Below are 64,710 nucleotides of genomic sequence, written 5' to 3'. Positions count from 1 at the left end.
TGTCTCTGTGTGTGTGTGTGTGTGTGTGTGTCCGTGTGTCTGTGTGTCTGTGTGTCCGTGGTAAACTTTAACATTTTCTCTGCAAATACTTTGTCAGTTGACACCAAATTTGGCATAAAAATAGGAAAAAATCAGTTCTTTCCAGTCATCTTGTTTAAAACAATATTGCGTCTCTGGGATGGGCACAAAAAAATAAAAAAAGAAGCCTAATTATATGCAAACTGCATTTACTGTTATATTTATATTTTTTGTATTCTCTAAGCTTGGCACTTTGACCTCGTATTCTGACACAACAACAAGAGGAGTCATTATTATCATTTTTTGTTCAAACAGGAACTTCTTTTGCGAAGCATGGAATTTCTATTTATTTTGCAAACGTTTTGGTGCAAATAGTAAAAAGGGGAAATTACTCTGTAATTAATGCTAGGGGACTTAATTTATCACAAGTGAGTCTTGAAGGCCTTGCCTCTCTTGTTTTTTGTGTTTTTGTGTCAGACCGACGGCAACTGGTTGTCTGTCAGCAACTGACTGGGCTTGATGTGAACGTAGCCTTACCTGAATCATAACGCTCTGATGACCTTTGAACAAATTCACTTAAGAATGGCGGTGATACGTTTCTGTGTACTTCGAAAATAATGATTTTGTTGTTGTTGTTGTTGTTGTTGTTTTGTTTGTTTTTTGTAATCGAATTGCTTGTACTGTGGTGATATTTCCCGTTTTGTTAATTTTTCATTGGTTGATGGGCGATGGGGAGAGAGAGAGAGAGAGAGAGATCTGTAATGTTACATCTCTGTTGAGTCGTCGTTGCTTGTTCAAATGATACAACCAGCGCCGTTATGAGTACAGGGGATGCCGTTCAGCGGCATGGTCAAAGTTGAAGGTTAATGATTCAACAGCTCTTTTTAACGGCCATCGGGACAACGAATCCATATCTAATGTGTTGTGTTCAAGGCTCGGCATAGGAAGGCGAACCCAGTCATCTCCTCACCCGGTTCGAACCTTCCCCAACCGAAGTCGGGTAGCCACTCACACCTGGGTGTGAGTGAAGGAAAGAGACTTTCCCAAGAAATACACATATATGTATGTATGATAGTCAGTCGTGTCCGACAAATGACCATCAGAACAGCAGAGGCGGCAACTGCTGTCCCCATTATTTGGGCTAGAATTAGATTATAATGGAGAGTGTCTTGCCCAGGTTACATCCCCACTCTCTCAGTCAAGAGGGTTTTAGGACAATCGGCGCTGAGGTGGTTCCCAAAGGCCAACTAGCTCCCCAAGGCTGCAGCGCTAAGAGCCAGTGCAGTCTTGCCTCCTAGTATGAGAGTCATAGTCCTTCACAAAAGACTAAGCTGTAAATGACTTCCCTTCCCACTGCAATGGGGGAAAAAAAACCCACTGATCATACAGCTGACACTTTGCTATTGATCTAACTGTAAGTTTATGTCAGTCTGTTTATGTCAGATCTGGAGTGATGGCCGCCTAGAGGTCACACGTCCGCCTAGGAAGCGAGAGAATCCGAGCGCGCTGGCTCGAATCACGGCTCAGCCGCCGATATTTTCTCCTCCTCCACTAGACCTTGAGTGGTGGTCTGGACGCTAGTCATTCGGATTAGACGATAAACCGAGGTCCCGTGTGCAGCATACACTTAGCGCACGGTAAAGAGCCCACGGCAACAAAAGGGTTGTTCCTGGCAAAATTCTGTAGAAAAACCCACTTCGATAGGAAAAACAAATAAAACTGCATGCAGAAAAAAAAAAAAAAATGGGTGGCGCTGTTGCAGTGTAGCGACGCGCTCTCCCTGGGGTGAGCAGCCCAAATTTCACACAGAGAAATCTGTTGTGATAAAACAGAGACATACAAATACAATACAATCTGTGATACCAACTGAGCGTTGGGCCGAGGGACACACAACACCATGCTGAAACGGGGGGTGGGGGTGGGGTGGGAGGGAACAGGGGGGCTCGAACTCTGATCACTGGTGGATACTGGTTGTTCAACACCTAAAACGATTTGACCACGGTGCTTCCTTCAGCGCCATAATACGCCCATCACAACATGACCTGTCTCATTTCTGTTGTTTCCCTAAGTTCAAGGTTGTCGCCGACATGGGCCGCGGGGGTTGCTGGACATCGTTAATCTGTCTGAGAAGAGAAAAGGCCATGCACTCTTAAGCCGCACTGATGGGGTACACACACAGTAATGATATCTCTCTGTGTTTCTCTGTCTCTGTCGCTGTCTGTCTGTCTGTCTGTCTCTCTAGTTGCACACATAGGGACATGATTTTTGTTTTGTTGTTTTCATGAATCAAACCTATGTATGTTTGTAATCATTTATATATATTATCCCCACCCCTACCACATGTCCTTTTCACCCACCATATATATTGTGGCCAAAGATCGAAGAGCAGTAAACCTTCTGAGTTCTGAATTCTCTCTCTCTCTCTCTCTCACTCTGTGTGTGTGTGCGTGTGTGTGTGTGTGTGTGTGTGTGTGTGTGTGTCGGTGTGTGTCCTGTTGTGTGCTTTCGGTATAACTCATTGGGGTAAAAACATCGCCCGCATGTGGAAATTGTTCTCTTTCCACAAAATTAATTAAAATAGTTCACCCGCGAAAAGATCAGAATTACTATTGACCTTTCCAAATACATTATATATACCTTGAAATTTGACCAAGGGAGAAGCAGTTCTCTCAAATAATGAGCAAATCAGATCTACATTTTCTATGTGGAGATTGTTATTCACCCCTGTGTTCACGTAACCATGTAATTTTTTTTTCATCATTCACTATGCATTTGATTAGTATAGGGCTATGGCCAGCATACTAATGAAAAAAATTCCGAGTCCCAGTGTCTCTGTGGTGGGAAGGTGGGGGTATGGTTTCTGATTGGTGTACATCCTCTGGTGCACGAACACAGACACAGACACACACAGACACAGACACACACAGACACAGACACACACACTACCGCGTAATAGAGAGAGAGAAAGAAAGAGATATACAGACAGAGAGGGTCAGAGACAGACAGACACACAGAAAAAGAGAGAGACACGCAGAGAGATCGACATAAATTAATGAATGACTCAGTTGTTCAATGGCTGTGTGTGTGTGTGGTGATTCTAAGAATTGGCCCTCAGAGACAGAACGAGAAAGAGAGAGAGGGTTTGTGGGGGGCGGGGCTGGGGCGTGGGAGCAGAGGTAGAAGCAGAAAGAGGCAGAGACAGACAGACAGACCCAACAGATACAAGGATATATAAGTATCAATGAAAATAGAAATCGAGATCAAGATCAAGACTGGAATTTCACATCATAATTTGATTAAAACAAAAAAAGATCTTCCCTTCAAATCCAGTATGATAGATAGAATTGTGCAATCAACAACCATCTCCCTGAAGATATCTAGTCATCAGCCCCATCCACATGTAATATGCAGCTTCTGTTCAAACGTGTGTGTGTGTGTGCGTGCGTGCGAGTGTGTGTGTGTGTGTGTGTGTGTGTGTGTGTGTGTGTGTGTGCAAATGTGTGTGTGTGTGTGCGTGTGTGCAAATTGTGTGTGTGTGTGTGTGCGTGTGTGTGCAGTGCGTGCATGTGTGAGTATGCACAAGTTTTTATATTGATATGCACTTGTATGTATCCTAATTTCTACTGTATCTGTGTTTGTGTATGGTTTTCGATTTTTGTTCTTATCTTGTTATGTACAATCCCCCCCACCCACCCCACCCCCACACCCCACCCCCCAATATTCCTCGTGACCCCGGTACACTTGGTAATAAAGACATTTTCTATTCTATTCTATTCTATAAGTTTGGCTCCAGGGAGTTAGGGGTGCGGGCAGCATGGCAGGGGCGGGGGGAGGGGAGGGAGGGGACTGGGGGGGAGGGGGGTATTTTGTGAATGGTGTTTCGCTGGAGTGTTTTGCAGCGGAAACTGCGTCACTTTGTGACCGCCTCTCTCAGTCAGTTGTACGTGGTGTGCATTCGCTTGTTTGTATGGAGAATTGAAAGAGATGGACTTGGTGTCTGTGTGAGTCACTTCTAATAATGGGCCTCTGAGAGAGAGAGAGAGAGAGAGAGAGAGAGAGAGAGAGAGTTCCGATTCTGATAAATTCCCCGGTCTTGTTTTCTTACAACTCCAATGCCTAATCTTTGTTCGCTCAAAACAGCGTTATGTTCATCAACTTTTAACCGCTGCAGATTCATCGGAACACACAACGGTTAATGGCATTCACATCAGTATTAATCATTACATACAACAGATTATTGTCACACACAACAAAGTCCGCCTTGATGACGTGCAACAATCTTTGACAATTACCATGTGGGTTTAATAACAAATGATGCGATAAACCGAGGTCGCTCTGATCTCGTGTGCAGCGCATACACTTAGCGCACAGAACAGAACCCACGGCAACAAAATTCTGTAGAAAAATCAGTCGGCTTTGACAATAAAAGAACTAGGCATACGCTTGCAGAATGATAAAGAAAATCAACTCTTAGTGGAATAGACTACAAATTTTAAGTTATTTAATACATGATTGTAATTTTTTTTTAAATATGAAAGTTCGTTTTTACTGTTTTTTTCCCACAAGGCATATAGTTGTAATTGATTTATCTTATCTGAACTGTGCTGTGTTGATTTTAACTTGATGATAGGTGCATTGAACCAACTTGTAGTAAATAGTTATTTCATAACTTGCTTTTTGTTGTCGTTTTTGTTTGTTTGTTTATTTTTCTTGAAGCACTTTCCAACTTACTTTTGATTAATCAAAATGCAGCAGATGCATTTCAAGTCTACGTCTCCTACGTTGCAGACATCATCACAATTAACACAGTGCAGAATGTTCATGATTCTACACATATTGCATAAACTGTAGCCATTAAAATTTAAAAAAAAACAAAAAAACAATATCAATCATGTGTGTGTGTGTGTGTGTGTGTGTGTGTGTGTGTGTTTACGTAGCAGCTTGACACTGTTCTGTGTGGGATGACAGGGAAGGGTAGAATAATCGGGAAGCAGTGTGTCTGGTTGCACGTGCTTCCACTGTGTTTTGAAATCGTGTTTTTTTTTGTTGGTTTTTTTGTTTTTTGTTTTTTTTGTTTTTGTTTTTTTTACAATTTGCTTCTTTCGCTTTAGTTCCTATCTTAGTCGACAGTCGAGTGTGGAAAAAGTACATATATCTTGCATATATGCTACTCTCGTTCATAAAGAATGAGTCTTGTTTTGTTCTTTCAAGGTCTGTCTAATGGTCTGAATGGGTGGCTGGCTTTGGTTCGGAATAGGTTAAAGGGCGGAAGGAGATTTTAATTAGACCCTGCCTTCCTTTGCCGTGCCCTACTGAGACCTCGATTATCGTAACTGGTGACTTGTCTCCCTTCACAAGGTAAATTTCTTCATGTCTGCTTGTGCTACCGATTCAGCTAGCATGCAGGAAAATAAAAGGCTTTCCCATCATACGCCTTCTCAAATCAAGACAACCAAGTTTTGTTTTGTTCGACGACATGATGATCATCAGTCTCACATCTTTCGGTGTTGGTCGGTGCGTGGTGTAAGCTTGTTCGTGCATTCATTAATGACCTATCTGAATCAACTGCACGCATTTTATTGCGCACACACACCGACCAGGACCCTCAAACAGCACGCGCAGATTTGCAAATATATGATGACGTCAGTATCTGCGACCGAAACAACAAAATGTGTCGAGGAAGGTGGGGGTGGTGGTGGGGGGCGGGCCTGGGTGGGGTGGGGGAGGGAGTGGGTGATCGTCATTCACGAAAACACCAAACAGAAAAACCGACCTTTGGAAAAAAAAAAGAAAAAAAAGTGCTGACCTCTTTTTTTTTTCCTTCCAAGTTTCTTTGACAACGGTTGCCAGGCAACGAGATGTCCCTGGCAAGCCAGTGTGACGTCAGAGAAGGGGGTATAAAGGACAGAGGTTCGCCAAAATTCGCCGCTTGCTTGCGGGCCCTTGCATCGTCTGAGCTAGCCTTGCTCACAGTGTAGAGTAGGACGTTAGAACTTGGACTTCAGCTAGCCAAACTCTTAGATAATTATTGATAACAGACGGAGTAGGATAGTCAACATTATTTAACAAAAAGAAAGAAAAGAGAGTATTTTAGTACTAACATCTGAAGGGATAAAATACAACAGTGTGAAACTGATTCACAGAGAAGTTTTCTGAATTTGATATATATATATAAAAGAGAGAGATAAAACGCTTGAGAGCAAACGGAAATCTTATCTTCACAGAAGTGTTTGTTTAAGGTACCAGATTCAGAAGGTAAGTCTTATTCTCTGTCCCTGTCTGTCTCCGTCTCTCCATCTCTCTCTCTCTCTCTCTCTCTCTCTCTCTCTCTCTCTCTCTCTCTCTCTCCATATATCTCTCTCTCTTTGTCTCTCCATATCTCTCTCTCTCTTTGTCTCTGTCTCTCTCCCTCTCTATTTCTCTCTCTCTCTTACTAACCATAATTATGTAAACATTGGTTATTAATTTTGGAACCATGTATGAACAGTCACTTTGATGTCTCTGCTACGAATGATAGCTGATCAGTCTTTGCCTCTCCTAGGAACGATGGATGAACGGTGTCTGTCCCTGTTAGGAACGATGGATGAACAGTGTCTGTCTCTGTTAGGAACGATGGATGAACATTGGCTGTCTCTGTTAGGAACGATTGATGAACAATGTCTATCTCTGTTAGGAACGATGGATGAACAGTGTCTGTCTCTGTCAGGAATGATGAATGAACAGTGTCTGTCTCTGTCAGGAACGATGGATGAACAGTGTCTGTCTCTGTCAGGAATGATGGATGAACAGTGTCTGTCTCTGTCAGGAACGATGGATGAACAGTGTCTGTCTCTGTCAGGAACGATGGATGAACAGTGTGTGTCTCTGTCAGGAATGATGGATGAACGGTGTCTGTCTCTGTTAGGAACGATGAACAGTGTCTGTCTCTGTCAGGAATGATGAATGAACAGTGTCTGTCAGGAACGATGGATGAACGGTGTCTGTCTCTGTCAGGAACGATGGATGAACGGTGTCTGTCTCTGTCAGGAATGATGGATGAACGGTGTCTGTCTCTGTCAGGATGAACGGTGTCTGTCTCTGTCAGGAACGATGGATGAACGGTGTCTGTCTCTGTCAGGAACGATGGATGAACGATGTCTGTCTCTGTCAGGAACGATGGATGAACGGTGTCTGTCTCTGTCAGGAATGATGGATGAACAGTGTCTGTCTCTGTCAGGAACGATGGATGAACAGTGTCTGTCTCTGTCAGGAACGATGGATGAACGGTGTCTGTCTCTGTCAGGAACGATGGATGAACGGTGTCTGTCTCTGTTAGAAGCAATTAATGAACAGTACCTGTCTCTGTCAGGAACGATGGATGAACATTGTCTCTGTTAGAAACGATTGATGAACAGTGGCTGTCTCTGGTAGAAGCGATTGATGAACAGTGTCTGTCTCTGTTAGGAATGATGCATGAACAGTGTCTGTCTCTGTTAGGAATGATGCATGAACAGTGGCTGTCTCTGTTAGGAATGATGGATGAACAGTAGCTGTCTCTGTCAGGAACGATGGATGAACAGTGTGTGTCTCTGTCAGGAACGATGGATGAACAGTAGCTGTCTCTGTTAGGAATGATGGATGAACAGTGTCTGTCTCTGTTAGGAACGATGCATGAACAGTAGCTGTCTCTGTCAGGAACGATGGATGAACAGTAGCTGTCTCTGTCAGGAATGATGGATGAACAGTGGCTGTCTCTGTTAGGAATGATGCATAAACGGTGTCTGTCTCTGTCAGGAACGATGCATGAACAGTGTGTCTCTGTTAGGAACAATGGATGAACAGTGTATGTCTCTGTTAGGAACGATGGATGAACAGTGGCTGTCTCTGTTAGGAACGATGGATGAACAGTGTCTGTCTCTTTTAGAAACGGTTGATGAACAGTGTCTGTTAGAAACGATGGATGAACAGTGGCTGTCTCTGTTAGGAACGATGGATGAACAGTGTCTGTCTCTGTTAGGAACGATGGATGAACAGTGGCTGTCTCTGTTAGGAACGATGGATGAACAGTGTGTGTCTCTGTTAGGAACGATGGATGAACAGTGGCTGTCTCTTTTAGAAACGGTTGATGAACAGTGTCTGTCTCTGTTAGAAGCAATTGGTGAACAGTAGCTGTCTCTGTCAGGAATGATGCATGAACAGTGTGTGTCTCTGTTAGGAACGATGGATGAGCAGTAGCTGTCTCTGTCAGGAACGATGGATGAACAGTAGCTGTCTCTGTTAGGAACGATGGATGAGCAGTAGCTGTCTCTGTCAGGAACGATGGATGAACAGTGGCTGTCTCTGTTAGGAACGATGGATGAACAGTGTGTGTCTCTGTTAGGAATGATGGATGAGCAGTAGCTGTCTCTGTCAGGAACGATGGATGAACAGTGTGTGTCTCTGTTAGGAACGATGGATGAACAGTGTCTGTCTCTGTCAGGAACGATGGATGAACAGTAGCTGTCTCTGTTAGGAACGATGGATGAACAGTAGCTGTCTCTGTCAGGAACGATGGATGAACAGTGTGTGTCTCTGTTAGGAACGATGGATGAACAGTGTGTGTCTCTGTTAGGAACGATGGATGAACAGTGGCTGTCTCTGTTAGGAACGATGGATGAACAGTGTCTGTCTCTGTTAGGAACGATGGATGAACAGTGGCTGTCTCTGTTAGGAACGATGGATGAACAGTGGCTGTCTCTGTTAGGAACGATGCATGAACAGTGTGTATCTCTGTTAGGAACGATGGATGAGCAGTAGCTGTCTCTGTCAGGAATGATGGATGACAAGTCACTGTCTCTGTCACAACTCATGATAATCACGGGTAGAGTTCTGTTTTGTGCGTGCCCTCCCCATTTACTGCCCCCACTGGACTGTACTTCTTCGTTCGTGGGCTGCAACTCCCACGTTCACTCGTATGTACTCGAGTGGGCTTTTACGTGTATGACCTTTTTACCCCGCCATGTAGACAGCCTTTCTTCGTTTTCGGGTGTGTGCATGCTGGGTATGTTCTTATTGCCATAACCCACCGAACGCTGACATGGATTACAGGATCTTTAACGGGCGTATTTGATCTTCTGCTTGCATATACACACGAAGGGGGTTCAGGCACTGGCAGGTCTGCACATATGCTGTCCTGGGAGATCGGAAAAATCTCCACCCTTTACACACCAGGCGCCGTTACCGAGATTCGAACCCGGGACCCTAAGGTTGAAAGTCCAACGCTTTAACCACTCGGCTATTGCGCCCGTCATCGGACTGTATATTTTGTGCGTGTGTGTTTGTTGCTCCCGGTTTTACGTTCTTCTCGTAAAAATCGTGGATTCTTGTTTATATGTTCGTGTCACTGCTGAGCAGAGGTTCAAGTCTCTCTGTCCTTTCAGTGACACTTTCGTGGCTTTGGTGTCCACAGCTTTCTTGGAGGAAGGTCGTGCCTGTCGTCTTGTTTTTGGGGCTTTTTGCCCAGGTGGCACCCACGTGTGAGGATTGTTTTTCCTCCGGGTGGCCAAGTTCTGTGTTTCTGTGTTCTCCAGCTGAGATGGTAGGAGTATCCTGCTGGACGTGTGTCGTCTGTATTTATTATTTCCAGCGTCAGGGTAGTAGTAGTACCTTGGCGGTTTTCAGTGTCCAACTTCCTGTGCCATTTTCCCTTCAGCCTGCATTGGCCGGGTAGCTTTGGTGCTGCAGTTGTCTGCTGACTGCTGTCTTCCTGCTGTCCCCTTCTCATCATTGTCGTCGTTCATGCGCCTGGCTTTGTCTTCGTTTTCTTCAGTCTTCGTCGTCCAAGTCCATCGTTTTCCTCTTGTGATATGCAGAGTGCTTCAGTTGTTTTGGGTTGCCGCTGGTCGGCCGTGTCTTCAGCTTCTGTGATTTTTGTCTTATTTATTCGCCCTTTCACTCATTTTTGTGTATCAATCATTGCGGCTAGGATTCCGGTTATTATTTCTTTAGTCACAATCTGTATGTTTGAATGAATACATTTGACCCTTATTTTGGTTTTAGTCTGTGTTTGTGTTGTGTGCGTGTTCGTAGTAGGTTGGGTGGGTGGTTTCTAGTCCGCTCTCTTATAGAGCGTGACAGTCTCTGTTATGAACAGTGTCTGTCTGTTAGGAACGATGGATGAACAGTGTCTGTCTCCTAGGATTCCGGTTATTATTTCTTTAGTCACAATCTGTGTGTTTGAATGAATACATTTGACCCTTATTTTGGTTTTAGTCTGTGTTTGTGTTGTGTGCGTGTTCGTAGTAGGTTGGGTGGGTGGTTTCTAGTCCGCTCTCTTATAGAGCGTGACAGTCTCTGTTATGAACAGTGTCTGTCTGTTAGGAACGATGGATGAACAGTGTCTGTCTCTGTTAGGAACGATGGATGAACAGTGTGTGTCTCTGTTAGGAACGATGGATGAACAGTGTCTGTCTCTGTCAGGAACGATGGATGAACAGTGTCTGTCTCTGTCAGGAATGATGGATGAACAGTGTCTGTCTCTGTCAGGAACGATGGATGAACAGTGTCTGTCTCTGTTAGGAACGATGGATGAACAGTGTCTGTCTCTGTCAGGAACGATGGATGAACAGTGGCTGTCTCTGTTAGGAACGATGGATGAACAGTGGCTGTCTCTGTTAGGAACGATGGATGAACAGTGGCTGTCTCTGTTAGGAACGATGGTTGAACAGTGTGTGTGTGTGTGTGTGTGTGTGTGTGTGTTGCTATTCAACAGTCCTACATAGTCAACGGATTGTATTGTGTGTGTGTGTTGTTTTTTTTATCGGTTGTACTAAGTTCAAAACTGATCAAAGTGAGCAAAATTTAAGATCGGACAACCTACCTATTGTTCCAGTTACAAGAAATCATGTCACGTGTGAGCAAGGCTTTGCAACGATTGGTGGGCGGGTCGCTGCAGCTGTCCAATGGTCAGAGAGCAGTCAGCACGTCTGCACGTGTGGAAAACAGTCTCAGTATTGATTTGGATGTCAATGTCAAGGTCAGTGACAGATTAGCGACATAAAGGAGAGTGAAATCCCGTAGTTCTTCTTCTTCTTCTGCGTTCACTCGTATGCACACGAGTGGGCTTTTACGTGTATGACCGTTTTTACCCCGCCATGTAGGCAGCCATACTCCGTTTTCGGGGGTGTGCATGCTGGGTATGTTCTTGTTGCCATAACCCACCGAACGCTGACATGGATTACAGGATCTTTAACGTGCGTATTTGATCTTCTGCTTGCATATACACACGAAGGGGGTTCAGGCACTAGCAGGCCTGCACATATGTTGACCTGGGAGATCGTAAAAATCTACACCCTTTACCCACCAGGCGCCGTCACCGTGATTCGAACCCGGGACCCTCAGATTGAAAGTCCAACGCTTTAACCACTCGGCTATTGCGCCCGTCGAAATCCCGTAGTGTCTTCCTCTCTTATAATTATTATTGTCTTCCTCTCGACATAACCTGTTCGTTCTGTTACACATACGTGTGATTGAAGGTTTCAGATAAGTTCGAAAGATGAAGTCACGGCTGTGTCACTAACTATAATTATTGTAAAGCCTGTGTTGTGAATCCCGCTCTGTGTGTGTGTGTGTGTGTGTGTGTGTGTGTGTGTGTGTGCCAGTGTGTGCTTGTGTGTGTGTGTGTGTGTGTGTGTGCGTGCGTGCGTGTGTATGTGTGTGTGTGTGTGTGTGTGTGTGTGTGTGTGTGTGTGTGTGTAGGCATGCGTGTGTTCGAATGTGTGTGTGTGTGTGTGTGTGTGTGTGTGTGTGTGTGTGTGCCTGAGTGCTTTATAGATGGGACTGGGTGTGCGTGCAGTTGTTTTAGATCTATTAAGCATTCATTTGTTTTTATGTCGTTTATATGAATATATGCATTATCTTTGAATCTTCTTTGTGTCATTGTAAAACGTGTAGTGGTCTGATGTTTCTCGCCAACACATATTTGATGATGATCATGATGAGGAGGAGGAGGAGAAGAAGAAGAAAAGAAGAGGAGAAAATATGAAGAAGATGATAATGAAGAAAATGCAGAAGAAGAAGATGATGATGATGATGATGACGAAGAGGAAGAAAAGGAAGAAGACAAAGAAGAAGAAGAAGAAGAAAGAAAGACTAAATCAGTGCACTTGTCGCTGACAGCAATGTTCTAGAAGAAGAAGCAGAAGCAGAAGGGAAGACTATGAATAACTGGCACACTTGTGGTTGCCAGCAATGCTCTAGAAGGAGGAGGAGGAGGAGGAGAATAAGAATAAGAAGAATAAGAAGAGACTGTTGATAACCAGCGCACATGTGGTTGCCAGCAATGCCCGTTCAGAGCGACAATGGGGAGCCTGACGCTGGGCCGTGGCGAGGAGGTGCCCGTGCCCGTGCCCGTGCCCCAGGCCAGCCAGGAGAAGCCGGCGGTGCAGCCCTTTGAGGCTGTGCCCGGACCCAAGGGACTGCCCATCGTGGGCACCCTCCTGGACTACTTCAAGAAGGACGGCCTCAAGTTCAGCAAAATGTTCGAGGTCAGTGGGTGCGCGTGTGTTGTGAAGAGCTAGGGGGAGGGAGGAGGTGATGATGATGATGATGATGATGATGATAATGATGATATGGATACCTATATAGCACCTATCCTCTGTCGGAGACCAAGCTCACAGCGCTTTACAAACACGGAGTCATTTTCACAACAGGCTGCCTACCTGGGTAGAGCCGACTGACGCCGGGCTGTCATTTGGGCGCTCATCATTCGCTTCCTGTGTCATTCAGGCAAACACACACATACACACTCGGACAGACATGTAACATTTTACGTGTATAACCGTTATATATATTTATCCCGCCATGTAGGCAGCCGTACTCCGTCTCGATGTGTGTGCATGATGGGTATGTTCTTGTTTCCATAACCCACCGAACGCTGATATGGATTACAGGATCTTTAACGTGCGTATTTGATCTTTTTCTTCGTGTGTATACACACGAAGGTGGGTGAGAATGATTGGAAATTAACACCCCCCCTCCCCCCAACCCCCTCCCCTTGACTGTGCTGGTGAACTGCGATCACTGTAGAATGCATTTAAGGTATAGTTATTGTTGTCTTTGTTGTTGTGTGTACTTTTAAGCAAGCTGACTGATTCAAAAAAAAAAAAAAAAAAAAGGAAGAAGTGCAAGTAAAGAACTGACTGAAGACCTGATCTTCTAGGTTTCTTGTCCCCGTGAAGTTACGGCCCTTCACTGAAAAGCACAGTTGTCAGCAGCATCTGAGGGGTTAACGCACTGTTTGCTCTTTGGGTGAAGGAGCTCTTGGGAGATTTGTGGTTGGGGGGCGGGGGGAGAATGCGGGGGGGGGGGGGGGCAGGAAAATGGGTGAGGACAGAGGTTGGTATGATGACTGCATGTGTTGTTTGTTTTGATGACGATGATGATGATGATGGTGACGACGACGACGACAACAACAACAACAATAATAATAATAGTGATAGTGATAATGATAATGATGATGATGTTAAAAAATAAAATAAAAATAATGATAATAATGATGATGATGATGATTATAATAAATATAGTTATAATAGTAATAATAATGAAAGCCAAATTACGTGTAAAACATGTTCAGTTGCTCTGTACAACGTAAAATAAACCGACAAGTGAGACATGAATTCAAACACTAAAATGAAAAAGTAAACATCACATCACTTTGCACAGACACTCAGCCGAGCACTAGTGAATGTTCAGATACACCCAGAGATCTCCCGTACACACCATTACACTCATCATGCATCAGTATCACACATCACAATAACTAAACAATGCACATCTCATTGATTTATTACGATACCTAACACAAACACAACAATACTGAAAACGATATCACAATACTTTATATATATATATTTTTTTTTAAACAAAAGAAACAACCCCCCCACCCCACCCACCCAAAAAAAACCAAAACAAAAACCCAACCCCAATGCTTAAAACCGGTCACATACATGATAATGCCGAAGTAATACACATCTACGATCACAATACTTGAAATCAATCACACACCCCTCATTAAACAACACCTCAACAGCATAAACAAAATATTCGAAACCAATGAAAATACTGAAAGAGAATCCCGGTACTTAAAAAAAAGTTAAACCAATCACATACATACATCACAGTGCCCCAAACAACATTTCTCAGGTGTGAAAGGATATCTGACTTTGGTTGGGGAAGAGATAAAAGTAGCGCAAGTATAGAACAACTCATTCGTTGCCATATTTCTTTGTTTTGTTTTGTTTTTTTGTTGTTGTTTTTTTGGGGGGGTTGGTTTTGTTTTTTGGGGGTTTTTTGTTTGTTTTGGTGCGCCAGTTGCGTGGTTCACGCGGGACTTGAAATATAGGACCAGGTCCCTGCCCTTCCTATTCGAATGCCGACCCCTGGACACACTGAACATGCAGTCACTCTCTCCTTGGCCGTAAAAGGCTATGAGGACCTTTATAACCAAAATGTTATCACTCAGTGAGTGGGTGAGGGAAGGTTGCAGAATGTTGGTTAAGACGCTTATCTTCCAAGACAGTTTCCCCCCTGTGAGTACGGATCTGAATCCTGGCCTCACCCTTTCTCGCAAATTTGACTGGAAACAGAGCGTCTAGTCATTCGGATAACACGAATTACCTGGAAACAGAGCGTCTAGTCATTCGGATAACACGAATTACCTGGAAACAGAGCGTCTAGTCATTCGGATAACACGAATTACCTGGAAACAGAGCGTCTAGTCATGCGGATAAGACGAAACACCTGGAAACGGAGCGTCTAGTCATTCGGATAACACGAATTACCTGGAAACAGAGCGTCTAGTGATTCGGATGAGATGTAACACCTGGAAACAGAGCGTCTAGTGATTCGGATGAGATGTAACACCTGGAAACAGAGCGTCTAGTGATTCGGATGAGACGTAACACCTGGAAACAGAGCGTCTAGTGATTCGGATGAGACGTAACACCTGGATACAGAGCGTCTAGTGATTCGGATGAGACGTAACACCTGGAAACAGAGCGTCTAGTGATTCGGATGAGACGTAACACCTGGAAACAGAGCGTCTAGTGATTCGGATGAGACGTAACACCTGGAAACAGAGCGTCTGGTCATTCGGCTGAGACTTAACACCTAGGTTCCGTATGCTGCACGCACTTGAAGCACCGAAAATAACAAACAACAACAACAAACACCATGGCAACAAAAGTGTTGTCCTCTAGCAAAATTCTGTGGAAGAAATCCACTCTGAAAGACACTCAAAATCATATAATTATCGATATGTATGCACTGAAGGTCTGACCAAACGCGTTACGTTTTTCTTGAAGCTGGTCAAGCATCTGCCCAGCAGATGTGGTGCAGCGTATATATATATATATATATATATATATATATATATATATATATATATATATATATGTATGTAATGGATTTGTCCAAACGCAGTGACGCCTCTCTGAGAAACAAACTACTACTACTTCTTCGTTCGCGGGCTGCAATTCCCACGTTCACTCGTATGTGCACGAGTGAGCTTTTACATGCATGACCGGTTTTTACCCCGCCATGTAGGCAGCCACCCTCCGTTTACGGGGGTATGCATGCTGGGTATGTTCGCTGACATGGATTACAGGATCTTTAACGTGCGTATTTGATCTTCTGCTGGCGTATACACACGAAGGGGGAGTTCAGGCACAAGCAGGTCTGCACATAGTTATGTTGACCTGTGAGATCGGAAAAATCTCCACCCTTTTTACCCACCAGACGCCGTTACCGAGATTCGAAGCCGGGACCCTCAGATTGAAAGTCCAACGCTGTAACCACTCGGGTATTGCGCCTGTCGAGCAACAAAGTGAAAGTGAGCTCACGTGCCCGTTTCAGGCGTACCAGGCGCGCGCCCTGCAGTTCGGGGCGGTGTACAAAGAGCAGCTGGGACCGATCGAGCTGGTGGTCATCTCTGACCCTGCAGAGTACGCCAAGGTCATGAGGGCAGAGGGCAAATTCCCAAACCGCCGTGAAATGGAGCCCATGGTCTACTACCGCCAGCAGAGAGGGCTTGACCTGGGTCTGGTCAACTCGTGAGTGGATCTGGCTTTGGACTTTAGTTGTTGTTGCTTTCTCCATCCAGTCCCATCCCTTGCTGGTTTGTGTGTGTGTGTGTGTTTGTGTGTGTGTGTGCGTCCGTGTCTGTGTGTAGGTGTATGTGTGTGTGTGTGTGTGTAGGTGTGTGTGTGTGTGTGTGTGTGTGTGTGTCTGTGTGTGTGTGTGTGTCTGTGTGTGTGTGTGTGTGTGTGTGTGATGACATATCAAATGCTACACATGTAGGTATGCAATGCGGAGCTGGTTCATTAACAAACTGCTAGACTTCTTGGTATACAATGTACAGCTCGGGTTCATTAACAAAATGCTACACATACAGGTATGCAATTCAGAGCTGGTTTATTAACGAAGTGTTACACATGCAGGTATGCCATGTTGGGCTGGTAAATATATACAGTATTTTCTCCCCTCTCCGGCAGAGCTTGAGTGGTGGTCTGGATGCAGCATGTACTGAGCGCGCGCGTAAAAGAACCTACAGCAAAAGAAAAAAAAAAAAAAAAAGGTTGTCCCTGGCAAACATTCCGTTAAAAAATCCACTTTGATAGGAAAACGAATATACTTGCAGGCGACGCGCGCTGTCTATGGGGAAAACAGCCCGAATACAGAGAAATCTGTTGTGACAAGAGTGATACACTACACTACACTACACTACACTACACTATACTATACTATACTACGCGACACGACACGACACGACACTACCGTGACTACATGACACGACACGGCACTGCACTGCACTGCACTACAAAACACAGATACCGACGGTTGTCTGTCTTTCAGCCAAGGGGAGGAGTGGCACCGGCAGCGGACGGCGGTCAGCAAGCACATGCTGAGGCTGCAGGCAGTGGGCGAGTTCTGCCGGCCCATGGACGATGTGGCCCAGCAGTTCTGCCGGCGTCTGGAGGACGTCAGGGACCGCCAGGGGCAGGTTCAAGGCCTGGAGAAGGAGATCTTCAAATGGGCCATGGAGTGTGAGTTGGTGGTGGAGTGGTGTGGTGTGGTGTGGTGTGGTGTTGTTATGGTGTTGTGTTGGTGTGGTTGTGGTGTGTTGTTGGGGTGCTGTGTTGATGTGGTGTTGGTGTTGTGTTGGTGTGGTTGTGGTGTGTTGTTGTGGTGATGTGTTGGTGTGGTTGTGGTGTGTTATTGTGGCGTGGTTGTGGTGTGTTGTTGTGGTGTTGGTGTTGTGTTGGTGTGGTTGTGGTGCGTGTTGTGTCGTGGTGTGGCGTGTGGTTGTGGTGTGTGGTTGTGGTGTGTTGTTGTGGTGTGGTGTCGTGTGATGTGGTGTGATGAGACGACTGCGTTTTGGTTGTGGTGTGTGGTGTTGTTGTTGTGGTGTGTGGTGTTGTTGTGGTGTTGTTGTTGTGGTGTGTGGTGTTGTTGTTGTGGTGTGTGGTGTTGTTGTGGTGTTGTTGTTGTGGTGTGTGGTGTTGTTGTTGTGGTGTGTGGTGTTGTTGTTGTGGTGTGTGGTGTTGTTGTGGTGTGGTGTGATGTGGTGTGGTGATTGTGTTTTGGTTGTGGTGTGTGGTGGTGTTGTTGTGGTGTGTGGTGTTGTTGTGGTGTGGTGTGATGTGGTGTGGTGATTGTGTTTTGGTTGTGGTGTGTGGTCTTGTGTGTAGTGTGCTGTGTGGTGTTATGTTGTTGTGGTGTGGTGTGCGGTGTAGTGTGACGTGATGTGGTGTGTGGTGTGATGTGGAGTTTGTGTTGTGTTGTGGTGTGTGGTGTTGTTGTGGTGTGGTGTGTGGTGTGATGTGGAGTTTGTGTTGTGGTGTGGTGTGGTGTGGTGTGGTGTGGTGTGTGATGTTGTGCTTTGTTGTGCTGCGTTGTGTTGTGCGGTATGGTGTGTTGTGTGGTGTGGCGTGGTGTAATATCCTGTAGTGTCGTATCGCATGTAATCCTGTTCGGAACTGTCCGTTCGCTTCAAGCCCAGTCGTAACTCGCTGCCGCGGTGCAACAACCATCTGTGTGCTGTGACGTTTAGTGTTTATTCACTTTATGCACTGGAGAAGGGTGGTTTGAAAGGGGTAAGGATTATGCTGAAGATAGTGGCAGGTAGTGCTACTGTATTGCATTGTGGTGCGTTGTAGTGTCTCGTATTGCACAGTATTGTCACGTCATGTTGTGCTGGGTTTTTTTGTGCTGTATACTTTGCATTGTGTTGTGCTGTAGCTGTGGTATGCTCAGGCTCATTAATTAAGAACTCTCTTTTCAAGTCAATGGCTTGGATACACAGTTTGCTGTAGTACGCCGGCTTTCCGTTGTGGTGTGGTGTGGTGTGGTGTGGTGTGGAGTGGTGTGGTATGGTGTGGTGTATTGTAGTACGCTCAGTTCCACGAATTATTTGGTATCCTAGCCACTGGCTTCAACAGCAACAACAACAACAGCAACAGCAACAGCAGCAACAACAAAAACAACAACAGCAACAAACAGTCCGTTCTTTTATATACTTACACGTGGCACTGGCTTGAACAACAACAACAACAACAAACAGTCCGTTCCTTTATATACTTACACGTGGCACTGGCTTGAACAACAACAACAACAACAACAACAACAACAAACAGTCCGTTCCTGTATATACTAACACATTGCACACTGGTTGACGATTGTCATATATAGCGATCGGGACCTTCCTGTTCGAAGAGCGCATCGGATGCCTGGAATCGAACCCCTCCCAGCAGGCCCAGAGCTTCATCCACCATCTGCGCAGCTACTTCCAGCTGATGCAGCCCCTCCTCTACAACCTGCCCATCTACAAGCTCTTCCCCACCCGCGCCTGGCAGCAGTACCAGTTCCACTCGGACCAGGTCATGAAGATCGGACAGACCTTCGTCGACAAGGTGAGCCTTTTCTTGCTTCCTCTCCGATAGTCAGTGGAGTCAGACTCTGGATTCTCCCGTCGTGTCGCGACGGATGAGTAGGCATGCAGGTCATCTGCTGATTTGGGTCCTCGTGTGGGAATGAAGACCGATATTCCTGAGGCACAAAGGCCGGTCGTCCACAGACGCTGTATGGAATGGAGTCCTGCAAGGATGGGCCCCCGTTTTCTCCGAGTATGACCACCAGAACGTGCAGCTAAGGAGGCAGCTGCTGTGCCGGCTATCTGGGCTAGAATTTGATCATAATAGTGGAGGGTGTCTTGCCCGAGTTACATCCCCCATCCTCTCTCGGCTACGGGGGAGTTGGGGGGGGGGGGGGGGGGGGGGGGTGGGGAGGGGGGAGCTTTAGGACGGTCTGCGTTGGTATGGTTCCCCGAAGGGCAATGCCCCCAATCCCCCACCCCGTCCCCCCATCCACACACAGCTGCAGCGCTAAAAGCTAGTGCAGTTTTGCATCCGTCTTATTTTGAGGCCAATAGTCCTTGGCGAAAGACAAAGGTGTAAAGGAATTCCCATTGCAGTGTAGAAGCCATTGATCATACAGCTCTCACTTTGTTGCTGGCACAGCTGTAGACTTACATCGTCACATCCATGCACTCAGCCGTTCTTTCAATTCTGGCCTTTAGTTGAAACTTCCTCTTTTCCAATTTCATCAACCACACCGCCGCCTTTTTCCATGTACCGTTTCTCGAGCTTTCAATCTACATGTATTTATCTGTTTTGTTTTTGATTCCTTTGTCTCAGAGGTGTTGTAGCGTTTGGTTTGTTGCCGCACACTGTTTGATACACTCAGTGATATACTATTTCTACATTACTGATCGGTTTACTTTTCAGCCAGACAGACAGACATGTCCATAGATTGACAGATATGTAGAAGATGACGTTATGGGTATGGGTGCAGACATGCGTGAGTGTGTGCCTGTGTGTGGTTGGGGGTGGGGGGTGGGGGGTGGGAGAGGGGTAGGGGGGAGGGGGAAGACAGGCAGACAGACCCTGGTAAACCTGTTAGTGGTGATAGCGCCCGATTAGGATGCGATTTGATCTCCACGCATTCGAGAGGTAAGGTGTGTTGGCGGAAATGTAACGGGGTATAGGAACAGTGGAATCAACACTTTGATCGGACGAAAAGAGACACACAGAGAGAAGTCGGGGAGGGCTGAGGGGGGGGGGGGGGGACCTGATGAGGAGGAGGACTGTGGAGGAGGAGGAAGAGACGAAGAAAAAGAAAAAGAACCCATGCAGACGCCACTCAATTTTCCCAGCTGCCTGATCAATCAATTACTTGTTGAGAGAGAGAGAGAGAGAGAGAGAGAGAGAGAGAGAGAATTTTAGCGAAGTTTTGACATTGGTGAGTTGGCGGAAACAGGGTATATATACAGTGGAATCAATATTTGAATCCGGGACCGAGAGAAAGGCACAGAGAGAGACAGACAGAGAGTTTTACCGAAGTTTTGACATTAATTAAACATGATCAGTGACTCGCACTGACCGTGCACCTTGTTTCAACTGGCACTGGTGATTGTTTTCTTCCACACTGACGCCCTGCCCTCAGAAAGTGGAGGCCCTGAAGCAGGGTGAGGCTGGCAACACGTCCGCCTTCCTCAGCGAGCTGATCGCCAACCAGAACCTGTCCTCCAAGGACGTCACGGGCATCACTGTCGACCTCCTCATGGCGGCTGTGGAAACTGTGAGTCATCTTACTGATGATGATGATAATGATGACGATAATGATAATGATGATGATAATGATAATGATGACGATGATGATGATAATCATGATGATGATAATGATGATGATGATGATGATGATAATGATGATGATGATGGTAATGATGACGATGATGATGATGATAATCATGATGATGATGATGACGATACTACTACTGTTACGTACAAACTGTCTGTACTACTACTACTTCTACTTCTACGACGACAACTATTGCTACTGCTGTTGCTGCTGGTGCTGCTGCTGCTGCTGCCACCACTACTACTTATGCTGCTGCTGCTACTACTACTACTACTACTCGGATGATTTACGAAATTGCGTGGTGCCTCACACAGTGTAGTGTGTTGTACTGTAGACTCAGATGCCTGGTTCACCTGCATGCCAGAATGTGTAGACCAAAGTTCAGCAATGTCCCCCACTTGTTTATTTCATAGTAAGATACTAATTATCATATTCAGTTTCCAATGGTACACACGTGTTTCACGTATCACACCAGCGTAAGTGAAGCTGATCAGCTACGTTATTCATCATTGTGGTTAAAAGGAGTTTACCATCCACATGATGTTGAAGGTCTTTCACAACTGAATCAGCTACTGTAGCTCTCTTGTCACAAACTGTCCCCATAATCTTCTTCACCGATGTCAAAAACTTCCACTGAAAACTATACTGGCCGTCATCTTCTTCAGTGTTCGATATTGTTGGGATACGTCAGACTTGAAGCTTCGTCGCCCTGACGAAGCCCACAGTTTTCTCCAGGTCAGTCCGATCACCTCGAAGCTGTGCCTGTAGCTCTACTCCCTCGGGCCAGAACTGGCGTCGTAGATCCTCATAAGTGGGGCAGTGTTGGAAAATATGTTCTGGGTACCTGTGCCACAGGGACATTCATCGGTGTGAAATATTTTCATTCGGCTCAGATGACTCAAAAGCCTGCAGTGGCCTGTACGAAGTCTAAAGAGGATTGTTTGCTGGTGTCGCTGGAGTTGGTGGATCGCATCTGTCCCTTTGTCAGCGTTCTGCCTTCTCTTCCTTCAGTGCTGGCTGTGGATAATGGTTTTTGCCTCGCTGTACGTCACTGGGTGACTGAACTGCTCCATTTTGCTTCCCACTTTTGACAGAGCATCAGCTTTTTCATTCCCGGTGATCCCGCAGTGGGATGGAATCCACTGCAGCCGTGTGACTGACTCCGCAGTGGTAGACACTTGTGAGAGGTCATTTGGGATCTTTTGTAGAGACACTTGCTGTTGGTCACTTTGTTGCTGGCAGTCTGACTCGCAGAGGCCCATAAACTGATCACATTTCTCCTCACCTCCCTGCTCTGCACTGGCTCTCCGATCGAGGCGAGAATCAAATACAAAGTCAGTTCAGTTCGTGACGCTGCTTTTCTGCGGCTTTCCACCCCACTGGTTCTACCTGTTTCTTTTACTTTATCAGCACTTACATTCCCCCAGGAACTCGTTGTTCTTCCTCGGACTGTTACCTTCTGCTGAAAATCCCTCGTGTCCGTCAATACAAGAGCCTGTGGTGAACGATCATTCTTCTCAAGTTTAGCTGCTCCTCACAATTCTCTGGAACAATCTTCCACATCATATATGTTCATCTGACTCCTTCTCTACCTTTCGTTCTTCGCGAAAACTCATCTTTTCAAAATCTGTAAGCACTATTGGTTCTTATTTCTACAACACCGCCCTGGCAATGCTTTAACTGGAACTTTGCACTATGTGTGAAGTATGAGAGATGGGCGGGGGAGAGAGTCAGAGAAACAGAGAGTGGTCGTGAGTTAAACTCCTTCTACTAGACGTCCAACACCAGTATGTTGATGAAAACTGTCGTGTTGTGGGAGGTTGCTGTTGGGCGCAACTCAGCTGGGCTACCGAGGGATGTACTATTAACTGATTCGGGAGATGGGGCGCAGTCCACTGGTGTGTTCACATCTCCAGAGTTGTTCGTATAACTTTTTTTCTTTCATGCAAAGCACCGTGAGCTATCAGAGGGAAAGGGGGACTATACAAATGCACATTGATATTATTATAATGTTATTGCTCAGTCGTTGTTTTGTGTTTGCAGACATCAACAGTGACCACGTGGTGTCTGTACTCCCTGGCCCAGAACCCCCAGGCACAGCGCCGCCTGCTGGCCGAAGTGAACTCTGTTGTCCCAGATGGAGGGGAGATCACCCCGGATCACCTGGCTCAAATGCCTTACCTCAAAGCTGTTGTCAAGGAGACTTTCCGGTGATGATCCCGACGTCTCATATTTGGAATTTTTGTTTCGCCTCCCGCTGAATATCTCGATGCCTCAAGTCTCTTTATTTCAGTTCTCAAGGCCTGACTAAGCACGTTGGGTTACGCTGCTAGTCAGGCATTTGCTTAGCAGATGTGCCAATGTTGCGTATATGGATTTGTCCGAATGCAGTGACGCCTCCTTGAGTAACTGAACTGTCCTTATGTGTCCCTATCTTCTATCTGTCTGCCCCTTCCCTCCTCTCTCTCCCTCCCTACCCTATCTCTCTTTCTCCCCCACTGTGTCAGTCTCCACCACTTTCTCCTTCCCATCAATGTATGTGTATCAGAGCGTGTGGTTGAGTGTGTGTGAACATAATATGTATATTAGTATGGAATTTCTCGGATTACATGCGAGTGCAGTCTACCATACGTTTCTTGCACATGCAGCCTGTGTGGACTTTTTTATTTTTTTTATTTTTTATTTTTTACCTTAGGGCCTACATGTGCATGTGACACACCCGGCAATGTTGCACCACGTGCACGTATTCTGTGCGTGCGTATATCTGTCTGAATGAAATAACGATGTAGGCAAGCACGGTGAGCTGGTTTTGCAACTTTGATATAACATTACACCAACATCACAACACACGGTGTGTATATTCAATTTGTATGTATGTCTTTGTGCGTGTGTGAAGATAAGGAGAGAGAGAGAGATGTGCGCCCACTTATAACACCTTGCTGTTCAACAATGCCTTTTTTTTCTTTTGTTTCACAGAATTTATCCCATCACATATGCTACAAGCCGCATTCTGCCAAATGACATCGAGGTTGCTGGATACAACATCCCCGCTGGGGTGAGGATTATTTTTTTCATTTACTTCATCTTTTTTTAATAATAAAACGATTATCACACTGGGTCTGTCAAACCTTACATTGTGGTTCCGTCAACAAAACGGTTTATGAGCTTTCTAATGAAATTTATTGTTCATGGGATTGGTCTCAGTCACCGGCACTATGTTTTATGACTTTTATGACAAGTATTGTTCTAATGTCAAGTGCATATGCTTTAGTAACCTGACAATTAAGCATATAATTTTTACTGTAGCTTGGTGAAGCCTTATGTACACGAAAGTGTGTCTTCACAAGTGACTGAGAACGTTGATGTTTTTGACTTTTTGCATTCATTATCAGTTGTTTCGCTTGTCAGTTTAACGACTTCTCCTTTACGAAGTCCTTTAAGTAATTTCCTGTAATTGTATTTAGAATTTTTTTTTTTTAATTTCACCCTCATTTGCCCAGTTCCCCCCAACCCTCCATTCATTGACATCTCCCACCCCTTCCAACCGATAATACTCAAATGTATTCATAAATACGGTAAGAAAATGTCTTCAGTCACCGATATGTGTGACGGGACATTAAACAAAATTCCTCCTCCTCTCAGTCACACCAGCTCCAAGCCCACTGTTAACAGACAACAAGAGAGGCAAGGCCTTCAAGACTCACTTGTGATATACTTTAAAAAAAAAAATCCAAGCTTTTTATGTATTGAGTATAATTTCAAAATGTAATGTTTAAGATGAGAAAGATCAGTTTAAAGCGAATTAAGTCCCCTAGCATTAATTACAGAGTAATTTCCTTTTTTTACTATCTGCACCAAAACGTTTGCAAAATAAATAAAACTTCCATGCTTAGCAAAAGAAGTTCCTGTTTGAACAAAAATGATAAAAATGACTGCTCTTGTTGTTGGGTCAGAATATCAGATCAAAGTGCCACGTTTAGAGAATACAAAAAATATAAATATAACAGTAAATGCAGTTTGCATATAATTAGGCTTCATTTTTTTTTGTGCCCATCCCAGAGGTGCAATATTGTTTTAAACAAGATGCCTGGAAAGAACTGAATTTTCCCTATTTTTATGCTTAATTTGGTGTCAACTGACAAAGTATTTGCAGAGAAAATGGCAATGTTAAAGTTTACCACGGACACACACACACACACACACACACACACACACACACACAGACAACCGAACACCGGGTTAAAACATAGACTCACTTTGTTTACACAAGTGAGTCAAAAATGGTCCTTGCCATCGGGGCAGTGAACTCATATCCACTGTGTCTTGGGGCTCAGCATAGGAAGGCGGGGCCCAGCCCTCTCATTCTGTTCCTTTAACCTCCCCACACCTAAGTCAGGTACTCATTCAAACCATGGCTTAGTCAGTGGAGTGAGGGGGAAAAAAAGTGCCTTTCCCAAGGACAGAACACCATGCCCAAATACGGCCTGGAAGTCTAGATCAGATGTCAACCGTCAAAGTGGTAGACGGAGTTGAGTTTAACTCTCTCCATGCGAACGGCGAAAGAGACGACGTTAACAGCGTTTCACGCCAATTACCACCATCAAAATATTGCAAGCGGAAGGCTCTTATACTGAAGAGGTGAACAAAGATACCAACAAAGGTTGACAAAGATACCACAATTCTGACGACGGAAGCTAAAGGTTGGGTCATTGAGACACCCACTGGACATCCGAGGGGTCTGTGTAGAGGAGAAGAGAGGACTGGCCGTACTGAGTGAGTTAACGACCTATCGGCAGTAAGCCCTTGAGGTCATGTTGTTCTGGACAGATGTCCGGCAGTAGTCGTTTTTCGGTGGTTAAAGCTGTTCAATGCTGTGGTCCGTTGTCAAACTGCCACAGCGCGCCTTTAAAAACCACTCGACTGCCTAAGGACGTAATACTCACGTCCATAATGACGTCACCGATGACATCATCAAAAGAATGGAAAATAACTTTCGAAGTCTGAAAATTAATTCACACATATGACTATCCTCAGAGGATTTTCTCCTCGTTTTATGGCTGATTTAGATATTTATGTATGACTTGCAACAACACTTTCCACTTTTTTTTTTCATCCGGCAATCAAGGGAATTTAATTAATCCCAGTATACATTTAACTAAACAACGGTTAAAGTCTGTGCAAACTGGCGTACCGACGACCGGGAGGTTGCGAACTCCAGTTTTTGATCTGTTAAAATAACAGTGCCTATTATCCTGTTCCCATGCTAGTTTTTGAGAGACATACTTTTAACAAAAAGATATCCCTGCCGAATTGAGGGAGGGGATTTGATTGCTGTTCGTTTAACTGGGAATACTCCTCGATCGGGGCCAGTGAGTGCAAAAGCTATTGCTAGCTGTGTGATCATATGTGTGCCGTCAACTTCTGGAGGAAAACAATTATAAACATAATACTGACTGAGGAATGTTTCAACTGTCTCTTACTCTCCTCACTCTAACCCACCCTGCACGGGTGTGTGATTATACACACGTGTGTGGGTGAGCACAATTCACTGAACGTGTCCTTTGTTTATTCTCTTATTTCAATCATTTTCCTTTTCTGAATCTTTCCTTTGTGTTACATTTTAACCCTTTCACTGCCAAACTCGCATTTATGCAGCAGCTAGGTAGAGGACCCATGTCACTGAAGGGTGACAAGATCATGGATCTGTTGTCCATGAACCTACTGCTCTTTATGTTCGGTGGTAGGATAGGCCATATTTTCTACACATCACAGGGGGAATCCCCAGCTATTCCTAGACATCGTAGTTCTGTGTTTATAGCACAAGGGAATTTTGCACTCTAAATTGACTGGCGGTGAAAGGGTTAATGTGGTTACGTGTTTATTTTGTTGATTTATTGTGTGACATGTTTTATACAGACCTAGGGCAGACTCAAGACCTGACCAACACTTTAGGTTCATGTGGTGGTCAGGGATCTGCTTCTGCTTCTTCTTTTTTTTCTTCTTCTTCTTTTGTTGTTGTCAAAGCAGATGTGGTGTGGCATACACAAATCAGTCAGCGCTCTTTGACCCCCCCCCCCCCCGCCCCCCCCCGCCCCACCCTCCCTCCCCTCCACCAGCCCCCCCTCCTTAAAACCTTTTCTGCCCCATATTTTGGGACATCTTTGTTTTCTATATTTCGATGACGATCAATATTGAATAAAGATGATGTGCCCGGGGTGATGAAGATGCTGCTATGGGCGTCCGGTTAGGTTTGGGACTACTTTTACTTGACACGGCTGTTCTCTCATGATGATTATAGCTCGGCGTCTATCCAGGCTAAGAGATAACAGACACCTGCAGTGTTGGCCATGAAATTTGAACAACACTTCCAAGGATGCATCCGTGAAGTGGAGTGACCCCCGACTGTGTGTGTGTGTGGTCCTATTTCAGCCCATAGCACACACAACTCTGGGTTGGGGCCAACCATGGCAAAAAAATCAACAAACAAACCAACCAACCAACCAACCCACCTTTGATGGGGATCGAACCCGTGTCTATCCAGTCGTCAGTCCCTGACATTCACCACTTCGCAACGGCGGCTGCTACATCATTGAAACTGAAACTGACTCCCACCCTCTCCTGTGTGTGTGTGTGTGTGTGTGGTGTGGTGTGTTGTGTTTACCTAGAGTCACGTGCAAGCCAACCTGTTCGGCATGTTCCGTGATGCCGAGCTGTTCCCGGAGCCAGACAAGTTCCAGCCCAGCCGGTGGCTTCGTGAGGGCAACATGGACCCCAAGCTCAAGTCTCTGTCCAACCTTGTGTGGGGCCACGGAGCCCGTATGTGTATAGGTAAGTGGTCAGAACGAGGGTCGTGCAAGCCAGGTGTGCTGTACTTTCTTTTTTTTCTGCATTTGTACTGTATCCATGTGTTTCTAATAACTTTTAAAATATAGTGTCACTTTGACCCCCATCAAGGATTTTAAAAAACAAATCTTCAGCTCATCTGTGGGAAACTCAACTCTTGTTTTGATAATAAATGTGAATACATTTTGTTCTGGAAAGTGTGTATCATTTTTTACGCTGTAAAAATTTTCGGGTCTGACTGAATAAAATTATTAGTGCTTCAGTTGTTCTCAGTTGTGCAGTATATCGTATGAAATTGTATTCTGTAATAATGCAGTGCATGTATTTGATTGTATCAAGGTGTGTTTTATCGCATACCTGTGTAGATGTGTTTTGAATTCATTGAGACTGCTTTTGAAGACATGTCTATGTCAATACATCCGCCTTACGAGCTCTCCTTTTCTGTCAGTATTTCTCTTTGTCGTTGAAAGATTCAAGATGCCAGATAGATGATGAAAGAACGAAGTATCTTCATGCTGTCTGGTGTGTTTTCAGGACGACGAGTTGCAGAACAGGAAATTCATCTTCTCCTTGCAAAGGTGAGAGAGTAATATAGAGTGGAGTGATGGCCAAGAGATAACGCGTCCACGTCGGAAGCGAGAGAATCTGAGCGCGCTGGTTCGAATCACGGTTCAGCCGCCGATATTTTCTCCCCCTCCACTAGACCTTGAGTGGTGGTCTGGACGCTAGTCATTCGGATGAGACGATAAACCGAGGTCCCGTGTGCACCATGCACTTAGCGCACGTAAAAGAATCCACGGCAACAAAAGGGTTGTTCCTGGCAAAATTCTGTAGAAAAATCCACTTCGATAGGAAAAACAAATAAAACTGCACACAGGAAAAAATACAAAAGGGGTGGCGCTGTAGTGTAGCGACACGCTCTCCCTGGGAAGAGCAGCCCGAATTTCACACAGAGAAATCTGTTGTGATAAATAGAGAAATACAAATACAAATAGTTGTCTTACAGACCTGACCAACGGTTTTTTTTTGTTTGTTTTTTTTGTTTTTTGTTGTGTGTGTGTGTGTGTGTGTGTGCGCGCGCGTGCGTGTGTGCGTGTGTGTGTGTGTTTACGATACGAAAGTCCGACATCTGCACCATTTACTTATAATCATATGTAGTGTCGGGTACGTGGGTCTGTCCTCACGCTTCGACACCTCTTGAACCTGAAACCTACCTACACTCGCACACTTTAAAGTGTGCAGCTGGCGCTGTGAACACACAACCTGGCTATAAATCAAGTTCGTTGATTCATTCAGATACTAGTATATGCTGTGGTTGTAGGACATTTATGGTACCGTAGCTGTATGACAGATCTGTACCGTGGCTGTGTGATGCCTGCACCATGACTGTATGCTATGCTGTCTGTGCCCTGGTTGTGTGCAGGCGGTGCAGAGGTTCCAGCTGTCCTACGAGCACGAGGACGTGCAGCCCGTGCTCAACACAGTCATGACCCCTGACCGACCTGTACGCATCACCTTCACCCCCAGACACTGAGTCCCCCCCGGCCCTCCCTCCCCTCATCCGCCAGCATTCACATCCCGACACCGCATGCCTCTTGGATCACTGACGCTTCTGTCCCTCGTCCACATCTCAAGATGACTGCACCCCACGACGTGTCTGTTAACTGCTGCATTCTCTGTGGGTCACACCCCGTCACTTCTGTGTGAAGTCAGAAGAGAAATGTGACCAATACATTACAGAGGAGGAACAGCAGGAACATGACATAATCCGCTGGAGGAACATGGACGCTCCACACGTTACAGTCACTGCAAGGTTTGTTTTGTTGATTTCATATCACGCGACGAACTGACACGGACTAGATTTCCCTCCTGTCAAAACATCACTGTTACCAATATTTGAAGCAGAAACTGCACAATTTAACACTGTCATACAGCCTTGTAGCCATCACACAAAGAAATTGGAGGCAAAAACCGATGATTTACGTTCTGTTTTTCAGTTGCCAGAATAGTTGAATGCGCGAGTAGTCCTCAAGGTCGAGGTCGCTGAAGGAACGAGCGTTCAGCTGAGTGCGACCGAGGCACGGTCAATTATCATCCATCTCTTCGGCTACAAAGCAAAGGCAGGGCAAAAAGTTTATTCTTTTGTGCCCCCAGGGGACATTGAAAAGTTACATACATACATACATCCTTTACACATACCACACAAAAAAAACTGAGTGATGTCAAAAGAACAACATTACAACAACATTAATAAGATAAGGAATATTTGGAGTTACATACTGCTGTATGAGTGTCCCCCCCCCCCCCACCTCCGTCCCCCTCCATTTGTCAATCAGCACACCACCTTTTTTCTTTGGCTGTTATTATGGTGTCTTTTCTCTGATGCTTCCAGACCCGTTGAGTTGCATGGCCTGTATATTCCAAGTCTCCTTTCATTTCCGTGGTCATTTTTTGTTGTGAACTTGGGACGTCAGACCTCCAATCACAAGCATGGAAAAAACACACCCAAAAAACAACAAAACATGAACAAATGAATGAACAGATGAATGAATACAGGAATGAATGAATGAATGTGTAAATTACTTGAACCAGATGAGATTTTCATGGAGTAGCAGGATGTCACTGGTCACCTGTTTATTCCCAGCACAACTGCAGCAGTGCTTAGTTTTGGTCCTAGGTGTGCCAGACTGCAACATCAACATACTCTTGATACCTATGTGAATGACGAAAAACTGTGTAAGACAAAAGATCATTTACCTTAATTAAGCAGTTACCACGTATCCTACAAATCAAGTGTAAGACCACTCCGTCTGCCATTGAAACATTTTTAGTTCTTTTAACTGATTATTTCTGGCTCTTCCAGTTTCTTGACAGTTTTTAACAGACCATTACCTTTTATTCAAGAACTTGCAGATGCTGGGATATTTTGTCAACATTGTGACAACGGAAATGCAATGTAGTTGTACGTCGGGGCCTCTCAGCAAGTGCGAGTGTCCCCTGCACCACAGACAAAAGGCGTGCCTTGACCTCCGTAATGCCACTGTGCGTGGACGCGAGGCACTGTGCATGTAAACTGTGGGAGAAGTGTACTTTCCTCTGTGAAGAAATTCATTGTTCAAACATCTCAAAATCTGTCATGTTTTTTTTTCAAAGAATATTGTGTAAATGTATTATGAAGCAAAAGAGCTTACTATCCAAACATATCATTAAAGTCTGATGTTGTAGGGAATGTTAAACACTGGACTAGTTAACTAACCCTTTTCAGCTGGTTTCTGCTGGTGTTGCAGGGAATATGGAATATAAAGTCTGGTGCTGCAGGGAGTATGGAACATTTGTTTTGGTCATCTACAATTTACTGCATTCTATGACCCACACATTATTTGCATTACTACATTTGAAAATATTCACAAGACAGCAGAATTATGGCATGTTACCAGTCTTTAGAGGAACCAATAACAGACTCCCCACTGAATTCTTATTCATTCCCCCGGATGCACCTGCATCATGTGCAGTCATCACATGCAGTAAATCTTTGCAGCTCTCAGCTTTAGTCTTAGTAAAGCCAGTCCACACGACATACACAGTATTGGGTAGGTAGGCCTAACTGCAAATGATCCAGTCGAAGTGACCAGCTAATCGTGTTTATTGTACAAATAACAGGTACGATCGTCAAAGGTTGCTCTTCAGTTTATGTAGGCTTTCTCAGATTGGTTGCACCAAGGCAACTTCACCTCCTTCTTTTCAACGTTGTTTCAACTGTTGAAATGGTAGGGGTGTCTGAGGGTAAATGTGAGCGGGCAAGTCTAATTGCGAACGATAGGTTTGGGTACATGTGGACATTTAAAACAGGAGCAGGTCTTAACTCATAAGAGATATTAGAAAATCGCACCAGACTGTTTTGATCACACATGCACATACACACATTTAAACACATAGACTGCACACCACACGGAAACACCCCCCCTTTTGAGAGCGCTCAGTTACTGCAGCATCATTCGCAAATAGACTCGCGTCAAAATATCCTGTGGTCTAAATGCAAACGACACTATTTTGGAGATTCTTGTCAACACTGACGTTCTGATCTATCACCACATGCTTTCTTAAATTTTCCCAGCAGTGGTAATACATAATTCATTCAATATATCCAATCAAATCAGCTATTTTAATTTGTGTCAAAGTTCAAGTCCTGCTACTTGCTTCCTTTGATTTTGGGATTTTCAGAGCACGTTTGTGAACTTGGTTGGCAGTGGTGTGTGAAGAGAAGACAGAGCGCGGAAATAGCCAGAAATAACTGATGTTTAACTGGTTCTTGGATGGATATTAATTATCAGAACGAGGTCGATGCTGACGCAAAATTGTGCAATGTGTGTGGTGATAGCGCATCGAAGTGAGGGGGTACACGAACTGTTCGTAATTATGCGATGTTCGCAATTTGGCCTACCTACCCTACATCTTCACACAGATAGTCACTAGTACAGGTGATCTGAATGGTAACTGGTCACTGAGCCTCTAGGTCTGTTACTCTTATCTGTATGAAATACAACATATGTATATTGGTGTTTTCTTTTTGGTTTTCTTTTTTTATGAGCTTATTCCAGGAGAGAAAATATTCTTTAAAATTCTAAGCCAACAATAATGGAAATCACCAGGAAAGTAACTGCTTGATAATCATGTGAAATAAAAGACATGCTGCTATGACTGGTGATTCTGAATGCTGTGTTTTTGTGCTGTTAATGCTCCAAAACAGTATGTTGCTGTGTTTGTCTATCACAGAAGTACTATTTAATCCAGTATGCACAGTCTATTGTTTCGATTATTTCAATTATACATGCTGCATGCAGTGAATATCAATATTCAACCCTATATACGCACTACATACTGTTCATGAAAGTTACTAGTGAATGCACACCAGATTTCAAAACATGTACCAGTTCTTCTTGCAAGCCACCTTCGCTGAAACAATGACGCATCCATTTCCAGATTGGTGCTTCAGCATGACATCTGGTTTAAAAACCGGTGGAATCTGGACTGAGGGAACAAAAAGGAGATTAAAGAAAAATAAAGGGGGAATTAGAAAAAAAAAGAGGGGGTGGTGGGGTAACAGATGGTGATGGTGGTGGTTATATAAAACAGGAAACCAAAACATGATTTCCAGATAATAAGAGTTAATAAAAACTGATGATGAGTACAACAGGTGAGTGGTTATTAGGTGTTTAATGTAACAGACAAGGATTGGATCCTGGCATTGACGCCTGCTGGGCTGTTTGCTGAGACTGGTTTTTCGCATCTTCCAAATAAAAATGTGCAGATTAATTGTAAATGCCTTCATCCCCTTTATGTTTATACACATGCAAAAGATCAAATATGCATAGTTAAGATCCTGTAACCATGTCAGTGTTCGGTGAAATATGGAAACATGGATATACCCAGCATGCACACACCTGTCAACGGAATACCGCTGCCTAAACATTATATGTAAAATCCCACTCAAAGTCATATATGTGCATGTGAACTTGGGAGTCCATGAACACAAGAATCAAGAATATTTAATCCTTTTACCCCTTCTGGGGCATGGAGGATATTATGTAACAGCAATAGTATTTTACACCAAAATTAAACAAACAATTAAAATAACATAACTATCAGAAACAGAATACAAACTATATGAAACACAACATAAATGATGATAGTATTTTGCTGGTATTAAACCTCAAGATAGATCAGACCATGTTGCTCATCTTTGCAACAGTACTTAAGTTTAACCAAATTGTCTTGGCTGCATGAAATAAACGACACAGAAAGCCTCTTCCAACAAGAAAAATTAAACAATCGTTGGCCTTTTCTTCGCTGGTGTTGTATATCAACAGGTCATTAGATCTGCTACTGGTAACCTGTAATCCAGTACAACCTGTTCAGGGTCGGGTTGCCGGCGACTAAACCGGCACTCCCACCGCTCCCTTCCGGGACTGGTGAGGCGGGTGGCTAGACACCCTTATGGAGATCCATAAAAGGGCGTTGGCTCAGGAGAGCCACCGACGGCCATCTAGCTCCACTGTGCTGTGTGCATGCCACACGCAGTTGGCCCCCGGGGTGTGTCTACCCATGCATGCGAAGTCTGGATCCGGCAGAATCTGCGGAAGAAACCTATCGGTTCAACGGAGAGGAAGGCGGTTACAGCAACGCACTGTGGAGTGCAGAGAGCAAGATGAGACACCGAAAGGATATCTTGGTCATCCACTGCATCCGTGCTCATCCTCCAGTCGTCTCGACTTAGTCTTGCCACTGGAAATTGGTGGACCCGGACGAGAGAGTGAGGTTGACGTTGCGCAACTCCTCTTCACTTTAAACAAACTCATCGCGCAAGTCATCAGTCATCCAAAATGACCTTTCATCCTTCATCATTTCATCACCCCCAAGTCCTGTGGCGACAGGCGAGCGACGAAACGACAGGTGTGGGTACACTGGCAGTCGCAGTCGCAGACCTGCACGCAGGCGGCTCAGGCCATAGGGTCGTTCTTCGTCGACAGGAGCAGCGATGGAGCTCGGCAGCCGTCTGAGCGTCTGAGCAGCCCTCTTTAGGAATGCACTGCTCACCTCCCTGGCATGAGGAAGGGGCTAGAAAAGGTGCCCTAAAAATTGCCTGCTCCATATCACCCTGGCCAGCATACCGCGGCTGGCGGGGACCCTACATCAGCGGTCGAAACAACAAGAAAGAAAAGAAAAAAAACAAGGATCGTTCCTCTCACCATTGGTGCTTGGAACATAAGGACTCTCCTGGACAGAGATAACGCGGACAGACCCCAAAGGAGAACGGCACTAGTTGCATCCGAACTCGCCAGATACAACATAGACATCGCAGCCTTGAGTGAGACTCGGCTTGCAGGTGAAGGCGAGCTCTGTGAACGGGGATCTGGTTACACCTTCTTCTGGAGTGGACGAGGAAGCGAAGAGCGACGTGAGGCTGGCGTTGGTTTTGCAGTAAAAACAGCACTTGTCAGCAAGCTAGCTGGAATCCCAAAGGGAGTCAACGATAGGCTTATGACCATGAAACTCCCACTGGCATCTGGCCAGAAGCACCTCACCATTGTCAGTGCCTACGCCCCAACCATGACCAACCCGGATGAAGTGAAGGCGAAGTTCTACGAGGACCTTCACTCTGTCATTGCTGCTATCCCTAAAGCAGACAAGCTCATCATTCTTGGGGACTTCAATGCTAGAGTTGGCTCTGACTACATCTCCTGGGATGGAGTGATTGGAAAGCACGGTGTGGGCCACTGCAACCCAAATGGATTGCTTTTGCTTCAGACCTGTGCAGAGCACGAACTGCTGATAACCAACACAGTTTTCTGCCTCCCTACCCGTAACAGGACGTCATGGATGCACCCTCGCTCAAAGCATTGGCATCTCATCGATTATGTCATCGTCAGGAAAAGGGATAGGCAAGATGTACGTGTAACAAAGACCATGTGCGGCGCCGAGTGTTGGACAGACCATCGCCTTGTAGTCTCGAAGCTGAATATTCGAATCCAGCCCAAGAGACGCCCCCAAGGCCAGAAGGCTCCAAAACGGCTCAACATCGCTAAGCTGAAAAACATCACCATCAAACAGTCCTTTGTGGAGCTGCTGGAAGATCGTCTGGAATCCGCCTCTCTGGACAACCAGAATGTGGAGTCTGACTGGAGGACCCTGCGTGAGCTGATCTATAGTACAGTTTCAGAGACCCTGGGGCCCATGTCCAGAAAGCACAAAGACTGGTTTGATGAAAACTGTGATGAAATCAAGCAGCTTCTGGATGAGAAACGCCGTCTGCATCAAGCCTACCTGAGCAACCCAAAGTCCACATCAAAAAAGGATGTGTACGATGCCATCCGCAGGACTGTTCAGCAAAAGTTACGCCAGATGCAGGATAAGTGGCTGAGTGACAAAGCTGATGAGATCCAGGGATATGCTGACAGGCACGATATGAAGAGGTTCTATGATGCCTTAAAAGAAGTCTACGGCCCCACATCCTCAGGATCATCCCCCCTCCTCAATGCAGATGGGAATACCTTGATCACCGAGAAGGAGAAAATTCTCGAACGCTGGGCTGAGCACTTCAACAGTGTCTTAAATCGCCCTTCCTCCATAAATGATGAAGCCATAGACCGTCTCCCACAAGTCCCCATCAACGAAGCACTGGACGATCCGCCAACACCTCTTGAGACCCAGAAAGCAATTCGTCTGCTATCCAGTGGCAAAGCACCTGGCTCAGACTCCATACCAGCAGAGGTCTACAAGGATGGAGGCACTGTGCTAACTGAGAAGCTCCATCAGCTGTACTCACTCATGTGGAAAGAAGAGACGATCCCCCAGGATTTCAAAGATGCATCTATCATTCACTTGTACAAGCGAAAGGGGAACCGGCAAGCCTGTGATAACCATCGGGGCATTTCCTTGCTCTCCATCGCAGGCAAGATACTTGCCAGGATCCTACTAAACCGCCTCACAGCACACCTTGACCAAGGTCATTTGCCTGAGAGCCAATGTGGATTCCGGAAAGAGCGCGGAACCACCGACATGGTGTTTGCTGCAAGGCAGCTGCAAGAGAAATGTCAGGAGCAAAATGCTGATCTGTTCTCCACCTATGTCGACCTCACTAAGGCCTTCGACACCGTGAGTAGAGAGGGACTGTGGAAGATCATGGCCAAGTACGGATGCCCTCGGAAATTTATTTCCTTGGTCAGCCAGTTCCATGAAGGCATGCAGGCTCGAGTCCAGGACAAAGGCGAAACATCTGCTCCTTTTGCTGTCACAAATGGTGTCAAGCAAGGCTGCGTCCTGGCTCCAACGCTGTTCAGCCTCATGTTCTCTGCAATGCTTACTGATGCCTTCAGAGATGGCGATGTTGGAATCGGCCTAAAGTACCGAACAGATGGTAAGTTGTTTAACCTCAGAAGGCTTCAAGCAAAAACGAAGGTCATGACAGACATCATCAGAGACTTTTTGTTTGCTGATGATTGTGCCCTCAACGCTGGATCTGAAGCTGACATGCAACTCAGCGTTGACAAGTTTGCCACTGCCAGCAGGAACTTCGGCCTTACCATCAGCACGAGGAAAACTGAAGTTCTCCATCAGCCAGCCCCAGGGAAACCGTACGTTGAGCCCAACATCACAGTCAACGGTCAGAGACTCAGTGCGGTGGAGCGGTTCACATACCTTGGCAGCACACTGTCACGAAATGCGACCATCGACGATGAAGTGAATGTCAGGATTGCAAGAGCAAGCGCAACTTTTGGTAGACTCAGTGCAAATGTCTGGAACAGAAGAGGCATTAGTCTTGAGACCAAGCTAAAGGTCTACAGAGCAGTAGTTCTCCCCACACTACTGTACGCCTGCGAAACTTGGACAGTGTACCAACGACATGCCAAGAAGCTGAACCGCTTCCACACAACATGCCTCAGGAAGCTACTGAACATCAAGTGGCAAGACAAGACCCCAGACACAGAGGTGCTCGCAAAAGCCACCCTTCCCAGCATCTTCACCATCCTGATGCAGTCCCAGCTTCGCTGGGCTGGACACGTGGCGCGCATGCCAGACCATCGGCTGCCCAAAAGGCTTTTCTATGGCGAGCTGCAACAAGGGAAGAGATCACACGGAGGTCAGAAGAAGCGCTTCAGAGATACTCTGAAAGTCTCTCTGAAAGCGTTTGATATCAACCCTGACTCCTGGGAGGAATCTGCAGTGGACCGTGACAAATGGCGTGCTGCTGTGCACAAAGGCGCCAAGTTGTGCGAGGCCAACAGGACTGCTGCAGCTGTTGAGAAGAGGCAGGCCAGAAAGTCACGGGCAAACAAGCTCCCTGACAATGGTATGCCTGTCTTTGTCTGCCCCAACTGTCAGCGAACATTTCGTGCGCAGATTGGACTATTCAGCCATCTGCGCATTCACAGATAGATTCATGAGCATCCTCCCCCCCCCACCCCACCACCACCCTCCCCCCATCCCCCAGCTGGATGACAACGATGGTCATCATCGATCTCGATGGACACACACCACACCATATATATATTTTCAACAACTTTTTAAAATTACAAGTTCTACATCATAACCATGACACAGAAGGAAACAAGTCGTGAAAGACACCTTGGTATGCACAGGCGTCATTAGACTGACTATCAAGCTAGAACTATGGTTTTAGAAAATTGTTGAAAGTCTTTCAAAGCCACTGGGGGCAGTGAAAAGCCTTTTAAAGCCAATGGGACAGTGAATTTAATATATCCACATGTCGATCTAGGGCTCGGCATCAGAAGATGGGGGACCCAATACTCACCTTCCGCTCCTTAACCTTCCCTGACCAGTCAGGTACCCGTTCACACCTGGGTGGAGTGATGAAAACAGGAGTAAAGTGGCTTTTCCCAAGGACATGACACCATGCTGAAGTAGGGCCTAAAACCCTGACCACTGGTCAACACACTGGATCAGAAGTCCAAAGCTAAGTCGTGTCTGCCATACCTCCTCCACATATGCAATGACACTATGAGCTACAACAAAAATGATTTAAAAAAAGAAAAAAAAAAAGAGAAAAAGACAACACTAATAAAAACAGAAGTATCAATAATGTCATTTTTAATATTCCAAAAACATCATGATGCCAACATTAATTTCGGAGGCATGCCTTATCACTTTAAAAGCAGTAACCCAACTCTTTTGATCACATTATCATGTCACCATACAGCAGGCAACAATTAATACACAATGAGTATAAAAAAATTAAGAAAATAGAAAACCCAACTGCACATTTTTTTTTTTTTTTTAAATCTAAAAAGGAAAACATGAAAAGTAGTCTGCCAGCCAAATCATGCCAGAAGGCAATCGAATTTCTTGAGTGCTAGATGAATTTAAAAAATAATCTAATCACGAGTCCAGTTACCCAATCAAAAAACAACAAAAAACATAAAATTGTCTGGATTTCATACAGATGAATGAGTCGCCAGCAGAAACCCAGAAGCAAGTAAAGTGAAATAAATACATTTTAAAGTGAGAGAGAAAGAGGAATATCATCACCAACAATAAAATGAAAACTCCAGACTTTTGAGCATCATAAACTGCACTCACGCGCGTCTGAGATCATTGTAAAAAATAAAATCCCATTTCTAATATTGATGTAAATTCTTTTTCTTTCTGTCACACAACCAACATCCACCTGCTGATGGTGCATGCTGGGTATGTCTGTATTTCCACACCCTTTCAACTCTTCACGATAATGAAGGTTAAGGTTTTTTCTTAAAAAAAAAAAAAAAAAAAAAGTTAATGGATTACAGGATCTTTGATGTGTGTGTGTGTGTGTGTGTGTGTGTGTGTGATTTTCTGCATGTAATTACAAATGATGAGAATTCAAACCCTAGCAAATCTGCACATCTGCTGACCTTGTAGATCAGAATAATCTCCATTCATAACACACCATGCAGACACTACGGAGATAAGAAAAAGTGATGTCATTCTTATTCAGAATAAAATACGCAAAAATCTCCATTCGGTACACAAAAACTCTGAAAGAAACGACAGAAAGAAAGAAAGAAAATATCCAAACAAGGCTACCTTAAGTAAGAAGCAGACCTTTCATCACATCATCATCTTACATGTTCACCAAAACCAACATGTTTGGTTGGTTGGTTGTTTTCAGTAACGACTTCACCACTGTCCGTATCCAGATTTGTAATGACATTGTCATCTATGTCGAATTTTCATGGTCTTTCCTGTCTGCTGTGGTCACTGGCTGATTAATCTATTAATAGCATCTTCATCCATTCTGATTATTTTAATCTTGATTATATTTCAGCAATTTTATTAGTTTATTATACAATAATTTCAATACATCCATGAGAAAACAAAACAAACAAAAAAACAAAACAAAAAATCACAGAGGAACAAACAAATCTGAAAAAGAGTGAAAAAAAAGACAAGATAAAAAAAAAAAAAAAGAGAAACACAGACTTTAAAAAAAAAAAAGGCCAAATGGATGGTATATATACACAATGACTACCCCTTTCAACATTTTGAAAATTTTGATTAAGAAAATTGTTTTGAAACTAAATCAAGCTGGTACTAGCAACATATTTTTGTTCAGCAATAACTGCATGTTGGTAAAAATGGTGCCATTCATATACACAGTGAAGTGAAACATGTTCAACTGTCAAGTTACCATCACAAGTACATTTAGTTTCTTTACAGTATTGTCACCTTCATTCATTGTGACTCAAGTTGTTTTCCTGAAATCATAGTTTAATGCTGGTTATTTATAAAGGTAACTTTTTGTATGCATATGCAATTATGTATACCAGTTGCACACACCAAGCTGCTTTTGTATGTGTCCATACACACGTGTGTGTTTCTCACTATTTGTATGTTATATACATTGTTCATACATTTTGTTAACCCTTTCGCTGCCAGGAAAATAAGATTTAAGTGAAATCTATTTGCCAGGGTTTTTTCACAAAAAACGGGTATAAATTTTCCAAAAATTCTGTGCTCTTTGTTATTGGAGAAAGACCCATAAAAGTATACATTTTCTGAAAGGGAAATGAATAAAGAATACAAAACACATGATGTTTTCCCATTTTATGCATTTTAAGTGACATGCTGTTGTTTTGAAATCAGTGTTTTGTTTTTTGTCACATTTTCAACTTGTTCATTACAAACATTAGTCTGGTAATTTGCACAAAAATATCATTTTCTGGACAAATGGATATCTGCACACACAAAATCATACTAGAACAACCACAATATAAAAAAAATGAAAAAGAAATAGATGCATTGTGACTTTAGCAAGTGATAATATGGATGTGAGGCCACGCCCCCTCAGTCTCCACCCCCCCTCCTCTTCACCCCTCTCACACCGTCACTTCATCCAGTTATCATCAGACCGCGTTGGCTGAGTGCCAAGAAAATAGCTCATACGGTGTCCTGCTAAAAATTCGGTGACCTGTCGTCTGCTAGAGTTGAACAGCCGGCATCACTCACTGATAGTTGTATCTTGGCCACTCTCTTCATTGCTCCCTTTATTTTCTATCAAATCGTCCTATAAATATTCACCACTGTCTTCTCCTTCGAATTTATACTCCAATTCTTTCTGAGCATCAGCTAAAGAAAGTAATCTTGGTTGATTTAGTTCGCCACGAGCGCATGTCTTGAGCACGGAGTCAGTCCGACATTTTGTTGAGCGAGCGAGGAGAGGAGCCAGGCAAAGACTGCGGCCAGTAACCCAACCAAAACGTTCAAATAAAGGACTGCCTTATGACGCAGATGGTGTTTCTAGCTATGAATAGAATCCAGAAAGATTCCCCAAGCTAAAGCTACCAGCATTTTTGTCAACGAACTGAATGCAAAGCAGGGAAAAGTCAGAATATTTCGATGACGAGTTATCTCGTCATTGTGGCAGCGAAGCATACATGCTTGCCATGACGAGTTATCTCGTCATGCAGGCAGCCTAGGGGTTAATATGTACTATTCTAACTATCAGATTATGTCCTTATATTTTGTTAACAGATATACACATATTTCTTGCTATCATATCAATATACATCATTCTTCCTTTCACAATATATTTTGTCTGTTTTGTGTTTTTTACACACACACACACACCTATCCTACTTCTGTCACACAATGGCCATACAGCCAATGAATTCTATTACACACACACACACACACCTATCCTACTTCTGTCACACAATGGCCATACAGCCAATGAATTCTATTACACACACACACACACACCTATCCTACTTCTGTCACACAATGGCCATACAGCCAATGAATTCTATTACACACACACACACACAAACTTAATATCAGGGGAAGAAAGTAGGGGGTCTTTACAGTTTATTTCCCGAAGGGAATTGTTTTAATGCAGAAATGACAAGAGAGGCAAGGCATTCATGACTCACACGTAACACACACTTAATCCTACGAAGGTATCATTAAGAAACAAAAATGACACTGCAAAGCAGACCATATGGCAAAAAGATAAACATTGATGTGATCTTGACCTTTGACTTCTAAACTTAAAGCATAATTTATTCTGGCCATCTGACCAAAACCAACCACTATATACTGTTAATTGAATATTGGATGAGCAACCCAAGTTCCAGTATGTTTTCTACATTTTCCCGATTTGCTATGTTGTGACCTTGAACTCTGACCTCTAAACTTGGCACTTTACAAAGGAATCATTCTCACCATGTCCAATCCTTATACCAAATTTGACGAAGAAAAATACATGACCTTCTCTCTCTCTTTGAGATAAAACCTTTTCTTATCAATATTATAAACCATGTTGTGACCTTGATCTTAACCTGTGATTCTGAATTTCTTTTGGAATTGTACTGTACCCACAAGCCAAAATACCAAGTTTGTAAAGAGTTCATGCAAGATGTAGCCTCTGTCAAGCTTTTTAAATTTTGCCAAATAATAACCTTGAGCTTTGACCTCTCACCCAGCTTACAATATCATCATAAAGTGGATGACTCTAAAGGTTCATACCTACCCTCCTGTCAAATTCATTTCCTATGCCACTTGTAGAAGCCGGGGAAATGCCAACATTAAAGTTTACCAGGACACAAAAATATTTACCAGGTTAATACATACTCACTTTGATTACATTTGAGTCAAAAAGGATACGTCTATGCATGCATATGTGTTTCTGTGTGTGCCTGTGTAGGTGTGCATGCATGCCTGTGTGCGTACATTGTGTGTGCACGAGTGTGCCTCTGTGTTTGTATATGCATGTGAATGCATGCATGCATGCAAAATTTGTATTATGTGGGTTGCATGTGCATGTAAGTCACTCACACATATACACAGAGCATGCACTGCCAGAATGATGTATGGCATGTATGTTAACAGTTCACCAGAACATAAACCTGCAATCATCTGTATCATAAAAAGAACTTTTATTACAATACATGTGTCTGTGTGTGTACATGTGCATCTGTTTGTGTGTGTGTGGTGTGTGTGTGTGGGGGGGGGAGGGGGGAGGGGTTGGGGGGGGGGGGGGGGTTGAGTGGGTGTGTGTGGGTGTGTGTGTTACAAAAATTACTTTGGCTAAGTGCTGTTATTATTCAACTGTACATGCTTTAACTTCTGCCATAATGCCAACACAGAAAATGCAAAAACCATCAAGAGATATTCACGCATCATCTGCACAAGTGTAAGTAAAAAAATAAAATAAAAAAAAAAAATTTAAAAGCCAGAGTGAACACAATGAAATTGCTTGTGAAAAAGGAGTTTCTTGAATTTGTTTTTTCCCAGTCGTCCCAGTTGTACCAAGGACCACACACCATATCTGCACACACACATACATACAAAATTCAAACTGTGAACAATGCACAACAAAACTTATGGTGAGAAAAATACAATCCACTGGTTCAAACATTACTTAACACCCCTCCCTTTTTCTTCTTTCCACACACTCTGTGTCCCGCCTTCACAACAACAGACCAGAACTGCACAGATCTAACCAGTGAGAGAAGCAGTGTCTTCACAGACTCAAATGGAATTCCTACTGGATTTACCATTAAAGAAATGCTGAAGGGACAAACAAACCCCACCCCCACACCAGCACCTCAAATTTTTTTTTTTTTTTTTTAATAAAAAAAATAATAATAAAAAAGAAAGAAGAAAACACCCAAAGAAAAAACAAGAACAACAACAAAAAGAACCCACCCAAAGCACAACATGATTCAGTCCTATTTTCAAGTCCTAGAGCAGAACAGTATTATCAGGGAAGCTTTCAACACTGTAACATCAAACAACATTCACATTTACTATTGTTGAAAGAACTGTGGATGAATAAAGGGGCTAGAACTAAAGATCATGACCTTTGTGCATCTACACTACTTTTTTTTTCTTCTTTAAAAAAAAAAAATCTGCTGTATCTTTATAATCTGAATGTCAGAAACAAAACCGTTAATGAGGCGTGATCTCAATGTGCTCAGCTCCCACCCCTCTTCATTCTGCTCTTCCTCCTCTCCCCACTTTCTCTCCTTTCTTACACTTTCAATCCCCTTACCCCCTCCTCCCCATAATCCACCCTCTTTCCCAACCCTTTCTGACCCCCCAACCCCCTCTCCACCCTCCCCACCCCATCCTACAGCTGTCTTCCATATCAGAAGCCTCTTTTTTTGTGTGTGTGGTGTTGTTTTTTTTGTTGTTTTTTTTTGGTCGGGCAGAGCAATCAATAATGCCACAATGCTTTTCTGAAACAAATTTCTTTACAGCGTTTTCATGGAGTTAGGATGTTCAACAAGACTCCGACCCACACAGATAATTAGCAAATTAAATCAACTCTCAACTCTTTATTATGATTTTGGCTGCCATTCGTTCAAAAGCATTATTACTATCAAAACCTAAAGCAGAAGCCTGACTCACCGTATCAGGAGATTCTGTTCCTAGCGAGCTGTGTTATAGGAGCCGCAGTGTTGACATTTCAGACCCAGCACATGGAAATTGGTCTGCGATTTCTGCGGGGAAGGACAAATCAAGACACATCAGCATTCTCTGTGTGGCACACATTTATTACCTTACAACTTTTGCAGGTAAATCATGAGAAAACCTTGCATCACAGGGGTTACTGATCAAATCTTTATGATTGAATTCACTCAGCGACATGTTCTTTGATCAAGCTTATTCCCAACATTGCTATTAATAGGACCTCATTAAGTGCCTATCTTCAGTCAGAGATAAAGCTCTATGTGCTTTACAAACACGTAGTCATTTGCACAATAGACTGCTGTACCTGATGGCATTCAATACAGGTAAAGTGAAGGATGGAGGGGAAAAGGGAAAGGAGGGAATGCTGTACCTGATGGCAGTCAATACAGGTAAAGGAAATGAGAGAGGAAAAAGAAAAAAAAGGAATAGAGGTAAAGGGAAGAAGAGAAGGAAGGATGAAGGAGGGAGGGAATGATGTACCTGATGACAGTCAATACAGGTAAAGGGAAGGAGGGAGGGTAGGAAGGAGGGAATGCAGTACCTGATGACATTCAGTACAGCTAAATGCATGGATGGAAGGAAGGAGGAATGATGTACCTGATGACAGTCAATACAGGTAAAAGAAAGGAGGGAGGAAAGGAGGGAGGGAATAAAGGTAAAGGAAAGGAGGGAGGGAAGGAATGAAGGAGGGAGGGAATGACATACCTGATGGCAGTCAATACAGGTAAAGGGAAGGAGGAAGGGAATGGAGGTAAAGGGAAGGAGGGAGGGAAGGAATGAAGGAGGGAGGGAATGACAAACCTGATGGCAGTCAATACAGGTAAAGGGAAGGAGGGAGGGAATGGAGGTAAAGGGGAGGGAAGGAAGGAATGAAGGAGGTAGGGAATGACATACCTGATGGCAGTCAATACAGGTAAAGGGAAGGAGGGAGGGAATGGAGGTAAAGGGAAGGAGGGAAGGAGGGAGGGAATGATGGCATTCAGTACAGCTAAATGCATGGATGGAGGGATGGAAGGAAGGAGGAAATGGTGTACCTGATGACAGTCAATACAGGTAGAGGGAAGGAGGGAGGAAAGGAGAGAATGCAGTACCTGATGGCATTAAATACAGGTAAATGCGAGGGAGGGAAGGAAGGAGGGGATGTTGTACCTGGTGTCAGTGAATGCAGGTAAAGGGAACAAGAGAGGAAAGGAACGAAGGAGGGGATGTTGTACCTGGTGTCAGTGAATGCAGGTAAAGGGAACAAGAGAGGAAAGGAAGGAAGGAGGGAATGCTGTAACTGGTGTCAGTGAATACAGGTAAAGGGAACAAGAGAGGAAAGGAAGGAAGGAGGGAATGCTGTACCTGGTGTCAGTGAATGCAGGTAAAGGGAACAAGAGAGGAAAGGAACGAAGGAGGGAATGTTGTACCTGGTGTCAGTGAATACAGGTAAAGGGAACAAGAGAGGAAAGGAAGGAAGGAGGGAATGCTGTACCTGGTGTCAGTGAATGCAGGTAAAGGGAACAAGAGAGGAAAGGAAGGAGGGAATGCTGTACCTGGTGTCAGTGAATGCAGGTAAAGGGAACAAGAGAGGAAAGGAAGGAAGGAGGGAATGTTGTACCTGGTGTCAGTGAATGCAGGTAAAGGGAACAAGAGAGGAAAGGAAGGAAGGAGGGAATGTTGTACCTGGTGTCAGTGAATGCAGGTAAAGGGAACAAGAGAGGAAAGGAAGGAAGGAGGGAATGTTGTACCTGGTGTCAGTGAATGCAGGTAAAGGGAACAAGAGAGGAAAGGAAGGAGGGAATGCTGTACCTGATGACAGTCAATACAGGTAAAAGGAAGGAGGGAGGGAAGGAGGGAGAGAATAGAGGTCAAGGGAAGAGGGAGGGAAGGAATGAAGGAGGGAGGAAAATACATACCTGATGGCAGTCAATACAGGTAAAGGGAAGAAGGGAGGGAAGGAGGGAGGGAACAGAGGTAAAGAGGAGGAGGGAATGATGGCATTCAGTACAGCTAAATGCATGGATGGAGGGATGGAAGGAAGGAGGAAATGATGTACCTGATGACAGTCAATACAGGTAGAGGGAAGGAGGGAGGAAAGGAGAGAATGCAGTACCTGATGGCATTAAATACAGGTAAATGCGAGGGAGGGAGGGAGAGAATGTTGTACCTGGTGTCAGTGAATACAGGTAAACGGAACAAGAGAGGAAAGGAAGGAAGGAGGGAATGCTGTAACTGGTGTCAGTGAATACAGGTAAAGGGAACAAGAGAGGAAAGGAAGGAAGGAGGGAATGCTGTACCTGGTGTCAGTGAATACAGGTAAACGGAACAAGAGAGGAAAGGAAGGAAGGAGGGAATGCTGTAACTGGTGTCAGTGAATACAGGTAAAGGGAACAAGAGAGGAAAGGAACGAAGGAGGGAATGCTGTAACTGGTGTCAGTGAATACAGGTAAAGGGAACAAGAGAGGAAAGGAAGGAAGGAGGGAATGCTGTAACTGGTGTCAGTGAATACAGGTAAAGGGAACAAGAGAGGAAAGGAAGGAAGGAGGGAATGCTGTACCTGATGACAGTTGATACAGGTAAAAGGAAGGAGGGAGGGAAGGAGGGGGAGAATAGAGGTCAAGAGAAGAAGGGAGGGAAGGAATGAACGAGGGAGGAAAAGACATACCTGATGGCAGTCAATACAGGTAAAGGGAAGGAGGGAGGGAAGGAGAGAATGCAGTACCTGATGGCATTAAATACAGGTAAACGCGAGGGAGGGAAGGAAGGAGGGAATGTTGTACTTGGTGTCAGTCAGTACAGGTAAAGGGAACGAGAGAGGAAAGGAAGGAAGGAGGGAATGCTGTACCTGATGACAGTCAATACAGGTAAAAGGAAGGTGGGGGCGAAGGAAGGAGGGCAGGGAGGGGGGAAGGCTGAGGCTGGCTGTACCTGATGACAGTCCCGACAGGTGATGTCCACCTGGAAGTTGCGGTACTCCTCCGGCATGTCTGTGTTTCTCACCTCTTGATCCACCTCCTTCCACACCTCCTCCATGTTGAGCATGGATTCGTTGCAGCTCGGACAAGCATACAGTCTGGTTTCACACAAGACAGATGGCTTGCATACACTTTTTTTATAATAATAATTATGTATCTTAGTCTGGTTTCATGCCAGACAGAAAACTTCATACATACATGTACACTTTCTTAATAATAACAATAGTCTTATCTATTTTTATATAGTGCATATTTTTGTACAACACAAGCAGAAGCAAGATCTTAGTCCTTTTCAAATACAACGCACACATGCACACGCACTTTCAAACAGGGAAGGCAACTCTATATGAACACACACACACACACACTTTCGAACTGGACAGGCAACACTATATGAACACACACACAGAAACACACTTTCGAACTGGGCAGGCAATAAACACACACACACACACACACACAAAATTAAACAAACTAAAAAGTAGCAGGTGCCTGACTTGCACAAACCCAACACACTGGTCAGGCCTTGACTGCCTATTCTACGTCTGTATAAACATTAACACAAATTCAAATATAATAAACAGAAAAATAAACAAATACATAGGTTAAGTGGGGTTTTCTGTTTTTGGTTTTAAAAAAATTACAAATTGGTTTGTAATGATCTTAAAGCACTGCTTATAAAACAGTTCAAAGGGTCGCTGTCACAAACTCACCCTTTCTTCAGGCACTCAGAATAGCATTGGCTGAAACCCCAAAAAATCAATATGGTCATCCCAGCAAACAAATCAACGACAACAAAAAGTTACAAAAACCTATCAATTCAACAGTGAAAATAAAGTTTAAAGATGAAAAAAAAACCTGGGAGCTTTTTGTCTGGGGTTGGCATATATTTTGTTTGTTCCGTTTCTTTTTTTGAGGGGGGGGGGGGGGGGGTTGGCGATGAGGCGTGGAGGGGGTGTGTGTGTGTGTGTGTGTGTTGGGGAGGGGGTTCAGGGACATGCAGTACAAATGGGTACTTCAGGAGCACAATGTCCATTTTACTGTTAAAGTATTTTCAGGAACAAATATTGTATTGTATTGCACTGTATTGTACTATACTGTACTGTACTGTATTGTATTGTATTGTATTGTTTTCTTCTTTGACACAACAGATTTCTCTGTATGAAATTCAGGTTGCTCTCTCCAGGGAGAGTGTGTTGTAAAAGGTTGGGTTTTTTTTTTCAACACTTTTATCTGCCTGCAACTGTATTTGTTTTCCTATCAAAGTGGATCTTTGTACAGAATTTTGCCAGGGACAATCCTCGTGTTGCCATGGTTTTTTTTTGTTTTGTTTTTTAAGTTGCATTAAGTGCATGCTACACACAGGACCTTCATTTACTGTCTCACCTGAATGACTAGCATCCAGACCGCGACCCAAGGTCTAGTGGAGTGGGAGAAAATATTGGCAAGTGCGAACACTGACAGTCAGTTATCACAGGCATGTGTGCCGTAGACAGGGGATCAAGCACAAGCAGCATGAGAAAACTTCATGTCATTGACAAGAGTGCAGAGTATGGGTTCACAGCAACAAAAGAAAGCCAACTCTTTCAAGCTATGTTTACTTTTCATTACTTCCAGTGAAAATGAATCCTTTGCAGACATGGATGAAAATGAAAGCAAAATAATTCTTTTCATAAAAGCTCCAGTGGGTCACAGTTAAGTATGTGTAATTAAAGCTAGACTTTTTTTTTTTAACCCAAGCGCATTTTTTTCTTGTTCTAGCTGCATATAGTTTACATCACAAGACTGATTGTCACACAATTATCTGGAAATACTGAACTCAATATTACTCTCCTGTACTGTATCAACAGTCTGAAATAACAGTATCTGATTTTTATCAACACAAAAGTACAAGGGCTTGGCACTTTAGTATGTAAGTGCTGTATAAACATCCATTATTATCATCATCACTGGCTCTACAAATGTCCATATTTATATCATCATCATCACTGGTAATATTATCATACATTTCTTCTTCTTCTGCCTTCATGGGCTGCAACTCCCATGTTCACTCGCATGTACACGAGTGGGCTTTTATGTGTATACCCCGCCATGTAGGCAGCCATACTCCATTTTCAGGGGTGTGCATGCTGTGTATGTTCTTGTTTCCAAAACCCACCGAACGCTGACATGGATTTCTGGATCTTTTACGTGTGTATTTGATCTTCTGTTTGAGTATACACACAAAGGGGGTTCAGGCACTAGCAGCTCTGCACACAAGTTGACCTGGGAGATCAGAAAAATCTCCACCTTTTACCCACCAGGTGCCGATAATGAGATTTGAACCCAGGACCCTCAGACTGAAAGTCCAACAATTTAACCATTCAGCTACTGCGCCCATCATACCTATCAACATCACCAGACTCGCTGTCCTCTTCCAGCGGTCTAGACTCACCTGTGCAAAATATGGCCGCAGGGTGACACATGCAAGGCGGTGCGTGATGTGTGAAGATTCTCCAGGCACACAGGGCAAATGTCATGGGACACCTTCTCCACACACTGATACAGCAAAACAGTATTGATAGTCAGTTGTGTTCGACTATGACCATCAGGACAGCAGAGGAGCAAACTGCTTTCCTGACTAGATATATATCTGGTCTATCATTCAATTATACTATATATATGGTTGAAAGTATCATAAGGACTCTCCTCTCAATGCTGAAAGATCTGAACTTTGCAGACAACCTGGCACTGGTCACCCACACTGATCATCACATGCAAGAGAAGTCAACTGAGCACAGCAAACAGGCCTGAAGATCAGCCAGAAGAAAACAGAGCTGACACTGAACATTTCAAAATCTTCGCCTTCTTCTTCTTCTGCGTTCACTCATATGCACACGAGTGGGCTTTTACGTGTATGACCCTTTTTACCCTGCCATGTAGGCAGCCATACACCGTTTTCAGGGGTGTGCATGCTGGGTATGTTCTTGTTTCCATAACCCACTGAATGCTGACATGGATTACAGGATCTTTAACGTGCATATTTGATCTTCTGCTTGCATATACAAACGAAGGGGATTCAGGCACTGGCAGGTCTGCACATATGTTGACCTGGGAGATTGTAAAAATCTCCACCCTTTACCCACCAGGCGCCGTCACTGTGATTCAAACCCGGGACCCTCAGATTGACAGTCCAACGCTTTAACCACTCGGCTATTGCACCCGTCAAAAAAATCTTCACCAATCCATGTAAACAAAACAGACCTATATATGAAAACTATCAGTACACAGCATTAGAACAGGCAGTTATCACACTATCTGTGATAATAATGATTTAACTCACAAGGCACCTTTCCATTTAAAACATACTCAAATGCACTGTACATTGTAAAAAAAAAAGATTGACAATATGCACTTAAATATTAAAATGATGACTTTCAAACATAACCCTGCACGTATATCTAACCAAACACTGACAATAATTCAATCATGTACAAACACGAAGCCATCACTTCTACTTCCCACACATCTACTTAGCAGTGATTATCAAAGTGCACTTTTCTTTGTTTTGTTTTGTTTGTTTGTTCATTTCTTCTTTTTTTTTTTTAACCGAGGCTCAAACAACTGTTACACTATTGTTGCTATTAGGAATAGGAAAAACAAATAAAACTGCATGCAGGAAAAAATACAAAAAAATGGGTGGCGCTGTAGTGCAGCGATACACTCTCCCTGGGGAGAGCAGCCCGAATTTCACACAGAGAAATCTGTTGTGATAAAAAGAAATACAAATACAATACAAATTATGCCTTCTGAATCTTTAATGTCTTTAGGGTGCAGGGAAGTGGGAGGAGGGAGGGGGTTGCTCTCCTCACACTTACTTTGTGGTTATCTCGGAGGTGGACACTCAAACAGAGGTCACATTTATCACAGTGGAAAAAGTTCTCCTGGCCACCAATCCTGTTGGAAAACAGAACAACCCATGTTACTTTAAGTGTGTGTGTGTATATATACATGTATATGTGGTGTATTCCCATGCATATGTGTGTGCCTTCATGTCTATAATTAATCTCTCTTTCCCTGTATATGTTTGCATGTGCGTGCCTACAAGTGTGCACTTCTTGTATTGTCCTTAATGTATATAAACTTGCAAAGAGATGAAAAGAAAAGGTCACACCTAAAATCTCAATTCTTCTGAAATAAACTACCGTGTACCTCAGAGTTCTGAGCTCTCTCTTCTCCTCCCTCTTGCTCCTTTTATCTGTGTAAATGTAATTTTATGAATGAGTTTATGTCTGTCGGTACAAAAAGAATTAAAAGATTAATTTAGCAAAGTATTTACTGTTTTCAATCTGATTTGATCAGTTGTCTGTGCTGCATCTTGTGCAGGTATCTTTTCAGTCTCTTGAGACCAAGTATGAGCATGCTTAGAGAAACCATTATGTGTCTGCATGCAGTGTGTGAATGCCACAAGAGTGTAAGAATGCATGAGAAAGTATAAACACATTCTTCCCGGATTTTGTGCCAGCAAGACAACATTACTTAATTTTTTCATTACAGAAGTCTAATCTAAATTCAGTTCATACATACCGACAGAGTCCACAAGCCTTGCAGTGGAATTGTTGTCTGTCTTTATTGTCATACAGTCGGCAGATTTCACAGAAATACTTGCCAAATTCAATGCCACAGGACTCGCGTTCACAGAACTGCTTCACCTGAACAAATGGCAATACTGCACTGAGGACAGGACTGTACAGAATATGCAAAAAAGTTTCAATGAAAAAAAAAAAATGTTATATCAGTCACAGTTCAGCACATCAAAATTTCAATCATACCACATTCAAAGGATGTTCAACTGATGGAGAGAAATGAAACACCTGACATGAAAAATGTGTAAAACAAAAACTGAACTACCAAATGCAAAGAGCTGAAAAACAGGCATGATTTTTAAAATATGGCTCCAGGGAGGGGTGTGGGGGTTGGGGGTGGGGGTGGGGGGGGCTGGGACTGGGAAACTGTGGATGCAGAGACTTTTTTTTTTTAAAGAGACACATTTTTGTTTTTAACTCAAATTACTTTATCTCAAATATTCCATAGCAGTAAAAAGTAATTTCAGTTGTGACCATTTCTCTGTGTTGTTTTCCTCGTTACATTTTTAACACATAAAAAAAAGATGGTACTTCAGTTCAATGTTTTGAAGATTAGGGTGGCACGGGTGTTCAGTGCTGGCACTTTAGTTGGCCCTGCGAAAGTTCGTGAACCCAGAAAGTAGGGCATGGATATAAATAAACGCAGCTGACAAACAGGCCGCGCCAGCGGCACTCGCTGTACGCTTGTTCGGCGGTAAATCTGCTTTGTTTCTTTCGCGCATCATCTCCTCGGATGGGTCGGAAATAACGACTAAAGAAGTGGTTTTCTAAAAAGAACACAAAATAAGCTTTCCATTGACTCCAAACACAATATGTTTTCTTACATAGCGGTTGTTGCGGCAACGGTTGAAACATAAATGAAGAAAGAGAAGAGAAGGATAAGCAGAAACATGATCGCAAAAATCGTTAAGTTTAAATCCCTCTCTAAGAAAACAGGCGTTTAGCACAATAACATCGTAAATACACACAGAACATATAGCATGCCTGCATGCAGATTAGCTTACCTTTTGAGTTGTGCGATTTTTCTTGGCAGCACAACAAACGTTTAAATGAACACACTGTAGCATGGTGAGAGTGAGCAGCAGGGGGATGGAGAGCGGGGTGAGTGTCTGTCGGCTTATGGCACTGCCGTGCCCTTCATTCCACGAGAAAGACGAAGATTTTTAAGGTAAAAAAAAAAAAAAAAAAAAAAAATGAAACGATGATGTTGATAAAATAATGAAATTGCGTAAATCAAATCAAACTGCACTCCAATAATACAACCAGGAATAGCAATAATTCAACTTTCTGTAATCGCTGCAGGAAATGTGTGGATGCTGTGAAAAGGTGGGAAAAACGGGGCGGGGGCTGCGGGGCCGAGTGAAACAAACAAGGCAGTGTCCCAGTTTGGCGCGCGGGGCCAGAAATACCGCGGCGAATGTGCCGGTCAGTACAGAGTGCGGTGGGAAAGTCTGGCATTAAAAAAATTTTGACCCAAGACGCTAGACGCTGCTCGGCCAACTAAAGAGCCAGATTTTGTGCTCGGCTGAGCAGCCGTGGTGGGGGTGGGGTGTAGCAAGATAAAAATTAAAAAAAACCTGAAGATCTGTAGATATAATAACATGAGCTAAATCAGGTTACATGTTCAAAATAAATATGGAGTGGTCCCCATCAAACTCACATCTTGTTCAGTGTTGCACTTCAGACACACAATACGTGATACAGTTTTGCGATCCAGTTCATGGGTCACTTCCTTTTCATCGTGACATACACGACAAACATACTGCTTCTTGCAACATGGAGCCTGCACACACAACACACTACTGATCAAATACTTGAATCATAAGATACTTGCACAATGCACATTAAAAACAACACTGACACAATGCTTCTCATAACAGCATTAAAACTTATCAAATTTTGGTTTAGAAAAATACAAACAAAAAAACTTCAAAATAACAATTGGTTTTTTTTCTTGTTTTGTTTTTGTTTGAGGTTATAATTCATCACAAGAACAAGCAACAGCAGCAACAAATCAAAAGTCATGGTGTGCTTTTTTATTTGTTAGACCAACTTGAGAGACAGACACAGAGAGAGAAAGAAGACACACACACGCACACGAGATAGAGAGAGAGTAGTGTATCTGTGCATATGTGTATTCACTATTTTTGGGGGTGGTGGTGGGGGGAGGAAGGGGGTGGTGAGTATATGAGTGTGAGTTCATTTTTTTAGTTAAAAACCTTTTCCCTATAAGAGATATTAGACGTGGATACGGTGGATAGAATAAAAAAAAAATTGAGGGAGTGGAAAGGCACAATTTACGCATGTGATAGTAGAAATATGAGTGTGTGTGCACATGCGCGTGCGTGTGTGTTTGATAGATAATGAGAGTTACTGGGTGAAGTGTTTAAGAAAAACAGAAACTAAAAATATAACATCTTTAAAATTAAAAACTAACAACTATAACAGTGATTTTGTGAACCAACTGTTAGTATGTTTGATAAATAAACATAGAGTAATTTTTGCTCCATAACATTAACTGTACACAACCTCAAGCTGTCTTCGCTTCCCATCAGCTGACACACAGGTAAATAAACCATTTACACATCATATAAACAACACCTGGAAATCTTGGAAGGAAAATTCAGTCCATTCAATAAAGTTTTGTTAACTTGTTTTGTCTTAGCACTTTTCAAGAAAATGCCCAAACGCAAACTCTTATTTATCAAAGCAGCTAGAAGGTGGAGGAACAGGGTGGGGTGGATGTCAACAGAAGAGGGTCAGAAGGGGTATGTGGGGAGAAGGGGGGCGGGGGACAATTTTTTCCCCAGAATGGAAAGTTTCACACCAAGGCGTTGACGTTCACTCCGCCAGTCACACAGAGGATCGAAAGGGAAGAAATGTGGACAAAACCGGAATTTTTTTTTTTTATATTATTGTTTGTTTTATGGTATATTTTTCGGAACTTACAATCGCTATCTTTGTCGCATGAAAAGCCCCAACGTTATATGTACTGATGAAAAAGGGGAAAAGAAGTCACAGCATTTTCAGTATTTCAAAACCGCCAAAACATGAGGCTGTTGGAATGGTTCACTTACTATCAGTGCGCAGTTTCGGTCATAATGCTGACATCCTAAGCGATCCACTTCTTCTGACACTTCTTCTGACATTTTCCCTGGGAGAAATTAGACTGAATGTCAAAAGTATTTCGGCCGAATTTTCAGGCCTCACCCAAATTATTCGTACGCGAGATCATGTCTGAAGGTTCTCACCTTGAGTTCCTGTGATATGCATATTAAATTACGGTATACTTCCGAGTTTGTCTTGAACAAAAAAAATGCATTCATATGTTTTTTTTCATCTGTCCATCGTGGTGTGTGCTAGGTAGTGGCAAGCAAACCAAATGGGATAAATTGTGGGGACTATTTTGGCCATGCCCAACTGGCTTGTGTTGCACGGCTTGGTTGCAGAGGTCAGACGAGGGGGGTAATCCTTTTATTTAGAGCTTTGATGAGTGATGTTATCATAATATGCTTTGGAAAGAGGTAACAAGATAGCAAGGTTGCTGATCTGAGGGAGTGACTTTTGTTTACGTAAATTTCTAAATGCATGATGAAGCCAAAAAGGCTGATATGGGTACCTTTTCTATGGCTCTTTCCAAAGTAGGTGTGTGGCCCATTCCTTTGATTGTATTCATCTGTTGGGGGAAGTAACGTGTTTTAAACGTTCGTGTTACGTGCTAGAGTCTTTCCCCCTGATCCTTTTCCAGAATCGTAAAGCGAGGTTTGGATCAGCAGTGGGTTTGTCAAGTCGGGATGCAAAGAAGATTTTTAGCATCAGTTAACATAGCATATTTTTAACACAGCAGGCCTACAATGCATCACATTTGCTGCCGTGGGATCTTCCTCATCCAAGCAACTACTGTGACTGACAGCACCAACCACACCAACCACGACGACAACGACAATGACCGGCAACAATTTGTGACAACAGTAACACTTTCAGTTTTCAATGAGGCGTCACTGTGTCCAGACAAACCCATACAGTGATACACGCTACACCACATCTACCTGGCGGATGCCTGACAGCAGCGTAACACGGCCAACACGCAAGTCAGGCCTCAAGTTAACGGCTGAAGTGCAGTGCATTTACATCAGTATTTCATGTATCACTGAGCCGGCAGAGTGGATTTCTTCTACTTATATTAGTTTCCAGAGGGCAACCCTTTTGTTGCTATGGATTCTTTTTTTAGTGCACGAAGTGTGTGATGCATCGGCGGGACCTCAGTTTGTCGTCTCACTATGACTGATCCGAATGACGAGACACCCACTTTGATTGACTATATATATGATTTTCCAGTCAACTTGAACTGACTTGGGAGAAAGGGCGAGAGCGGCGGGAACTCGAACGCAGACCCTCAAACTGAACCCAGACCTCAACATACACTTGAAACTATTGGAAAACATAACAATACAAATACTAATACCACAAATTATAATGCCCGGATAACCTGATGATATTACTGAGGAGGAGGAGTGAGGAGACAGAAAAGCATACTGAAAGTGTACTTTTGAACAAGATAGTTAATTCAGCCGGGCAGCGCATAATAGTGCGACCGATTTAAAAACTTTGTGTAGGCTATCCACTGACCTAGGCTGCAATACGTTCCTCAGTTAGTCGCTCGGGGTTCGTCTTGAATTTGTCAAGACAAAGCAGTCAGGCTATACACAATATTTCTGTGGAATATACTGAAGACATAGATCATGAAGTACAGAACCGTAAAGCAGCCAGCTGAATGTTGTTCGCCTTCATTTTCATTCCAACACAGGTGATATTGCAAATTAACATTTAACACATTGTATTGACTGTGCTTGTTCCTCTGTACAGCCGCCCGGGTCGTATTTAGTACCTACTGACATGTAAGTTGATTATGACTGACGCTGTATGACTATCAAGTTATAACTCTCTCTCTCTCTCTCTCTCCCTCGCCCTCCAAGTTTTCATAGGTGTGCTCTAAAATTAGTCGATTCTAGATTCTATAATTTTCAGGCTCTTTATTTGTTTCTGATTACAAAGAACTTGACACATTTCCCGGATGAAATAAAAGTTAAACGTAATATACTGAGCTGCTGAGCCACTGATATTTATGTTGAAAATATTATCGGATCCTGCCCCGCCCTCATTCATGAGTTATTTTCTAATGAACAATCCCCGTCACACGCACAAAGCAACTTTGCTTCGGCCATGAATTGACTCGTTTTAAAAGACATGACTCACAAATTCTGGACTGACGATATCAAAACACCTTAAGGAGTACCTGATTTCATCTGTGGCTTAAGGAGTACCATTTCATCTGTGGCTTAATGTAAACTCCAATTACATGTCTTCAAAAGACTGTATCATAAACATACAATGACAGAGAAAGGTTTTATGAATCACTGAAATATTCAGATCGAAAAACAAGTGAAGTATTCATACTGTCATTGTTTCTGTGTTTGTCTCTCTTTCTTTGCCGGCAACCCGGCCTACCCCCGCCCCCACCCCCCAGACACCCCGTTACCCCTCCAACTCTCTGACTTCGTATTTCGCCTTTCTGTTTCTCCTTCGCTATCTCTCTCCCTTCTTTCCTTCTTTTCTTCCTTCCCTCTCTCATTCACACGTGCGCGTACTATGCTTTTGTGGAGATTTTTTCTAGCCCTATCCAATTTAGTTTTTGTTGTTGTTGCCACGCGATGTGCATGTACTTTTTTCCTTCAATAAAAACAACAACAAAATCTTGTATTCCCGACACAAAAAAGGCTTTACGAGGGTATGATAACAGGCAAACAAGTGCTTATTCCTTTTCCTTCAATTAAAAACAAGTTTGGATTTCGATTACGATCTCTCTCTCTCTCTCTCCGTCTGTGTGTGTGTGTGTGTGTGTGTGTGTGTGTGTGTGTGCGCGCGCGCGCATGGTGTGTGTGAGCGTGTGTGTACGTGTGTGGATGGGCGGCGTACGTGTGTGTATGCGTGCGTGTGTATGTATGTGTGTGTGCCGCTGTGTGTGTGCGTGTGTGTGTCACGGTGAGCGCGTGCGTGTTTGTATGGCCTTGTATGTGTGTGTGTCAGTATGTCAGTGTGTGTGTGTGTGTGTGTGTGTGTGTGTGTGTGTGTGTGTGTGTGTGTGTGTGTAAGTTTCCGTCTACCTGCCTGCCTGTCTGTGTGTCTGTCTTTCTCTCTCTCTCACTGTACACACACACACACACACACACACACACACACACACACACACACACACACACACACACACACACACACACACACACACACACACACACACACACACAGTTTGCTGGCAAGGCACCCATTCGATCGGCATTACCCAAAGAGGTCAGTTTTCAGTGAAGCGTGCCCACCGTCAGTGTTGAAGAGCCGTTCAAGTGTTGGACTGAGACCAGGCAAACGTACTGTTGTTCAGGGAGCTCGATCTTTTCTCTCCCGACAGACCTTCAGTCTCAAACACTACATACAGCCTGTTTGGAAAGTTGTAATGGCCTGCGCGTAAGGGTTTGTTCAAATGTTTGGCATCTGCTATTTCTTCTTCTTTTTTTTCTTCTCCAAAGCTGAAATGTGGTGTGGCGTATAAGAATCAGTCCGCACGCTTTTCACACCTGCTGAAACTGAAACTGTAATGACGATCAACTACAGTTCTGACGCGGCCTCTGAAGGGTGCAGATAGTCACTGGATTGCTAACCTGGTTCGTTCCTTTCAAAACGGTTGCAACACACACACACACACACACGACACACATGCGCGCACCCTAATTCAGACCGACAGAGAGAGAGAGAGAGAGAGAGAGGGGTGGGTGGGGGAGTTGGGGTAATGGTTATGTTCTCTGTAGTTCTACTTCTCAAAATTGTGATATATTTCAGTTATCTTGAAGCCAGCTAGGTTTGTTTTTCTTCTAAGATCATTCAGTGGTACAGATTAAGTGCCGCCGGGTTCGCTTAATCAAAGCTGAAACAGAGAGAGAGAGAGAGAGAGAGAGAGAGAGGGGGGTGGAGGTAAAATACGTGCACTTTTAACTAACTGACGTCAAAAGAACGCAGCCGGGGAGCAACTTGTAATCACTGGTGAAGGAACACTCGTCTTTGATTCCGTTTGGGAAACAAATATACATGCAGGCAGAAACAGAAAGGTGGGCGGAAGAGAAAGAGAGAGAGAGAGAGAGAGAGAGAGAGAGAGAGAGAGAGAGAGTGAAGTGGGTGGGGGCGTGGGGGAGGAGGGGCTAGGGGGAGGGCGGGCAGAGAGGGTAAGAGTGGGTGGGCCGGGTTTGGCAGTGCTCGACTGGAATTGAAGAGCAGTCTGAAGGCAACTGAGTTCAGTCACACAGAAAGAATTGTGGCAAACAATATAACCGAATCGAGAAGCAACGAAGATAGATAGATAGACAGATAGATAGATAAGCAAACAAACAAACAAACAAATAACTAAATAAATAATTGGATAACGTGGTGTGATCTTTAATTTTCACCTGCAGGTGCATTAGAATCGAAACGAATGTTCAATGCGTCCCGGGATGTCACGTATTTCCATGTGTATGGAACGGACAATAGTAGAATCCCCCCCCCCCCTGCCCCCTCCACCCCCCGCCCCACCAAACTGCCACCTAAGCTTATATATATATTTTTTAAATAATTCTTTTTTAACGCGTTCTGTGGCTGAACCAGACACAAAAAGACTGCATGCATGATACCCCAAACAAGAATGTCGACGGAACAGGGCATTGCAGCTGATTCGGCTGCCCGCGTGAATAAGAATTAAGTAAACTGTGAGATTTGCTCGGAAGAAACAGAACTTGGTCAGAACAGCATATATAATGTTGTTGTTTTTTTTCCCCCTTCCTTTTTCTTGAGCTCTGTACTTTCCGTTACTTGTAAGGGCCGGGAGAAAGTTTCCCACACGATGATGTGTGCAAGGGAGTTGAACGGTGTGTGTGGTTAGCTACCAGTAAGGCCGGAGCAGTGTAGTGACCTACGTCAGTGGCGAGCTGTTAACTGGTTTCTATGTAATATCAGTTTTGATCTTTGAGAACACAGAATTGTGACCCAGTCTTAGTGAGACGGGACTGAGAAACACTGAGAAGACAGTGAAAATGATACCACTGATTTCTTCAGTCTTCTTCTTCTTCTATTATTATTATCATCATCATCATTATTATCATTATTGTTGTTGTTGTTTTGTGTTTTAATCCTAAGCCGAGTGAAATTGACGGTATGGTTAACGTTAGTTAGTAGTATGTCTTGGGTTATCTTGTGTGCAAGACTGAATATGACTGCACTCAGTTGTGCTTGAAGTTGATAACCAATAGCCCACTCCATCCGGTACAACTGATACAGAAAGGGGGGGTGTGCTGGGTTAGGTTAAAGCTCCCATAGCCTTTTTACAGACATCGAGCACAGCCGGGCCGTGAAATCATTCACACCCACTGTCGGTGGCGCTACAGGACTCGCCGCGGCAGACTGGGGCCCAGTCCTCTCCTTCCGCCGTCAGTTTTAATCAACCTTACCCACCCGAAGTTAGCCGGTAACAGTACCCACTCATTCACACACCTGAGTGGAACCAGGAAAATCTGAGTGAAGTACGCACCTCCCAAAGACACAATATGCCGGCTCAGTGGAAACGGGGTCTCGAACCCTTGTCACTGGTGAACACTGGATCAGAAGATCGCAACCGCTTGTGACAAGACGCTCCCTGCTGCGTGAGGATCTCAATCGTAAAGGATCGATTGATTGATTGATTGATAGGGATACTTAGGGATACTTATATAGCGCCTATCATGATCGGCCGGAGACCAAGCTCTAAGCACTTTACAAATACGGGGTCATTTGCACGGCACAACAGGCTGCCTACATGGGTAGAGACCACTGACAGCTGCCACTGCATGGGCGCTCATCATTCGTTTCCTGTGTCATTCAATCAGATTACAGGCACGAACACATACACACTCAGACAGACATGTAACATTTTACGTGTATGACCGTTTGTTTTTTGCTTGTTTTTGTTTTGTTTTTAAATTAATTTATTTACCCCCGCCATGTAGACAAGCATGCTCCGTTTTCGGGGGTATGCAAGCTGGGTATGTTCTTGTTTCCATAACCCACCGAACGCTGACATGAATTACGTGATCTTTAACGTGGATATTTGATCTTCTGCGTGCGCATACACACGACGGAAGGGGTTCAGGCACAAGCAGGTCTGCACATATGTTGACCTGTGAGATCGTAAAAATCTCCACCCTTTACCCACCAGGCGCCGTCACAGAGACTCGAACCCGGGACCCTCAGACTGAAAATCCAACGCTTTAACCACTCGGCTACTGCGAATGTCGAGTGCCCCAACGCCTTGAACCACAACCACCCTCTGCGGAGCAATAGTCTAGTAATTCTGTGAGAAAAAGTGGCCGAACCTCAAAATAATTGCAAGAAAACGTTTTTTTGGCTCTACGTGTTCAGAATTTTTCGCTCTATCACCCGTAAAAAATCGAAGATAATCGAACGTCAGATACGATCAGGAAAATTAAATAAAGAAAAATAAATAGGCTGAGATGGAAGAAAAAGCACACCATACTTTTTTGCTGCCGCAGCTTGTCATTCGCGCCTTGTCAAGTCGGGCTCTGCGGGCAGGCCTGGTTCCTCCCCGCGCTTTCTCACTCCGTGCAGTGAAACCTGTTTCGTACTTCCCTGACCGTAGTGAATGTTTTACGTTGATTTGTTAGCAATTAGTGATTCCGGAATAATAAAACGTACTTATAACTGTCAATTGAATCAGTTACTGAACTGTTATAACAGTTATCTTGTTCCTAATTTTCATCTAGATAGACAACACGAAAGTGGCGTTGAAGAAAGGTTCACATGTTGCCTTCGCAAAATGTGGTGTTGAAGTATGGTGAACCATGCGCTTAAAAAAATATTTTACTGAAGAAATTACAATATTCAACTTTCTTAAGTAATTGTATGTAAAACTGAAACGGACGGCCATCAAGGCACTTGTGTGATCTGAAGTGACGAGAAGCCATTGTCTGGGTTCTAAAAACATTGATTTATTTTGTTTGTTTGTTTGTTTTTCTATTTATGTATCTATCAATTTACTTATTCATCTATTTGTTTTATTTTTTGTTTGTTAGTTACACATTTATCATTCAGTTTATTTTTGTTTATTCATTTATTTATCTAATTATGAACTGTCTTGTTTGTTTCATTTTATCTATCATTATTATTATCTTCTGTCGTGGGGGTATTTCAAACACGTGACTGTGTGTGTGTGTGTGTGTGTGTAAGAGAGAGAGAGAGAGAGAGAGAGAGAGAGAGAGAGAGAGAGAGGCAAAACATTATTTTGAATTTGAAAGCAAAATATCACCAAATGTGGATATGCGCACACTCACACACATGCGCGCGCAATATGTGTCATTCATGTAGATGTTTTGTCCACTGTGACCTGGAAACGTAGAATTCATACATGAGATGTTGTCTGTTATAATGGATTCATTTATGTCAGATTTATATATATATATATATATATATATAAATCCAATTAATATAATCCTATGTTTGATCGTGACCTGGTCTCCATTTGACCTTAAGCTGGTCCTCTTTTCAGCAGTAATAAGTACAGTATCAAAAGAAATCAAACCATACAAGAAGAACATCGATCCTGACAGTCTGTGCAAATTGTTAACGTGAAAGGCAATGTATAAGCAGAGCGACTTATTCACACAAAGCTGTCTTTATGCGTCTTAAGGTTGCATTTTTAAAATATTCACTTACATTTTGCAGACATTCTTCACCAATAAGTACAGATGCAAGTCTGGAAAAAAAAAACCCACACATATTGCGATTATTTTGGGATTAGACCACTTTTTGTCATAGAATTACTGGACTAATTCATAATAATGTCCATCCTCACAAAGGCTTCCCTCTCAGTGTTGTTCTTCAGCGGTTGTCACCTGTGCTGAGTTCGAATAATGTATTCCATGACACTCTCCACATGCTGGCGAGCAGTCAAAACCTTGTTTTTCTGCAGGTACACCTTTTTGTCACAGTCACACTCGCAATCACAGCGGATAATGCACAGAAGCTTGGGAGGAGCAGGAGGCAAGTCTGCTGTGCAAGGCGGCACCATCTGGTTGTCAACAATCTTCCAGCCCCATTGTCCCGGCACAAGTGTGTCATTTCCAGTCCACTGTTGGACTTGCAGATATGTCCTCAAACTGTGGTATTTGGTAGCAGAGGACGTTGTTGGCAGAGAGTGAACTTGTATGAATGTTGTCCCAGACGCTACCTTTGAACAGAACATCATGTATCTAATCTTGTCAAGGGTGGACGCTGTCTTCCTATCATACAAAGACAAGAGCATCTGCTCAGCAGCAGCAACAGTCTCATCTTTCTCTAAGTTCTTCAGGAATGTCTCTGCCAGTTCACAAAGTCGTTCTGAGCTCAGAAATTTCTGGAAACCTGTCCGTTTGCCAGTTCCAAAAGCTCGGGACGTTGTGTCACAACCTATGGCTGCATGGATGACGGGCAAGATATGACATAAGCTGCTAAGAGAACTCTGAAACTGCTTGATGTTCCAGCACCTGAACGGCTTTCTGCTTTTCTTGAGAAAGACTTCCTCTGAATCACTATTGAAATGGCAGACCAAAAGGACTAAAAGATCTGTGTCATCGTCAACAACCACTGTCTCTTTGCCTTTTGCACTTTCCTGAACCTCAGCAACAATCATGCAGTAAGCATCTCCTTCAGAACAGAAAGTCACGCATCCGTTGTTCCGCAGCTTACAAGAAAGCAAGTCAATAAAACGTTGCTTGTTTTTATGATTGGCCAGAAACAGGTCTTTCCCGATATGCAGGGTCATGTCTGGTGTAAACTGAACCTCAGTGGACGACTTTCCCTCAGTTCTGCACATATATGTGACGTCTTTTGTGCTTGGGCCACTTGTATAGCCATTACAGGCTTCTTGTACTTCTGTCGCACATGTCTGACGTAAGTTTCAATGATGGAAATGTAAGTTGAGCCACGAGACCAGGGATATTTTTGAGAAGTGCCTCTCCATGCAGAACAAACGCACGTCACCAAGAACGGCACTCTCTGGCATGGGTTTGGAAACTCTCTTCCAGATCCCATCAGCAAGAAGGGCTTTATTTCCTTGACGAAGAAAAATAGAAGACTTAGAAAAAGATGATGGGTGACTCGACAGCTCATATCTGAACACCTCACTCTTGTCCTCGTATTTACTGCCTGCGGCTGAAACCAGGCGCTGAAACAGAAGTTGAGGTTCGATAGCCACCACTTCTGCGTCGATCTTGACAGTGTTTATGGAGGCCATCTTAACAGCCTGTTCTGACCTAAAGGTGTATTCCGTAGCTTTGTGGCCTTCCATCTTCTTCAAGATTTTATTTCCCACTAGGTTTGCCTTGTGTGCATCCACCTTGGTGTTTGCAACCATACCTGTGGCTGTATTCTTCAGAACAGGACCAGCAATGAAGGGATCTCTCTCTTCCAGGAGAGCAAGGATGACCATCATGTCGTGACCATCCTGCCTCTTTCTGGCAATGCTGATGTCTTTGTGCTGTTCACTTGAAAAAGACAACCCGGTGATCTTCTGAACTGACGTATTGATGTCAGCACAAGTGGGCATTGATAGAAGCCATGCTGCACGTTGGGATTCTGACATTCCACGATCACGTGTCATCCCCCCTGTTGATTTGATGCTTCTCATCAACACTTGCTAAATAAAAGATCAACAGAAAAACCAGCCAAGTAGCGATCACTTCTGTGGAAAATATGATGACCTTGAAATTTGTTGTACACGTCAGGGTTGGTTTGTTCAAGTTGCACCATATCTTGTAGGTACAGCTGGATTGACTTTGTGTACAGACTGTGACCAGCTGAAGCAAGAAAAGGTATCATCTCCTGCAACGTACGCAGGTGAAGATGCCAGTTTCCCGTCCTCTCTGCCTTCAGAAAACATCGTAAAATATCTATGAGATGATTGTATTGCAACCACGAGGCAGCTGTGGGGTGTTGTTTTAGCTCCTCCTTCTTTGCATCCAACTTGTCAGAAATTGTGG

General features: G+C 43.8%; 2 protein-coding genes across 3 annotated transcripts; one reads left to right on the top strand and one right to left on the bottom strand.

Moving 5' to 3' along the window:
• The first annotated feature begins 6,006 nt into the window (after positions 1–6,006).
• Positions 6,007–29,767, top strand: LOC143280604 (cytochrome P450 10-like). Its single transcript, XM_076585315.1, has 12 exons — positions 6,007–6,273; positions 10,868–11,011; positions 12,315–12,521; positions 15,889–16,085; positions 16,888–17,078; positions 18,724–18,944; positions 20,536–20,670; positions 22,774–22,940; positions 23,707–23,785; positions 27,396–27,558; positions 28,108–28,151; positions 28,997–29,767. Exons 2-12 carry the CDS (start codon positions 10,880–10,882, stop codon positions 29,105–29,107), a joined length of 1,647 nt encoding a protein of 548 aa, XP_076441430.1. The 5' UTR covers positions 6,007–6,273; positions 10,868–10,879; the 3' UTR covers positions 29,108–29,767.
• An 11,542-nt stretch (positions 29,768–41,309) lies between these two features.
• On the bottom strand, positions 41,310–54,838 carry LOC143280061 (RING finger and CHY zinc finger domain-containing protein 1-like). Of its 2 annotated transcripts, XM_076584554.1 has the most exons (9): positions 54,700–54,838; positions 53,283–53,405; positions 51,564–51,688; positions 50,855–50,933; positions 49,432–49,535; positions 47,711–47,740; positions 46,951–47,095; positions 43,978–44,069; positions 41,310–42,892 (listed from the first exon to the last, which is right to left on the bottom strand). In XM_076584554.1, exons 1-8 carry the CDS (start codon positions 54,769–54,771, stop codon positions 43,998–44,000), a joined length of 750 nt encoding a protein of 249 aa, XP_076440669.1. In that variant the 5' UTR covers positions 54,772–54,838; the 3' UTR covers positions 41,310–42,892; positions 43,978–43,997. The 2 variants fall into 2 exon arrangements, with proteins under 2 accessions (XP_076440669.1, XP_076440670.1); XM_076584555.1 differs by lacking the exon at positions 47,711–47,740.
• Between the last annotated feature and the right edge of the window lie 9,872 nt (positions 54,839–64,710).

The sequence above is a fragment of the Babylonia areolata genome, chromosome 3 (genome assembly GCF_041734735.1).
Source record: "Babylonia areolata isolate BAREFJ2019XMU chromosome 3, ASM4173473v1, whole genome shotgun sequence".
Lineage (NCBI taxonomy): Eukaryota > Metazoa > Mollusca > Gastropoda > Neogastropoda > Buccinidae > Babylonia > Babylonia areolata.
Note: the sequence above shows the minus strand (reverse complement) of the source record. Positions and strands in the feature narration are given on the sequence as shown.

Bases quoted from the DNA above. Each gene is read 5' to 3' on its own strand.
- LOC143280604 (XM_076585315.1), top strand. From the start codon at position 10,880: ATGTCACGTGTGAGCAAGGCTTTGCAACGATTGGTGGGCGGGTCGCTG. The intron at 11,012-12,314 runs GTCAGTGACAGA...TGTGGTTGCCAG, and splicing joins ATTTGGATGTCAATGTCAAG to CAATGCCCGTTCAGAGCGAC. The intron at 18,945-20,535 runs GTGAGCCTTTTC...CCCTGCCCTCAG, and splicing joins GACAGACCTTCGTCGACAAG to AAAGTGGAGGCCCTGAAGCA.
- LOC143280061 (XM_076584554.1), bottom strand. From the start codon at position 54,771: ATGTCAGAAGAAGTGTCAGAAGAAGTGGATCGCTTAGGATGTCAGCAT. The intron at 50,934-51,563 runs GTATGTATGAAC...GTTTTCCAACAG, and splicing joins AAGGCTTGTGGACTCTGTCG to GATTGGTGGCCAGGAGAACT. The intron at 47,096-47,710 runs GTGAGTTTGTGA...GTGTGAAACCAG, and splicing joins TCTGAGTGCCTGAAGAAAGG to ACTGTATGCTTGTCCGAGCT.